Here is a 61,552-nt window from a genome sequence, read left to right as displayed (position 1 = left end):
ATCCATGGCCAAGTTATTTCTCTAAGGGAAAACACTTTAAAGAGGCTGAAACATAAGCAGATACTATTTTCATAAGCCAAAAATGCTCTAATAGCAAGAATTCCATATGGTCCATCCTAATAGTATATCCCAGGTAAACTTTAGCAAAGTTTTATTTATTTATAATGATTATCCCAAACAATGTCTTTTATAAAATGATGCCATGTTTTCTGAAACTATGACTCTTGTGATTTAGTAGCAGACACTGTCATTTTTATAGCATGGCATTCCTCCTAAAAATGCTGGGGAAAAGTGAGGCAATCCTCGGAAGCACCAACACCTGAACCGGCTCCTTCTACAGGGGCTAGGATTAAATTCTCTATCAGGGTCTGCAGCAATTTATGTCAGTACATAGAAAAGGCTAGCTTTCTGAAAGCCTGTACACAGGATAAGTTGATTAATCAATGAAGGACAAGATATGAAGCTGGAAAAAGGAAAGCCATGTAACTAGAAAATATAACCTGGAGAGCAGAATTCTTATAAGAATAAAATCAAAATGTCAAACTGAAAAAGTGCTCACACATAAATAGGAAACAACACTGGAGCAAACATGGAACTTTTGACTTATGTGTGACAAGAGCCCAGCTTCAGAGAGCTCAAAGGAAGGCGGTTTATTTTGATACTGACAAGGACTCTCGTGGCAAGCAAAGGGCTGAACCCTAACAGGCATGGCTTCACTGAAGTCAAAACTATAGGATGGTCTATGTTCATGGTGGCTCTGGGTCCCTCAGCAGAAGGCATCACTGGAATTCCACCATCAGGTTACACTGAGCAGCCCCAGTGGTGAATGCTACTGGAGCAGGAAGCCCTGGTGAGGGAGTGGTTTAACTTTGAAACCATCTGCTCTGTGGGAGAAAGACAGGGCTTTCTACTGCCATAGTTACAGTCTGGAAACACCCTGTCCTACAGGGTCACTGTGATCATAATTGACTTGATGGCAGCAAGCTTGGTTATCTTTTCTGAGTGGTGCCGTGGGATCACCATTGGACTTGTCAGTTCAAGCTCACCGGTCACACTACAGAAGAGGAGGCTTCATTAACACCATAATTTCAAATTTCATCAAGACTCAGTCTTGTAAGCCCTATGGAGGGTCACTACGCGAATCGATTTGATGGCTGTGGGTTTGATATTAGAGTTATATTGCTTTCATGATAAAATGTTCTGTAAAATAGCATGAAATGGTTTCTGCGGGGTTTATTGAAAAGTTTAGCTTTTGCTATACGTCTTGAAATTTCAGGCATGGGCTATAATGTAAATTTTCCTACAGGTTATTTTAAGGAAGAGTTGGAGAACTAGTGGGCCACAGCACACACTGAGAATGCACTGCTGGACATTCACATTTGTACTGGATGATTCTAACCAACCGTGTCTTCCAGCGACAAGGATTGAGGGAACACTTGGGACAAATGACTGGGTCCCCAAGACCCGGCTCAGTGAGGGCTGGTGTAATACCATACCACACATCACCACAAATCCCCTATGACACATTTCGGTCTGTCTGCCTTTGCCGGATATTCCCAACATGCTTTCTTGCAGTTCCGGACCTACTATCCAGTTTCTGGTCTGGAGGGAAATCTCAAAAATATACTGACATAAAACAGCTTTAGTTTTGGTAGGTACTGTCAGTTCTCACAGTGACCCCGGATGACACAGCAGATGTGGCCCACAGGTTGAGAGATTACAATCTTTATGGGAACAGATCACTGGGCCTTTCTCCTGGGGCTGCCAAGTGGCTAGCAGCACCAACCTTTCACTGAGCCCACTGCTTAACCCTTGTTCTACTGGGGCACACCTTATCAAAGATTCCCCATACTCAATGCTGTGCAGGAGTCTGACTCGTAGTGACCCCATATCGAGTTTCTGAGGCTTTGTAAATTGTTACAGAAGCAGTTTCATCCCTCTCCTATAGAACTGGTGGGTTTAAACTGCCAACCTGGTAGTTAGCAAGTTAGCAGCCCAACACTTAACTGACAGTGATTATCCTAACACACCTCCCCACCCTCACCCCCCCCCAGCCCCCGCAAGGAAAAAGTTATCAGGTTAATTCTGTTTCTTAGTGGCCTTATAGGACAGGATAGAACTGCCCATGGGAGATGAAAGCCTAATCTTCCAGTGTTGACAGTGACACAAGGGTTCTGAGTGGTTTATTGTGCCAACCTGGTTGATAAACACATGTGGGATTAATGGAAGGGCGGAGAGATGTAGGTCTCTTGCTTTCTGATGATTGGACCAGGGTGCAGCTGCTTCAGCTGGCAAGGCTGACTTTCTGCAAGGCATCCCTGAGAAGCCACATGGACCTACCTGGAAGCAGCCCTGGGTGCTGGAGCAGCCGTGTGGAGAACCCAGCGCTGAGATGCTTACACACGCACTGAATCGACTTTCCTCCTGCAGTCAGCACCATTGCATCTGTTTTGTGAGATTGAGGACTTTGTAGATCAGTGTTGGACATATGGGCTAATGTTGGATTTATGCGTTTGGACAGCACTGCGTTGGGATTCTGTGGATGTTTTCCTAGTTTACCCAGACTAAGACAGGCTCCTAAAAACCTTCTCAGAATACCTTGCTTAATTCTGCTCATTTTCATTTGATAAAGCAGATCAAAATGGCATTGATTGGCATTCACAAGGAGTTCTGGTAGTGCAGTGGTTAAAGTGCTCAGCAGCTGACAAAAAGGCTGGTGGTTCAAGCCCAACCAGTGCGCACAGGGAAAGGCTGTTGGCAGTCTGCTTTCACAAGGTTATACTCTGGAAACCCTGTGAAGGCAGCTGCACTCTGTCCTATATGGCAGCTTTCAGTTGGAAATCTACTGTCTTTGGCTGCAACATTGGGCTCAAACATATGAATTGTGAGGCTATCTGAATATCAATTATATAGCAGTATATCTGATTAACAACACTGGGCTCAAACGTAAAGAACAATTGTGAGGATGGTGCAGGGCTGGGCAGTGGTTTCATTTTGTTGTACATAAAGTTGCTGTGAGCCAGAACCAACTCGGTGGCACGTAACACACCACAGTTCCGCATTTTAATATTGGGTCATTTTTAGGACTTTCAGTTTTGGCGAACTAGCATTTAAAACAAAACTGGGTATTTGTCAAAATTCTTGAATTATATGAAAGAGCTATAGTTTGCTAAAAATGGAATTAAAAGAAGAAATTTCCCCCCCAAAACTTTTGAAGTCCCTCATACATTCTAGAGGGCAAATTTCTACTTAAACTATATTTTAGTGAACCTGGCTTTAAAAAACAGAAGCTAACTCTTATAAGGAGCTATAAAATTTGTGCTGTTTAGGGCCAATTCTGGGTCTAAATGAGATTACTCTCCAGGTAGATATGGCTCAACTCAACGGAAAAGGAGCAACAGTCCACAGGGCAGCGGAAGCTCCCTCCAACAAGACTAAGGGTTACAAAAGCAGGCCCATACGCCTGGGGGGGAACAGGACCCCTCTGGATGGTAATTTTAGGTGGAGGTCATCTGCCTTGCTGAAAACATGTAATTGCACTGAAATTTATGACCTTCCTTATGCCCTTTGTGAGAGCTGGGTGTCTTGATGGCACTCCCAGACTTCTCCAGCTGCCTATCCTGTCCCACCTCCACCCTTACCTCTCCGTCGAATGCTGTTTTGGTGTCAGCTCCTTAAAGGGTACTTACCCTCCAACCTCCTTCATTGGCTGAGGGTTCATTGCAGGGATCTGAATTCACTGACCTTCCAGCCTGTCACCCAGGGCAAGAAAAAGTCTCACCAGAGAAATATGCCTATAGGACACAGTGGCCTGAACCAGGGATATGGGAGGGGCACCAACATCACAGGCTACACTAGCATTAACTGGGCTTTATGAATGAGCTTATATCGCTCATTAAAAATAACTTTCCTTTTCAAAAACCTCAACTGCTTTTAAGCATAGCTAGCTTAAAAATCTATCAATAAGACATCAAAATGTTTACCAATCATTTTCCTGGCAAATAAACAGTAAAGGAATTTTTTTTTTTAACACTTAATTATAAATCCCTAGTTCTGGTGACACAGTGCATAATGGACTGGGCTGCTGATTCAAGGGTAATCGAAGCCACCAACCACAGGAGGACTTGAGGCTAGCCACTCTGGCAAAGAGCCAGTCTCAGGAACGCACAGGGGAAGTTCTACTCGGTCCTCCAGGGTTGCCATGTTGGAAATGATTTAATGGCAAGAATTTGTTGTGAGGATTCTTAGTACAGTAAATCAAATAATTACTTGAACTACAAAAATGTGTTGAAACCTAATAGGCTTAATGACAAGAATATGTTACACAGGTCTAAATAACTTACTTTCATGCTTCCATTTTCTTATTTAGCTGTAGATTTACTCAACAAATTCTTATTGAACACTCGTTGACAACTATCAGGTATTGTTCTAGGCAGTTTTGATAAAATGGAATCGAGGACTGCCTCAAAAGAAAAGTTGAAAAGAGAAAAAATATTTTAATAAAAAAGAGCCTCTTTTAGCTATTTCAAGAATGAAAATGTTTCTGACTGGGGCTATGAGACATTTGTTTTGTGCACAGTTCTATGCTAAATCTACCTTATAGCAAGGCCCATGAGATAAAAAAAATCCGAGTGTACTCTAAAAGCAGATGTAAGTAACTATATTAAGACCAGAAATAAATGCAAAGTGAATTTAGGAAAATATAATTTAAGGCCCAAGTGCAGTGCATGATTATGCAGATTATGCATATTTATACATTTTATTCTACTAAAGGTGGGGACAGCTTCTAATTTCAGTTCTATTTACTAGGCAATAAGGCACGACAAAAAAATTGATCCAAAACTAAAAAACACCTAATGATATGTAAAAATAAGCGATGTTCTTACAATAAAGAAAAAACTGAAAATTAAAATGTACGACAGTGTTTAAATTATTACCTAACTTGACCAAAGGCACACACAGAACCAGTATATTAAGAGTCCTTAAGAAATGCTTTAACTAAAAATAGTCACCAGCAAAATACAACAAAGGATTATTTAAAAATTAATTTAATGCTTGGCTAAAGCATAATTATATATAATTATCAAACAATAGTCCTTAATTTCCAAAATGTTCCTTTTGAAAATCACAGATCAGAAAGCGTAAACTTTAAAACAAGTTCTCTGAATATTTACAATGTAGTATATAATATAAACATTATAGAAGACCATGGGATACTAAATTGCCTGGGCATAGCTAATTGGCAAGGTGTATTCTTTATTGCATATATATAACTCACATATGTGGGATTTTAAGTATAATGACAGACTACTAAAATTCAAATGCATGTATTTGTAATCTGGCCAAGGAGTAAAATCAAGAATGAGACAGGCCAGTCAGCCCCAAAACATGCAGTTCAGTTGTGAGATTGTTAACTTTTTTTTAATGAAAACTTTTGTGTTCCACCCAAACTATTTTGCATATGTTAAGAGTTCCCATCAACCCCACATTTGACTATAATGCCATTCACCCAATGACTCAGTCTACAACTTATCTCTGCTTTAAGGCAGCACAGCTACCGTGATAGCACTGCTCACCAAAAGGTGAAGAACACCTAGTCACCTGTCAGCCCGTTTGTTGCAATGGGTAATAACTTTCCTATAACAATTTGCTACCAACTAATTTTCTGCTGTCAAAAGGCTTATTTTGTAGAAAAACACCACAAGTTTCCAGTGTGAAAGTAACTCCATGGTGGTATAAATACATATATGCATAATTACACAATTTACACTGCACAAGGTGTTTACAGAGGACAATGAACTGTGAGAGCTAATTTGAATGACTATACAAAGTACTTCTGTAAACAAAGTATGACAGGCAGTAAAAGTCCTAGAAATAATCTGAATTCCTTTCATTCCAAAAAAATTACAGGTAAGGACACAGTATTGAATATAATAATGCTCTTTGTATTAAAACAAGAATCAATATTTTACAGTTTAAGAAACTTTACATATGTACAAAATGTATACATTAGGAATGGTATGCAAGAAAACAGGCTTAGCGCTCGTAGAGATCATCTATTTGCCTTCGATCACAGACTTGAATTCTTTGACATTGTGCTCACTGGCAACAGACATGGCATGGTCTAGAGCTCGAACGCTTGCTAGCAGTTTAATGATCTGTTTTATGTTTTCCCTAAAATAGAAAGAGTTGCATATTATTAATGAACACAACAGGCTTTTTGGGAAAATTTGCCATAACTATATGACTATTTGAGAGATCTGTAACTCCATTATTCAAAACTTATTTTTTGTCTAAAAAAAGAATAAACAAGCTACACAGCATGTAAAAACATATTGAACATAATGAAGCATGGTGAATCAACACAAAAACAGTATGTAAATCTATATTGTGAAATATTTATTTCTGATGACAAATGAAATTTTGTCTTGAAACATGGTGTCGCATGGGTTAACAGTGTTCATGCTGGGTACTCAGGTACTAATCTGCCTGGGGGCGGACCTGCCTGGAGATGGATCTAGGAGCAGTGTCTCAGTTCCTAAGACCATAGGAAAGGTGTATTTTCCAATGGTCGTAGGCGACCCCTGTGAAAGAGTCATTCAACCCAAAAGGGGGCACGACCCACAGGTTGAGAACCACTGTCCTAGAGGGTTGCCAGAACACTTCCTTGCTAAGCCCCACCTTCACAGATTCTGATTCCATACACCTAGAATGGGACTCAAGAATTTACATCGCATGGGTAGGGCTGTAGGGCTGGCCCCACCACGGGAGAGCTACTGGCACTAAACCATGCCGTTGCGGGAAGGCACTGAGGACACACAGCAGAGCAGCGAGGAGCTGACTGATGAAACCCCAGGGGAATACCAAAAATAGACGTGGGAGACAGAGTGTGGAACCCATCAGATTCAACTGGAAAACAGTTGAATAAAGGCCAACAAACAGACCTTGAACTATTTTATAGAACTAAAATCAATGGAAGGAAAGTCGTAGGATGCCTAGTGGGGCTCAATGGAGGGCAATGCAGCAGCGAGGAAGTTCATGATGGTGGGACAAGGCGGAAGTAAAAAGGAAACAGGAAAGAACCAGGAGGCAAAAGACATTTATAGAGGCCTAAATATAGGCATGTACATATGTATGTATATATACATGTATATATACATATAATGAGAGGTGAAAAGAACTATGTACTCTTATCTATATGTTAAGAATTAAGGTTGCAGATGGACTTTGGGCCTCAACTCAAGTACTCCATTAACACAAGAACACTTTGTTGTAACAATCCGGTATTCTGTGATGCTCACCTTCCCAACACAATCGATTGCTGAAGACAAAGTGGGTGCATAAGCAAATGTGAAGAAAGCTGATGGTGCCTGGCTATTATGAGATATAGCACCTGGGGTCTTAAGGGCTTGAAGATAAACAAGAAGCCATCTAGCTGAGAAGCAACAAAGCCCACATGGAAGAAGTACAGCAGCCTGTGTGATCATGAGGTGTCAATGGGATCAGGTATCAGGCATCTAAGACCCAGAATAAAACCATACCCAAGGTATATGGGATGGGTGGGAGGGCATGGAGTGGACACCCAATGCCACTCTATAGACAATTGGACATCCATCCCCTCACAGAAGGGTCACAGGGAAGAGATGAGCCAGTCAGGGTGCAGTGTAGCAACAATGAAACACACAACTTTCCTCTAGTTCTCTAATGCTTCCTTCACCCCACTATCAATTCTACCTTAAAAATCGGATTAGACCAGAGCATGCACACTGCTACAGATAAGAGCCTGTAACACAGGGAATTCAGGATAAATAAACCCCTCAGGGCCAACAAGGAGAGTACAGATACCAGGAGGATGATGGGCGGGTGAGGGAAGAAAGGGACAAATTACGGAAAAGTGGGTGAGGGGCAATGGAGGATGATGTAAGATACGGAAAAAATAATTTAAACTTATCAAGGGTTTGTGAGGGTAGACGGGTGGGGGAAGAAATGGGGAGTGGCTATCAGGGACTCAAGTGGGAAGAAAATGTTTTGAAAAGATGGGGGCATATATGCAAATGTGCTTGACACACTGGAAGAAGGTATGGATTGTGATAAGAGATCAACAATCCCTCAATAAAAGTATTTAAAAAAACCCAAAATTAATAAATATATCTGGAATGCTCAGAAAAAAAAGAATTTACATTTCTAATGAGCCCTGGTGAATTACTTTGCCGATGTTTTTTAGCACAAGTCTATTATGTTGCTCTTATTTTTACTGTGAACATACCATATTTTATAGTCTATTTTGCTTTTAATTTTACTGCAACCATTCCATATTTTCTCTTAAGAGAAAAATGTTGCTTCCAGGGAAAGGGAATCAGGATGAAGATCCAGGGTTTTGTTATACAGATATGACTAATGTTATCAATTGAACAAAAACAGAGTTCTAGAAATAGAAAACTATATAAAATGAAACTTAGAAGGAAATTCCATACGTATACATAAACTGCAACCCCCTAAAAACATGAGTGGTTCATCATGATACAGAAAAACAACATGGAGCATAATTATCCAAACTGGGATATATCTTTTAATCTACTTTGAGTTTAAGAGATGATCTTTTCCAGGATTTGCATATGGACAATGAACCTCCAAAGACCAAGGTTCAAAGGCATCAGCACACAAATAGCTCCAGTTCTTCAAGACAGAAAACAAAGGTTTATCCATTTTTCTGATGGCTTTTCAATCCTAACAAGGAATCTTTCCTTAATACTTTCACAAAAAACTTAAATATATATATATATACATATAGACAACAATGAAGAACTATGTGCATTTGGAAGACTTCCAAATACTAAGTGAACAAGTATTTTAAACTAAAATATCAAAAGTTTTTACTTTATGAAATCAAACAATTAAGAAAAGAAACTCAAGGCCATCTCTCATTAAGTAATTACTACACTTGATTTTAGCCAAAAGGCCGAGAAGCGATTCATTAATTACAAACAATTACCTTGCATTTCTTTTTTCCACATCAGAACACCCAATACTGTTTCTGTAAATCGTGTCTGCTAAGTGCACGAGATAGCGACAAAAATTTTCTAATTGAGAAATAGTTCTTTCCCCTTTTAGATTCATGAACCATTGTTTTGGAAAACAATTGATTACCTGCAACAAAAAATATGAAATAAAGTTAAAATATAAGAAATGAAAGTATATAAAAGCGAGATATTGATCCTAGGTTCCCAAATTTATTAGGTGTACTGTCCCTTTATTAAAAAAAAAAGTAGTCACTTAGAGCCCTGGCAATGAAAACCTTTGTACCACAGTCCACGCACTAGGATAAAGTGTAGGTATCTGTTTTTGAAGCCCCCCCCCGGGAGCATATTTAGCACCCATTCCAGGTCAGTATCACCCACTTTGAGAAACACTGGTTTAGATAATCACTATAATGTACTTAACTAGATTTGGTATTAAGCTAAATGTATTTTCTCTAAATGTAATATAAAGCACTTTTAAAGCTTACTTCCTACATTAACTTCACAGCTATACCTGAATTTTCACTCCAACAGCTACACCTGGTAACGCAAAAAATATATATATAATTTGTCTAATACTAAGTACATTAGGGACTTAAAACTGATCCACAGGCCACGCAGAACAAGTACAAAGTGATGTGGGAACACTTTGTCGCAAAAAGTAAAGTGTTCCCCATAAATGAGGGACAGTCTAAAAAATAATTAGCCTGCCTTCTTTAAAAGTGTCAAGGCTATACGCACAGAAAGTGAACAATTCTTCCAGCGTCACAAAGACTAAAGACCTGACTCTAGCTGCAACGAGTGACCCAGGATTTTCTCCTACCAATGACGACTGCTTGTGAGACAATGAACAAAACTTGACAGCAAAATATCAATGCTGATGGTTATGTTGTAATTATGTTGAAGAATAATCATGTGTGTAGAAAATACACAGAAAAGCATTTGAAGGTGGGTGGGCATCATGCCGGAGACTTAGTCTGACTTGATTGAGGAAGAAAAAATACACCTTTATTTTGTGACTGTTTCAGGAATATGTTTTTAAAAGACCAAACTGTGTAACTCATTTATATAAACTAGAACACAGAAAGTATTAAGCAAGATTATTTCCTAAATGTGGTAAGAAAACGTTCTGTGGCAATATTGAAAACAGCATCAACTCAACAGTAATATAATGATTAACCCCAAATGAAAACTTTTATTAGTCTTATACAAAAATACTGATGTTAAGTCAATAGGTAAACAGAAACATGCACACATGCATTCACTCATACACATGTCATAAAGCTGTTGTCATTCGAAAAAATGCTATGTAGATTAAAAATATCCAAGTGAAACAACAAAATTAAAATATATATATATATCCAAGTAAGTTAACTGATGGTCAATCATATACCAACACCAGTGATCAAGGGGTTTCATAATATTCTCAAAATCCTCTTGTTTTAAAACCAGCAAACACTTAATTCACTTTAGGCTTTAAAAAATGACAATATCTACCACTTAACTCACATTTTGGGCCTTTTTGATGCTGTCATCTCCATATTCTGAATTCTGGAAAGCCATGAGAATATATCTATTTAGTAAACCGTCTATTGATAACTCCTGCAGAGTTTTATTTGAGAAGATGCCGTACCACTGAAGAAAATTCCCTAGTAGCTAGGATGAAAGAAAACAAAATTTGATCAATGTTATGCAGCAAGTCACAATCCAAATCTAAGTACAATTAGTTCACACTTGTTCCCATGAAGGATCACTGAAGATATGGCTGTAAGTGTGGTGAAGACATGGGACGGGGCCTGCCTATCAGAAAGAATAGCACACGAGGTCTTAAAGCCTTGTCTTAAAACAAGCAGCAAGCAAGCAGGCAGGGGTGGGTTGGGCTGGAGGGTGCCTGATACTAAGGACTGAACAGAAAGTAAATGTCTAGAAAATTATGGCAACAAATATACAAATGTGCGTGATACAAATGATGTATGGATTGTTTAAAGTGCTGTAGGAGTTCCCTATAAAATCTTTTAATTAAAACAAACAAGCAGCCATCTAAGTGAGATGTCAGCTAAAGCCACATGGAAGAAGCACACCAGCCGGTGTGATCAAGGATTTTAAGTAATTAAATCCAAATCTGAAAAAGAGAATGGTATCAGAGTTCTAAATTCGGAGCACCTGGTGAGCAGAAGGTTCTGGATGAATGAAAGCCCCACATTCAGTTGGGACACTCTTCACATGGAGTAAGCCTCGAGAATGCCCTGACTATTGACCAGGGATCTGAAAAGCCTTCTATGAGACAGCGTGCAACAGAAAGTAAACTTAGGCAGGTGTCGTTAAAATTTAATTCTTTATCATTTGTCCTCCTATTTGAACCATTCTAAATGTAGTTTAGATTTTATTATTTTCTGTTTTCTTTTGGATTGAGGTTTTTCTGTTTTGTTATGGTTGGGTTTGCTTTTTTGTATCTGTTTTTCTTTGTATAAAATCCAGGGTAGGTAAATCTATAGACAGTAACTGCATTAATATTCTCTTGGGGTTATGGCAGTGGAGAGGTTTGGGGAAAATAGAGAACTAATAAAAATGAGTACAAGAAAGAAGAAAATGTTCTAAAACTAATTTTGGTGATGATCACACAACTCTTTTTAATATGTTTAAGCCACTGAATTGGATGAAATGTGAATTTTTTTTTTAAAAAATCATTTCATTGGGGGCTCATACAACTCTTATTGCTATGTGAATTTCTTATGTCAATAAAACTGTTAAAATCTTTAGAAATATGAGATGGGAGCTTGAGATTAAGAAAAAAGGGCAATCTAACAATTAAATTAGGTGCACAGTGAATTGGGTACACTGTAGAACACTACTCAGAGTTGAACGGGAGTGCTAACACTCAACTTAGGCAGCACATACACTAACAGTGGAATGACAGAGATTCGCATGGCCCCTGCATGACATAGACGGGAGATTGTCTTACCAAAACATTAAGCACCTTTAAAGAGCTCAAGTATTTCCTAGAATGACTAAGTAGCTGAACTTTTTATTTTGATCAATTAAAAAATTTTAAAGCTGGGAGGGGGGAAAAGTGAGCTGATACCAAGGATTTAAGTGGTCAGCAAATGTTTTGAGAACGATGAGGGCAATTAATGTACAAATGTGCTTGACACAATGGATGCATGTATGGATTGTGATAAGAGTTGTATGAGCCCCCAATAAAATGATAAAAATAAATAAATAAAAATTTAAAGCTATGTGTGGCTTTACAGAACAAAGAGAAGTAGAGTATCACAGAGAATAAGGCTGATTTTCAGATAAATGTCCTATTATGCTCAAACTTGGTCTACTTCCAAAAGAAAAGTAATTCTTTTTAGAATAATACTTCATAGCTATCAGTTCAGGCATCTGGACTGAGTCTGTTACATCACCTAGACACAAGTTATTCTTTTGTCTTGTTTTTAAGATCATTTTATTGAGGGCTGTTACAGCTCTTATCATAATCTATATATCAATTTTTATCAAGCTGGCATATTTGTACATATGTTACCATCATCATTTTCTTTATTAAAAAATTATTTTATAAGGGGATCATACAACTCTTATCACAATCCATACATACATCAATTGTGTAGAACACATCTGTACATTCATTGCCCTCATCATTCTGAAAGCATTTGCTCTCCACTTAAGCCCCAGGCATCACGTCCTCATTTTTCCCCTCCCTCTACGCTCCCCCCTCCCTCATGAACCTTTGATAATTTATAAATGATTATTTTGTCATATCTTGCCCTGTACGATGTCTCCCTTCACCGACATTTCTGTTGTCCGTCCCCCAGGGAGGAGGTCACATGTAGATCCTTGTAATGGGTTCTCCCTTTTCAACCCATCCTCCCTCCACCCTCCCAGTATTGCCACTCACACCACTGGTCCTGAAGGGATCATCTGCCCTGGATTCCCTGTGTTTCTGGTTCCTATCTGTACCAGCATACATCCTCTGGTCTAGCCAGACTTGCAAGGTAGAATACCTCAAGTTATTCTTATCAAATGTATACAATGGATGGCATTATCAATTGCCACTCTCATAAATGGCCATACAATTTCTCAACTCAACAAATGTCAACACTATCCAACAAATTACTCATGCCAGAAATCTTGATGCCTCAAGTTCCTCCCTGTACCTTCTCCAATCTGCCCATTTCTTGGTTCTTACCATCACTTCCCTGGCCTATGCTGCTGCCACATCTTTCTGGTTCCTTGGGTTACTTATGCAGTTGTCAGTATAATGCTAGAGTAGTCTTTCAAGCAGGGTTCCTCATGAGAACTATAACCTATACAAAATGATGAGTAACTTCCTAGTCAACTTTCCCAAGGATAGTAGCTACTACACTGTGGGTGTACTTATTACACATAGTGGAGGGCTTAGGGCACTCGGTATTAATTCTCTCACAGAACTTGGCTTAAGAAGAGTTGCTCAAGATTCACACTGGCATGACATGATCCCCATCTCTACTACTTGGCAACTGACTGACCTTAGGCATGCTATTCTGTGTCTCAGTAGAGTTAGGGATGATAGTGTTTACCCCATAAATCTGCTCTAAGGATTCAACAAGATAACCTACATCATAAGTGTTTAGCACAGTGCTTGGTACATGGTGTTGTTAGGCGCTCTTGATATCTCTTATTCCAAGGTCTTTTATGAATCTGTCTCTGTAAATGTACTGCTGCAACCACTGTTAGATGATCTTAAGTAAAATTTTACTTGTGTAGATATCACTGAGATTGTTCTATAGTTGAGCAAAGTTATCCATTTGGTTCACAGTAGATTCAAATACATAGTAACTTTTCAACACTATCTTTACCACTTCAATGCATTAGCAATAGAATGATCTTTTAAGCATGTTAATTTTTTCATGTAATGTTCATATTGAAGAAAGTCTTCTAGACCCCACATATTGGTCAACTGAGTTTTGATACAGGTACAATGGCAATTCAACAGAGAGGATATAAGTTTTTTCAACAAAAGTACTGGAACAAATGAACTTCGATCTATGCCCCACATTCTACATATAAATGAACTAAAAATGTGTCACACATACCCTGCTCGGAGCAGCTAATGCACAGAGAGGACCGTAGGGCCAGCCCCAGCATGAAACAAGACATACCTCACTGACCCACGGCGTTACAAGGGACAGCACTGGAGACACTGTGCGGAAAGCATACCTGGTCTGCCCCGTGCACAGCAGGGGAAACGTGAAGGGAGTGCAACAGGGCAACAAAATAAAAAGTAACCACGTCCCCGAAGAATCCTGACAATAGCCTTCTGACTCGTGGACAGGGCTTGGCACCTCATCAGACTCGACTGGAAAACACTCATAGGGTCAGCAGACAGACCTGGAACTATCTATCGTTTTTCCCTTCTTTCGCCTTATGTCCATATAAGATAGGCAGGATGAACAATCCCAATAAGAAAACAATGGGACTAGCAGTCCAGGGGGTACATAGGAGGGCAGGCCAGAGAAGGGAAGTGGGGAGCCAGTAAATTCAGGGATGAGGGAACAACAAAAGACTTAAAATTATGATGGTGAAGAGGCTTGGTGGGGGTTTGATTAAGTCCAATGTATCCGAGAGGAATTACTGGGAGCCAATGGAAGGTGAGCTACGTGGGACAGGAAAAGGCTGAAATAGAGGAAAGTAATAGGGGGCAAAGCTATTTATAGTGGTACAGATATAAGCATGTATCTATGTAAATATGTTAACTTATAATGAAAGGGAGAGAGGCCAATGTATATATATATATATATATATATATATATATATATATATATATATATATGTTAAGTATTAAAATAAGACTTTGGGCCTCTACTCAAGTTCTCCTTCAAGCAAGAATTCTTAGTTCTAATAACCATGAGGCTCACCTTCCTGACACGATCACTGAAGACTAAATGGGTGCATAAGCAAATGTGGTGAAGAAAGTGATGGTGCCCGGCTATCGAGTGTCTGGGGTCTTAAAGGCTTGAAGTTAAATAAGCAGCATTCTAGCAGGGAAGCAAATAAGCCCACATGGAAGAAGCACACCAGCCTGTGTAATCATGAGCTATCGATCGGAGAAAGTATCAGGTATCAAAAGATCCCAAACACATAATTATATCAATGTGAATGAGAGGCTGGAGTGGAGACCCAAAGTTCATCTGCAGACAATTGGCTCTCCCCAAAGAAAGGTTACAAGAAGGGACAATTCAGCCAGGGTGCAGTATAGCACCAACGAAACACACATTATTCCTCTAGTTCCTGAATGCTTCCTCCCCACCAATTTCCCCCCCTGCTACCATAACCCAGTTCTACCTTACCAATCCGGCTAGACCCAACTATACACATGGGTACTGACAAGAGCTCGACACATAGAATTCAGGACAGATAAAACCCTTAGGAACGGTAGTGAGAGCAGCAGTATCATGGAGATCCCCTTGCAGAGGGGTCTTGGGGAGGAAAGGAGCCAGACAGGAAGTGATGTAGCAAAGATGAAAAATACAACTTTCCTCTAGCTCCTAAATGCTTCCTCCCCCCCCCCCCCACTATCACGATCCGAACTCTACCTTGCAAGTCTGGCTAGACCAGAGGATGTACACTGGTACAGATGGGAACCAGAAACATTGGGAATCCAGGGCAGATGACCCTTCAGGACCAGTGGTGTGAATGGCAATACTGGGAAGGTAGAGGGAGGGTGGGTTGGAAAGGGGGGACTGATTACAAGGATCTACATGTGACTTCCTCCCTGGGGGATGGACAACAGAAAAGTAGGCGAAGGGAGACGTGAGACAGGGCAAGATATGACAAAATAATCATTTATAAATTATCGAGGATTCATGAGGGAGAGGAAAAAATGAGGACGTGATGCCAGGGGCTTAAGTGGAGACCAAATGTTTTGAGAATGATGAGGGCAATGAGTGTACAAATGTGGTTTACACAATTGATGTATGTATGGATTTTGATAAGAGTTATGTGAGCCCCTAATACAACGATTAAAAAAAATTAAACAAAAACAATGGAGCAACTTAACATTTGATTTCATTTTTGAATCATTTTTAATTTGTTCAAGTTTTTAATATTTTCTGCTTTCTTTTCAATAAAGGGTTTTCTCTGTAAAAATTTTTTTGTAAGACCCTCCCCAAGAAAATGATTAATATAAATTAAAATAGTAATAACAATGTGTCACAGACTTAAATGCAGCCTAAAACTATGAACCTTTTTTTTTTAAGATGGAAGGAGAAAAACTGTAGCCTTCTTAGATATCTAGAGCAAAATCCGTAACAGAAAAAAGTGGTACAGTGGACGTAAGAATTAAGAGCCTCAGAAAATTAAAGAGGGTCCAAAGACTGGAAAAGAACTCTGCAGATCATGTATCTGAGAAAGAGCCTGTGTCCTGAATACAGAGGCTCAGTAACAATAAAACAACTCAATCAGAATAAATTTGAATAGACACCCCATCAAAGAACATATAGAGATGGTAAACAAGTACATGAAGATATGTTTTTGAGGGAAAGGAAAATTGAAACCATAAAATGCCTCTCTATAATTAGTGAAATGACTTAAAAACAACCCATATGTCTTACTGGAAAGACTGTGAAATGATGCAAACCACGTTGAAAAAAAGCTTGGACAATGTATTTAGCTAAATGAAAAAAATTCAAAATACACTGAGAAACCTGTTGTGTGAATAGCACTCAAGTCAGAAACAATCTAAATGTCTTAAAAATACAAAACTCTGGTATATCCATACAATAGAATAACACTAAGGAATAAAAGGCTACCTACTTTAAGAAGAAGAAAAAGGCTGCTTATGTCATTTCATTCAGAAGATAATCTTGCCAGGGTAAGACCATAGGGACAAGAAACACATCTAGGTAGCCTTGACTACACAGGCGGATGTAGAATTCTTTGGGGCTAAAGAAAATAATCTATACCTTGACTTGGTACTGAGTCTTAGCTTTATTTGGTCATCAAACGTTACTGAATGAACAGTATAGCTTAAAAAAAAAAAAAAAACTAAACAAAAAAACCCCGGGAAGGAAATAACCCTTTGCAGTTTCCCACAATTTTTAGTTTGTGACTACCGAGGTACTGTAGAACTGGGACTGCTTTACCTCTTCTCTAACTCTAGCCCTGCTGACGCTTCTTTGAGCCCTGTACTATATTACCCTGCTCTCAGGGTCAAGTTTGACTTACTCTCTTGGTCCAATAACTGAAAAATTACTTCTTTAGAATGGAAAGGGATCTTACTCCCAGAGGATTGAAAATTTCACCTTTCATAACTCATCAAACCTGGGATAATTTGGTCAGTATGGGTCAACTGTGCTGAACTGTAGGCTCCACTTCTATTTTTTGAACTGATATATGTGGACAAGTACATTAATGGGGCCTTAGCTACACATTGTGGGTCATTCTCATATCACACTATGAATAACAAGATGCAATTTCTACTATCAAAAACTCAAAAAGGAATAAAAATTTGAAGTAATGTTTTCAAAATGGAGCATTTGCATAGATAATCTAAGCCTATAAAATTACTTAGTACAACCCTTTAAAAATATCACAAATCTGAGAATGATGATGGCAACAAATGTACAAATGTGCTTGACACAATGGATGGATGTATCGATTGTGATGAGTTGTATGAGCCCCCAATAAAATGATTTTAAAAAGAAAAAAAATCACATAGAAAGAAATAAAAATCAAAGTTTTTAAAGTTAACTATAACACATACCTTAACTGAAGACCAAAACTGCCGTTGAAAAAACAAGTAAGGTCCAGAATTTTTATTCTCCAAGACACTGTAAAAAAGAAAAATAACATCATTCCTGTAAGAAACCCTTCCTACAGGCCAGTTCCAATCCCAGCTATGTCAACTTCCTCCCCAGAGGAGTGCACTACGGAGGGCAGCACTGAAGACACAGCCCAGGGAGAGAGCCAGGTCTGCCCAGAGTACACGGGAGTACACGGGAGCAAACTAAACTAAAGAGAGTGGACCACATCCTTGCCTACCAAGCCCCAGGGAAGACATTCCTGCTGGGAGTAGCCAATGCACAGAGAGGACTGTAGTGGCGGCCACGCTATGTTCCCTCGCTGACCCATAGCACTGTGGGGGACAACACTGGAGACACAGTGCAGGTCTGACACCACATCCTACCCCCAACCCCCAAACTGGGACAAAACTTGAAGGAAGTGCAAGGGATCAGCACGGGGAACAAAGCAACAAAGTCCCCGAGGAATCCTCAAAATAGAATTCAGACAGGGGTGAGGGAGTGGGGGTGGGGATCGGGATCATGGCATCTAATCAGACTCAATCAGAAAACATTCATAAGGGCCAGCAGACAGACTTGGAACTATTTATAGGTTTTAAAAAATTGTCTATCTATATAAGATAGGCAGGATAAATAATCCCAAGGATAAAACAGGACCAATGGTTCTAGGGGGACATGGGAGAGCCAACAAACTAATGGACAAGGGAACAAGTGATCTAAAATTGATGGCGAGGAGGGTGTAAAATGCCCAGTGGGGTTTGATCAAGTGCAATGTAGCTGAGAGGAATTACTAAGAGACAAGTGGAGGGTGAGCATGAAAGTGGAACAGGAGGAAAGTAAAAGGAAACAGAGGAAAGAACTAGGAGGCAAAAGACATGTATAGAGGTATAAATATAGGCATGCACATTTGTATTACGGTAATATGTAACAATAGGGATATAGGTCTATGTACATATACTTATATGTTAAGTATTAGGATAGCAGATGCACATTGGGCCTCTCCTCAAGTCCTCCTTTAACACAAGAACACTGTTCTAATAATCTGGCATTCTGTGATGCTCACCTTCCAGACACAATCGCTGAAGACAAAATGGGTACATAAGCAAATGTGGTGAAGAAAGCTGATGATACCCAGCTATTACAAGATATAGTGCATGGAATCTTAAAGGCTTGAAAATAAACAAGTGGCTATCTAACAGGGAAACAACAAAGCCCACGTGGAAGAAGCACACCAATCCATGTGATCATGAGGTACCGATGGGATTCAGTATCAGGCATTGGAAGACTAAAAATAATCATATTGATGTGAATGAGGCGGGTCAAAGTGGAGAGCCAAAGCCCATTTGCAGGCAACTGGACATCCCCTCATAGAAGGGTCACAAGGAAGGGATGAGCCATGCAAGGTGCAGTAGTATATAGCACCGATGAAACACACAACATTTCTCTAGTTCTTGAATGTCATCCTGCCCATTCCTTCCACCCCCCTCCCCGCACCCCTTCACACACACAATCATGACCCCAGTTCTACCTTACAAATCTGGCTAGACCGGAGGACTTCTTGACACACTGAATCCAGGATAGAAAAAGCCCTCAGGTACAGTAATGGGTGGAGCAATTCCATAAGAGTCGAGGAAAGATGGAGGGATAGGGAAACAATCGCAATAATTGACATATAAATCCTGCCCCTCAAGAGGGATGAACAATAAAAACATAGGTGAAGGGAGAGATTGAATTGTATAAAATATAAAAATAAGAATAATTTATAATTTACCAAGAGATCATGAGATTGGGAGGGCGGAGGAGAGGAAAAAGTAGTTGATACCGAGGGCTCAAGTAGAAAGAAAATGTTTTGAAAATGATGATGGCAACATAGGTACAAATGTGCTTGACACACTGATGTTTGGATTGTTAAGAGCTGTAAGAGCTAGTAGATTGATTTTTAAAAACACCACAAAACAAGAAAAATACAGTTCTATACATAGATAAACATAGCAATGAAGTGACATTCAAAGCTTCATATAATTATGCTCTAGAAATTCATAGGTTTAAAAAGGAATGGAAATGTATTTCAACACACTGAGGGAGAAAAAGAATACTTACTTGACGGCATCTTACTAAGTGAACAATCCCCCGCGGTGCTAGGATACTGACCACCCGCTGTGAGTTCAGGTGATAAGCCACCTGTAGTTTTCTAGAACTTAAACAGTCTTCTGTGGAAGGAGAGTATTATGATCTCTCACGGCCATATAAGCTACTTACTTTTTGGGATATAAGGGCATGAATACATCATCATCTAAAGTTCTTCTCATTCTCAACAAAAGTGCCTTTAGGTACACCTAAATAAAAAAAAGTAGGTCACAAATTTTACTAAGAGCTATGATAAAATTTCCCTTGCAAAAGGACCATGCAGAAATCTTTCAACCCCTTAGTCCAGTGGTTCTCAACCTGTAGGTCAAGACCCCTTTGGGGGGGGGGTTGGATGACCCTTTCATAAGGGTCACCTAAGACCATCGGAAAACACCTATTTCTGGTGGTCTTAGTAACCGAGACACAGCGCTCCTCTACCGTCTCCAGGTGGGTCCGCCCACATGTAAGTTCCCGGCGAGAAGACTGTTACCCGTGCTACACTATACTTCAAGACAATTTCATTATTTGTCACTAGAAATAAATATTTCACAATATATTACATAATGTTTTTGTGATGAATCACTCTGCTTTCATTGTGTTCAATTTGTAACAATGAAAATATATCCTGCCTACCAGATATTTACATTACGATTCATCACAGTAGCAAAATTACAGTTATGAAATAACAACGAAAATAATGTTGTGGTTGGGGGTCGCCACCACATGAGGAACTGTATGGAAAGGGTCCCGGCCTGAGGAAGGCAGAGAACCGCTGCCCTAGTCTATTTTGTGAATACTGAAGATCATACACTTAATTTCCTGCTTCTCAAAACAAGACAGTGAACACACCGCAAATAATGACAGTATCCCTTTCAGATCTAAATATTGTTCTGAGTGGCTACTGAGAGGAGCAACCATTTTAAATTTGGAAACTAGTTATATGCATTCTAAATGTTTTAGCATTTTAACCTAGTACTGCATTTTGGTCTCTAAGATATACAGTTTGATTAATTGGGTTGAGTGGGATTGAAGCGAACCCTAACCTTTTGTTCATTTTCAAAAGGAGAAAGAAGGGGTGGGGGAGCGAAAAACGAACTTACCTGTGTATTTTTATTTTCTGCATTGACTACTAAAGAGTATCCATTTACTAATTTCAGCGTTATTCCGACCATCCTTGATGTCTGTGTGGTAGAGAGAGGGTCCCACGTGTTCTCAGCGATCACTATTGAGGAAAGAAGGGTGGATAGGCCAGAGGAAATTTCAGATCGCTCAAACTGGATGCCAAACTGTTCTCACACTAAACATGCCAAACCAATACTGTTCACCCCGCTTTAAAACAGAACAATTTCGGGAACATTTGAACTATTAACTATGGGAATTCTGAGGAGTAGGGCTAAAGAGAAGGGGAAAATCCCTCACTTTTCTGTTACTTTCTGAAGATAAAGAGGCAAAAAAAAAAAAAAAAAAAAGACTTTTGTATCCTAAAAGCGATGTCCTGGCACCCAGATTTCCCATCATTTGGGAAATAACTCAAAGTGAAGTATTTTTAATACTTCAAACAGAATAGCTTGCCAACTAATTCCCAATCTTATGTTGAGAAACTAAGGAAGGCACTGAAATGGTCTCCAGCAAAACGCACACCCCCCCAAAGCAAGCACTTTTGTCCCAGGCACCGTGAGCCTCTCAAGCTCACCAATGCATCAACAATTGCCCTTAAGCTGCAAGCCACTGCAGATTTGCACCCGAACCCCAGGCTGAGAACGCTTATCCACCTCTGGGCCAGGTAGTCAGTCAAGCAATCATTTATAAAACTTTCCATAGGGAAATATACTCTGGATAAAAATGCTCTTAAAAGTAAGAAGCTACGTGTTTCTGGCACTCCATTCAGAACCCAGAAGTTTACCTGTTAGTTTAGGAAGAATCACCTTTTCCACAATGGTAGGCAGTAGTGCAATATCCACATCATCTTTCTCTTGCTCTCGTTCTTCGCAACCATAAAACAGCAAAGATTCAAACCACAACATGCTCTCGAAGTCTTGACATTTTGCCTACAAAATATTAAAAACATTACCAACAGTTGGCTACATCTGCTTTGCCATCAGTCTGTCAGAGTGTGGTGGCTTATGTGTTGCTGGAAGCGATGCCATTGGTACTTCAAATACCAGTGGGGCATTCAAAGTGAACAGGTTTCAGCAGAGCTTCCAGACAAGCGACGGACTACGAAGAGGAAATAGGCTGTTCACTTCGGAGGAATTAGCCACTGAAAGCCTTACAGGTAGCATGGACACATTGTCAGAAACTGAAAACCTCATGGATGGAAACAGAACATTGTTGGAGATAGTACAAGAAGCTGAGCCCCTCCGACTTGAAGGCACTCAGAAAACCTCAGAGGGAGAGCTGCTTCTCAAACTGGAATTCACCATCATGATGTGGGCAGAATAAATCCCGTGCGAGCAAAGCGTTTGGGGCCCTTCATTTGCTGGCAGGTCACAACTCAAAATGAGAAGACATATCTGCAAACATCAACAAATAATAGGATCTTGGAATGTACAAAGTATGAATCTAGGAAAACTAGAAGTTGTCAAATACAAAATGGCTACATGAAGTTTGATATTCTGGGTATTAGTGAGCTGAAATGGTTTGGCAATGGCCACGTTAAATGAGAAAACCATATGGTTTATTCTGGTAGGAATAACAGCTTCAAGAAGGATGGTGGTGCATGCATCATCAAAAAGGACACGTCAAGACCCGGAAGAACAATACTGTCTGGGATAGGATATTAACAGCACACAAGGAATCATACAACTACCATTCAAATTTACACAACAAACAGTCAAGCCAGTAATGAAGAAACTGAAGAATTCTACCAACATCTTCAGTCTGAAATAGATCAAATATGTCATCAAGATGCCTGAGTCAATCTTGGTGATTGGAACGGAACGGCAGAAACAAAGAGGAAGGAACAACAGTTGGTCTTGGCAACAGAGAGAAAATTGGAGACCGCATGATAGAATGCTGCAAGACCAATGGCTTTTATTTAGCAACATTTTCAACAGCACACACCTCGACTGCCCATAGCTCACACAGCAATCAAATGGACTACATCTGTTTGAAGAGTCAACAGAGAAACTCAATACGAGCAGTTAAGACCAAGCCATAGGCTGACTATAGAATAGACCATCGATTGTTCATATGCAAGCTCAAGATGAAGTAAATGAAACTAAGTCCAAGAGAGACAAAATGCAACCTTGAGTAAGTTCAATCTGAAATCTGGGAACATCTCAAGAACAGATCTGATGTACTGCACCCTAGTAACAGAAGAGCTGCTGAGCTGTGGGATGATATTAAGAATATACAAAAGCAAGTCTTGAAGAGGAGGGAGCTATTCAGAAAAGAACTCAGGAACTAGACACAGCAGTGTTTTTGCAGCTTTGCTGTATTCTGAGAGACACGTGTCAGGGGGACGCCAGTCAGGAAAGATCTATGAGCTGAATGGATCCAAACGCTCACTTGTTTCAGCTGTCGCCCAGTGTAAACCTCAGCCCTCTTCTTTGTGGTTTACACATTCAACCAACCAATCGGATTCGTAACCATGACTCTACCATATGCTATGACTTCCAAAATGGAATATTAAACTTAACCACTAGAACACAGATAGGTGGCTTTAATGGACACAATTTTCTTTCCCCACAATTTATGAGACAAGAAGTCTGAATTCAGGGCACCAGTTATAAGGGATGGCTTTCTTTCTTTTTTTAAAAGAAATCATTTTATTGGAAGCTCTTAAAACAATCCATACATCAGTTGTATCAACCACATTTGTTGCCATCATCATTTTTAAAACATTTCCTTTCTAATTAATCCTAAGTGTCAACTCCTTTTTTCTCTCTCTCCTCCACCCTCCCACCCCCGTAACCCCTTGATAATTATTGTTCTCATATCTTATACTGTTTGCTTCACCCACGTTTCTGTTGTCCATCCCCCTGGTTGGGAGCAGGGGAGTGTTAATACATCAATCATTGTGTTTCCCCTTCTTCCCCCCCATCTTCCCCCTACCATCATGGTATCGCTACTCTCATTATTGTTCCTGAGGGGAGTATCTGTCATAGATTCTGTGTGTTGAAAGCTCTTATCTGTACTAGTGTACATGCTCTAGTCTAGTTGGATTTGTAAAGTAGAACTCAGTCTAGCTGGATCATGGTTGCTATAGTTTCTGTCCAATACAATGAAAGAGGGCGTAGGGTGTAAGCATTCAAGAACTAGAGGAATGTTGTGTTTCACTGGTGCTATACTGCGCTCTGACTGGCTCACCCCTTCCTTGTGGCTCTTCTGTGAGGGGATGTCCGACTGTCTACAGATGGGCTTTGCTTATTTAATCTCTTTTATATCTCACAACAGACTACCTGCTCACTGCTACACTACTGCGGTCTCAGGAACTTATCAACGAGAACCCAATCCCAATGGGATTAGAACTAAAGGCAAAAAGGTTAAGTTTGACAGCACATATTTGGGGGAGCACAAAATTCAATCCATGAGAGAGCTCAAAAGAAAAGATGTAAGACTATTGTGAAAGATAATTTGTATTAATGAAAACGATACCAGCTCCCCTGGGATTTTCTTTCTTTATTTTTTTTTTTGCTAAAGCTTACCCTTCTGGCATAAGATACAAAACCTTCCTAACCTTTACATTATACAGCTTTTTGACAGGGAGATAAGTCACCTACCTCAAGTGGAGTCCAGGTGAGCAGCTGCAGTCTTATGAGGGGGTTGAATAACTTCGGCAAACAAAGGCCAATATAAGCATGCTTGTAGGATATGTAGTACTTTGAACGCCACGCTTCAAACTGTGATTTGATACAATCAATCGAATAGAAACTCTCAAGGACATCTTCAAAAATCTTGCTGGACTCTTTTGAAATACGATCTAAAAGAAGCCACCACCACAAAAACAAAACAAAATCCAGTTCAATGTTTTAAGTGTCACCTTTGTGACTCGTGTATCACTCAGGTAAGTTCATTAACAAAGAAATCATTAATGGAAATTTAGAACAAAAGCTAAACAAAGAAAAGTTGAGATTTCAATTTATCTATCACGTAAACAAGAGCCCTGGTGGTGTAGTGGTTATGCGGCTGCGATCTGAAACAAAGGCTGTTCAAGACCACCAGCCGCTCCTCCAGAGAAAGACTGGGCTTCCTACTCCTGTACAGAGTTACTGTCTCAGACACCAACCGGTTGCTATACATGGCAGCACTGACTTGAAGGCAGCAATTCTGGTTTGTTTATCACATAAACGAAAAAATGTAAGCAGTTCTTATTTTCCACAGTTGTAATATGTAAAAATCTGACACCGAGGGGATGCAACAAAGTCCAAATTCCCAGTGCCACAGTATTTTAACTGGGAGTACTTAAAGTGTAGTCTCCACAGCTAGTGTATCAATCCACAAATTACTGCACAAGGAACTGATGGGCATCATGATCAGCGACCAATCACTGACAGCACAGCTTTCAGAATTGGCTGGTGATAGCAATAACTCTCATAGACAAGCACCAGCCACAGTGCTAAGATATGTCCATGAGAGATTACATGGGAACATATTCGCAGTGTCCCAGGTGATTTCAGAAAAGGGATTCTTTTTGATGGGCAGAGTTGTGACTGACAATCATCATCACAGGGTGAAGCTTAATATTACCAACAGGTGAATATATTATCATCTAATACTGTTCATTAAGAATGAGGCATCCTATGTGTACTCTTAGGGGAAAAAAAAGCTTAATGTAAATCTAATCAAGTCCTTACACCTAAATTCTAGTCTACAAGAAATACAGTGAAAGGAAGAGCAAGATAAACAATATTAAGAAATATTTAAACAGATCCAGAATGTAAAATCGAGTGGCTTAGACAGTTCAAAAAGATAATTTTGAACAAACACATAAAAAATATTAAGGCTGTATGTGTGTCTGTGTGTGCATATAGGGTACTTAGAGATAACTATTTATTCTAGATCATAACGCAAAAAAATAAAATTAAAAAACAAAAAATATCAAAACACAGAGCATGAAGCTTATACAGATCCTTGTTTGGAAATAGCAGATAATCAAAAAGTAGCTCCCAAAAACAGTTGCCAAGAAATTTTTTGGTTGCTATCAAGGAAAATGGAATACATAAATATTAAGAAATTATAGATGAATTTTAAAAATAACACAATGCTATTATGGTTAGGTAGATGCTAATAAAATTTTTGTTAAGTGACATGCTATCTGAAATGCTAATTTCAAATGGCTTAGAAACATGTATAGAGAGACAGAGTAAACTTGGGTAAATGTTAAACTGTGTTAAATCTGGGTGACAGGTATATAGGCGATCAACTTGTTTTCTTTCAGAATTTCTTTGCTCAGATTGTTCACTATAAAAAAAGCAGGAGAGAAAAAGGAATTTCTTCAACTAAGTTCCAAATGGCTACAAATAAAATTGTAGCCAGCAGTGACAAAAGAACACTTTCATTTGGGGATGTTTCTGGAAAAGCAGGGCCCTGGTAAACACTGCAGTGCTCACCGTAAGGTCTAAGGTTGAGACCCATCAGCCAGCCACCTGCTCTGCCCAGATTAGTCTTGGAAATACATAGAGAGTCATTGTGAGTTGGAATTGGCACTGGTCGTGGGTCTGAAAATGTCTATCATTAAAAATCCCTGTTGGTTAGTGAAAATATTCACGACTTCCGGATGTGGGGTTTTCAGGGTTCAGCAACAGCCTACTAACCTTTAACTTTCCAGACTGGAGGTACTGCTCTCAGACAGCTCTGAGATCTAGAATGTTTTTGGCCCCCTGAAGGTTCTCATGAGTAGTATCGCTTGTTATGTAAATGCTAAATAAACTCCTTGACAAGGAATTACAACCCTGCTTAAAGACCTCATCATGGCATTCAGTAGTAGAAATGGGTGGGAGGTCATATAACGAAGGAAGAGCTATCTGATTCCAACGTGGAAACCACAGAGATTAAACTCACAACATGGAAAACACCCACTGAAGTAAAATCCAAAGCTTTCCCAAAAAATGTCTGACCCTTTTCCAGGTTGAAGTTGGTAATATCTGTAGATGTTTCTTCATCGTCACTGGAAAGGCCTTCGAGATGATCTGCCATCTTCCCAGTTTGCTCTCGGGCTTGCCTACGCCGAGTCCTAAACGACAAACATCACTTCATAAGCCAGAAAGAAGAGACGTGGTTCTTATTAAAGGGATAATAAATGCCTTTTGAATTACCTCCTCGCTTCCCGTTCTGCAATCCGACGTTTCGCATGTTCTTGATACAGTGCTCGATCACGTCCAAAAGAGTCAAGATTTGGTGCCATCAGAGCTTTATCTGTAAAACATCAATGGTTAAAATTAAAAGCCTCCCTTCAACAAGCTTGAGGAAAGAGTACGCACAGAACAAGCCATTATGATAGACTGCTTGCTAATCTCACAGCAAGTGTGATTTTGCAATAATTGGCAAACCAGGTTCCTGGGGAGGTTTTTGGTTTTGGAAAAATCTTAGTATTACTCTACACTCAATCCTATGAAAAAGTATAGAAAATGAAAGAACGGATATTTTTCTAAGAGTTCTATAACCTTACATAAAAGAAATTGGGCTAACGTAACACTGCTATGGTGTTTATGTGCGTGTTTAAAAGTTACAGAACTAATTTATGTTATTTTGAGGATCAAATAAATTAAGTGTAAATTACCTGTGAAAAAGGGAAAATGCAATTACTTTTTTTATGGAATAATTTAAGCACATGTTGAATGCTATGCCACTTTAGAAACACAGTTGAAAAGGATGAAAACAGTTTTGTTGGTGGTATTATAATACACCTACTTTAATTTTGCTCTGAATGTTGAGAAAATTTTTATGTATTATGCTTTCTAGAACAAGGGCAGAATCAACTTTGTACTGAACGCTTTATCAAAGCAGGACCAACTTACCCTTTATCACACATTACTCTTTCATAGCTGACTCATTTATCTTCTCTATTTTCCATCTCTTTTTCTAACTTGCTGAAGCAATTTTTCTAGCTTTATCTTCTAAATCCAGTGTACAATGGTTAAGTTTTCATTTCTCAGGGATGTTCTTATATTTAAGAGCTAAATACTTTCTCTCATCTTCCTGAGAGTACCCATCCTAACATGTCAGAGCACTCTTCTGCCTTCTACATTTGTTTCCACAGGTCCTTTGGTTTTACCGTGGTGCTGGCTCTCCCAACTAGTGGTGGCTACCTGTCTATCCCGAAGAAGACTGGCTTTTTGTGTAGGAATGGGTTACCAGTCACAGGTATACCCATCAGATCAATGGATGGAGAGCCAACTCTTAGTTGAGGGCCTACAAATGTTAGTATTTTAGGGTCCTGTCTCTGGACCTATTTCCATTTTCAGTTAAGAATTTTAAATCTCTTGCCTACAGTAGGAAGGACGAGAAATATCAGGCTGCTACACCTTCCACATTTCTGAGTCCTAGTGGTACTACGTTACTCCACTAGCGAAAAAAGAGGTGGTCTGCTCTTGTAAAGATTTATAGGTTTGGAATCCCTATACAGGGTAGCTATTAGGCAGAATCAACTTTATGATTATAGTATGGAAAATAGGAAATAGTAATGGGAAAAAAACACTAAAAGGGATTGGAGGGAGAAATGTCACATGTAAGATCAAAGACTTCTATTTAGGTTTGTGTACATTCCCCCTCTTGTTATCAATAATGTGTTACCAATATTAGCAATGGGAAAAATAAAACCAAAAATTAGCTCTCCATCCTAGTGTATGCTAGGCTCTACAATTTACACAAGTAGGCTTTTTTCCCCTTACATTTTTCATTTATTAAAAAATTTTTTTCATTTATATTTCGGTATGAATTTGTAATAGAAGACTATGAGAGTAGAAAAGAAAGCTGCCCCAGGCCTAATACAAGAGTGTGTCTGCCATGCCACAGATGGATTAGCTGAACTCCTCGAGCCGCTTAAGTGACTCTCGCCTCTTTAAAAGGTAGCTTTCATTAGAGAAGCATTTTAAAAATATCATGATATTAAATATGCTATCCTGTTTCTAGTTTTTAGAGAAACTAAGTATTCAATATAGGAGAGAGAGATGACTCAAGTGATAGGCTCTTTACTTCGATAGGAACTACATGCAGAAAGGGTCGACAACTGCGTATTTTAAACAGGTGAGTTTCATGCTATTCTTGGCTTCTTTAAAAAAAGATCATCAAGAAGCGGACTCTGCAGTGTTCCAAGTAATTTTCCTCAAACTGCTGTCAGTTAATATACACATTTCTGGAACAGCATTTTTCAATTTCTCAATTCCTTTCCAGTTCCCGCTTACTTTCAATCTAATTGACATAGATCACTCGACTTCCAGAGTGGACAGCAACAAATCACCCGGAGAGGAGCTGGGGGAAGGTACTGGATAGAACACACAGCTCACAGGCCGTTCCTTTCCTTTGCAGGTGTAATGGTTACCTGTTATCTGTCCCAGTAATCTGGTTCTTTCTGGATCAAATGTGATCTGGGAGCGATGCATTAGTCATGTAGGTGCCCCATTATGCCTTTAATGCAATTTAAGCGTGTATGGCAAAAAACAGAAGGCCAAAGCCAAGTATCTGGCTCGCAGCTGAGTGTGACTCGGCTCTGAGGACCATACTGAAATATTTCATACTCTCCAAAACACAGTTTTGGACACATGAGAATGCATTCTGTGATTTAAAGGCCACCCCATATCAAAAAGCTTTATTTTTGAAAAAGATTAACAGTGGGGCCTTTTGTACATGTATTACCTGAAACAGTTATTTAACATGCAGATTTCTGGACACCAAGGACTTTCTGGGAATAGGATTAGGAAATCTGCATTTTAATAAGTATCACAAGTACTTTGGAAGCACATCTATTTGAGAACTGCTGCTGTAGAATGCACAGATGCCAAAAGAAGTCATGAGGAATCCATGAGAGAGAATTCTTATCAGAGCACAATACGTGTATGACGTGCAATGAAAACAGTCAGGTGTAAAGTGTGTGGCTAAAAATCTCAAGTAGAAAAAATTTTAGATATGATGATGGCAACATATGTATAAATGTGCTTGATACAACCCATGTATGGATTGTTAAAATAGCTGTAAGAGTCCAAGATAAAATGATTTATTAAAATAAAATTAAAAAAGAATCTCTTCTCAGCTACATAATGAAGTTTCTAATTAACTTTGGTTTCCCTTCATGCAGAACTACAATGAAAGAAATATAAATTTATTTTCTAAATTGTCACATTAAAATGTCAAGAATTATAGGCACCAATGGACTTCCTAAAACATCCAGTAAATAGGGCAAACTAGAGAAAGGAGCACTGTAAAACACACACACACACACACACACACACACACACACACACGCCTTAATCTCAAAATCATTCAATGTAATCAACAGCATTCAGATTACAGTTACCAGCAGGAGGAAAATGAAAGAAAATAAATGAAAGAAAAACAGATAGTGGTTTTAAATAAAATACCGATTGTATTCTATTGTCCATAATCTAAAGAATAAAAATAATGCCCAATGAATGAGATATTAGTGCATGTTTTACAGCTCATCGTTCCTAAAACACAATTTGGTCACATGCTGTTGTGATATTTAGATCTACCTGACAAGAGTAAGGAAATGGGTTTCTTAAAAAAAAAAAAAAAAGCTGGTATCTAATTTTCAACTAGGCTGCACTAAGAAAACAAGGTTGTTTAATGAATAATAAAAACCTTCAAGATGGACTGACTTGAATGGCTTGAAAACTCCGAAGATTCATCTTTAATATCATCTTGCCGTCTTTGGACAAGGCGGGAAGCTCGCTGTTTGTACAGCTGATGCATTGCTGACTCAAGTTCATTAATCAGTGGCACCTGTAAAAATACAACACACTCCGTAACACCAAACTCCTCAGTTGCTTCCTTATTTGAGGGGTCCATACTATTTCCGGATTTCTGAAAAAATTCCCTTTCTATGGACAGAATAACCATATATTCCCAAGAGTAGCACCTCATTTTTACAATGTTTCGTCAACACCACACGTCTTCTTTTAATCCATGCATACAGCTACAATAGCCAGTGTCTCGTCAGTGGAGTAAAAATTGTTAGAAAACTTAGCAAACAGAACAAGTATAGAAACGTCCACATTTTTCACTCATTGTAACAATGTTTAATACCCTGAAGCCTTTCAAAGTCCAGTTTCAGCACGATCTGCCTCTCTAGTTTTATAGTTACAAGGAAGTCACTCATTAGCACTGTGCAGGACCCTCGCTCCCAAACCATGGCTCTGAGGGTAGTTAACAATCTACTGATTGCTTAATTCATATTGCCCTGCTTAATTCATACGTACCAAGAAATTTACAACCTAACATTCCCTTGTAATTATACCACACATTTTAGGGATAAACTGAATGATCGATAGGGTTTATCAAATTGCTAGCCATCACTAGCTTAAATGAGCCACATCATAACAAAATAATAAAGTTCTTCATGTGAAATTTAAGCTTAAAAAGCTCAATGAATTTCTAAAAGTTAATATCAATAGCCAAAGCATGTTTTGATTCATACGGAATACAAAAGCAAACCAAAAACAAAGCTTTCTCTTATTAAATATCACATGTAATAACTAAGTGCTATGAAACTTTCACAAAACACTAACAACCACTACACATACCTGAGGAAACCAGAAATTCTAGTTTCCTGATGGTTAGTGCAAATGGAAAACACATTATTTAGAGTTTGGGAACAGTGGCACCAAGTTTATAGCAGCTTCCTGAACAGAACAGACTGTAAATGGAAAATAAAAAAAAAAAGCAGGTGGAATATAAAGATTTTTGTAATACAAGCAGTTTCATACACTTGCATGGTTCCATTGCAAAAATAGTTAATGCTCACAAAGGACAAAATGCAGTTGTTTTGTTCTTTAGTAAGCCACATCATGGGCAACAGTGTCCCCAAATGCACATTACCTCTAACAGCTCCCTAGGAGACCCTAGCAGTAAAACACACTATAACCCAATGTTCTAGCAACCACTGCCATGTTACAGCGATTCCTACATCTTTCTTTGTTTGTCTTTTTAAAGCATGAAGGACTCACGATCAACAGATGCACTTTTGGCCCTAGTGACTATTAACATCCCCTTACTGTGAAACTATCATATGAGATTTAATTACAGAATCTATACGTTAAAATTCGGATAGTGCAATTTTTGTTTAGTTAGTTGGGATGTCTTTAACAAAGCCCAGAGAAAATTAAAGAATGAAAGGCTTAACAACACATTTTCAGCTATCATTTCAATCTTGACAATGTCGACTATTCTCAAAAGCTGGCACCATGACGAGTTTACCTTCTCCAACTAAAAACATTATTCAATTCTTTTCTTTCCAGACCAAATTCAAGGCCAAGAACACAAGGAGGAAAATGATGAGAGAGAAACAAACAATGGAAAGTTAAAATAATCAGCAAAAAAAGTTAAATCCGTAAGTTAAAACCCACTTGCTTTTACAAAAAGTTTTATGGACTTGCCCTAAAATAATGTTTTTGGAGAACCAAATTGAATATTCAAACCCATCTGATTGCTCCTAAATGTTCCCAAGACAATAATTTATGACATTATTAGTATGCCAATACTCTTGAAATGGAATGGTAAGGAAATGAAAGGGAACATAAATCTTTTAAAGAGAGGATATCTAAATCTTTCAATTAAAATCAGAAATCACGTTTCTACGACATGAAGTTTAAGAAGTACTTTGAAACACGTATCTAATGACCATGCAATTGTGATCTGCACAGCCTGACGTAGATGCCTCTAGAGACAGGATAACTAAGGGAAGAACCACCTCCCTTTTACCCCTTTCTGCACGAACTCATTAGTCAAACAAACCTCAAAAAAAAAAAACAAACCAAAAAAGGCCAAAGGTGTAAAGGGGAGAAAGCCCAGAAATGACCAGTGGTTTATAATCCATATTATTTTGTTTTCACTCTATTCCTAATGCTAAGGCTCTAGACTTCTGCTGTATCTAACAACGTGAGAGCTGCACTACTACTCTTGACGAGACAGGCACACAAGGAGCCCTGGTGGTGCTGTGGACAAGCGCTGGGCCGTCCATTAACTGCAACACTGGCAGTTTCGATGCCCGCCAGCCTCTCCTCTGCTCAAAGAGGAGGCTGTCTGCTCCGGCACAGTTACGATGGCAGAAATAAAATGGAGCAGTTCTACTTGTCCTACAAGTGTAGTTAACTGAAATCCATTCAATAGCAGTGAGGCACATATGTACAGATAATTTATCAGATACAAAATAATTAGCAATGCTTTAAAAATTGTAAGCAACTGAAAGCTACAAGAACGATATGCCTTTAGTAGTTCTTCTAATATGTTCCTTAATTCAAGAAGAGTATACTGTCGGGCTGCTAGGAGTTGAGGTAGTTTAGGGTTATTTTTCATACGCTAGCTCAGGGGTCCTCAAACTACAGCCTGCCGAGGACATTTATCCAGCCCGCCGGGTGTTTTTGCCGTTTTGATTTTTACTTCAAAATAAGATATGTGCAATATGCATAGGAATTTGCTCTTTTTAAAAAAAAAAAACAAAAAAACTATACCTCGGCCCTCCAATGGGTCTGAGGGACAGTGAACTAGTCCCTTGTCTAAAATGTTTGAGGACCCCTGCTCTAATGGATCATTACTGTCATTTATTTTTAACTACACGTGTTTGCAGTAAAGAGGCCCTGGTGGCATAATGGATTACTCGTTGGGCTGCTAACCACCAGGTCAGCAGTTTAGAATCACCAGCCACTCCCCTTGGAGAAAGATGAGGCTTCCTACTCCCTTGAAGAGTTAGTCTGAGAAACCTACAGAAGCAGTTAGTTCTACCCTGGCCTATAGGCATCGACTCTTTTGCAGTGAATTTTTTTAGTGTTTGCTGAACTAAGTTCCCATGCAAACAATAAGAATCTTTAGGAAAAAGAATCACTAGGCACCGTCTTCATCTAAGACAACAATCCCATTTCTAGGCACAAGAGGTTAGGAGAGGCAGTCCCACCATATTCAGCTCAACCACCAACACTGACAGTAATCTCTCACATCCAATCTGGTCTCTAGAATTCAACCCCTCCCACCCCATCCCCTGCCCAGGGCACTACAGTCAAGAAGCCTGTACTTCTTCCACATCCTTACTCATCACTCCAAGCCACTGATCTGCCACCAGAGACATCAACGCCCAGACAGTAGCTGCTGCTCTACAAAGCAGGTAAGGACAAGAGCACAGGTACTATAGACAAGGCATGACAGATAAACGCTATCTCAGCCTGGACCTGCCCTCCAGTGACCGCAGCCAATAAACTCATTGCCAGTGTTCCTTAGCCAGCCTGAGAGTTTAGGGCACTGAAGGCACCAACAGGGCCATTAACCATATCACATGCTCACTGTATAGTCGGTGTGTTAATCCATACAGCCAGTGGTAAAGGAAAATGTGCCTCCCAAGCTTTATCACTTTACAGTTTTAGGAACTAGATGTTCCGGGACAATGAATTCGGTTTTTTTTAAAAGATAAAACTAAAAACAAAACAAAAAAAAACCTAAAAATTACATAAATGCTTATAAACCAAAATCATTCGAGAATATGAGGTCATCTGAAAAGAAAAGGGACTTTGTCTGCAGCTAATTAAAAAATATAGACAATGGTAAATAGAATGCCAAAAAAAAGTGTGTAATGGGCTACCATATAAAAAAAAAAAAACCAAACACAGATTTTGAAGAAATGAAAGACTTAGGATAAATTATGTCCAATGAATGGTTTCTGAAATAAATGAAGCACACACTTATTTAGGAGAAAATAATCAGCAGACCAACTCTATCTAAGTTTAAATTAAGAAAAATTTGCAACTTTGCATATATTCAAAATTATTACAGAACCAGTTTAAGTTTAGACTACAACTATTAAAGTTTATAAAAATATATGCAGCTATTTTCTAATCGCTTCGGGCAAAACTCCCCTTATGGGAGGCAAACTGTCCCCAAGTGCTTAGAGGTACTCAGGCCACAATGAAGTGAAGGAAAGGAAGCAGGATTATGCATCCCTTCTAAAGTCGGATGCAGTGGGGATTTTCTGAGAAACACAAAATGTTCTACACGAGGCCATCTAGACCCCCCCCCCAATTTTTGTTTTATTCAAAGAGATTAATATTTTTGCATTCTTACCTTTTCACTGAAACACTCAAGCAAGTCTTGGACATACCCTCGCATTTCTTGCAAAAATTTATACCGTTCACCAATACCCCCAGAAGACCCTTCTAATCTCTCAATGGCCCTGGTAGAGTCCACTCGGCTTTGCAGGTGTTTCTCGTGCTGCTGGCGGTTTGTTTTGTGCAATTCTTTCATGGCATCCAACCTTAGGAACACAAAAGGATAAATATAACACATTTACATCCCAAAGGCTTCGCAGCCAGGACGTTTGCAATACTACAACAATGCAATCCGGCCACTAGTCAAATACCAAAATACTTGCAATGGCATCTTTTCATCTGCACTGCTTTTTTTGTGCAAAAATGGCAGTTTACAGACTTCATAAAAAGTTATCGCACTGGTCTGTCTTTCCCCCCAATATCTTGACTACACTTCAGAGTCCAAGAAGTGTGATCTCGGCACTGTCTTCAACACGGAGCGGCACTTAAAAAAAGTTAACTTTCGCAGCTTCCACAGAAGAAATCCAAGAAGGTAGCAGAACAATATGACGTCATCTTCTTTTTAGCTTTTGAAGAAAGGCCAGCGATTTCTTCTTTGCTGATTCTGCATCTGCTACCCCAGACTCTAAGTTGCCTGAGGGAACAGAAAGCTAGTGGACAGGTCTTTAAAAAGTGGATCTACCCTACCTGTCTTTAAGCTGTTTCTTTACCAAATCAATAGTAACGGGAGTCATCTCATTACTGGGAGTTTTGAAAGGGACTGTATTATCTGTTTTTTGAGTTTTGGCATCCGATGATCCATAAGCCGTGTAACTATAAGGAATGCCATAGGATGAACCATAAGACATGGTCTGGTAAGTGTTCTGGTAGTACATATTCACTTCGGTGGGCTGACTTGCTTGAACCTAGAAAAGAAATGGGATATATTGAAAACTGTTGCAAAAACACTGAAGGCAATAGCATGTTAAACAGAAAAAATACTGAAAATAAAAATTATACCTGTTCTTCAAATACAGGCAGTCCCTAATAAATGTCTGATTTATCCACACCCTACAGTTACAAATAAACCCCATTAAAGTGCTATGAGTTAAAAATCTGAGGCACATACAATGGTTTGTCATATATAGACATCACTTTGTGATATGCCTCATGGCATTATTACTGTATCAGCATGTTAAAAGGTTGTTTTCAGTTAAGCTGGAACAGTTTAATAATATTTTTATGTACAGAAGAGTACACCCTGTTCTATACCAGTGTAATTAAAAACCATAGAAACTTGTAAAAAGTGGTGTTTCCTTGAAAAATTCTGAGCTCTTTGATTTATATATATCACATCAAATGATAGCTTAAACATATTCATATCATGTTCTCTGAAAAGCTCTTTCAGTTTGGGGAACAACAACAAACAGACTGAAGGGGAAATAGTGCGGCGGGGTGGATGGGGTCGGGTGGATGGCGGGGTGGATGGGGTCAGGAAATAGTGCGGCAGGGTGAATAGGGTCAGGTGGATGGGGTCAGTTCTCATACCACAGCCCTGCTATCCTTGGAGAACAAGGAGATGCACTACCAGGATAGAAAAAAAATTTCCTTGGCATTTTTCTGATTAATGCAGTTTTCACTTTTCTTCCCCTTCCTATGTCCTTTGAGAAAATCTATCAAAATTACCCCTATGGAAGCAAAAAAAGAAGCCACCATAACCTTCTAAGCTGACCTCTGCCTGGAATTTAACTGGCCCAGTAGATCCTCCTAGTGGCCAGTAAAATTAAAGACAGACTTTGGAAAAGAACTGGTTCATAAACCCAAGGTTCCTATCATGTATAATTATAAATAACTGCAGAGTTTTAACAACTCAACTAGATGTTGAAATTGAAGATGGCCTACCTCTTGATGGCATCATTGTATTTATAATAATCAAAAATAGATTAAGAGAAGTTTTAGATTTGGAAGGACTATTAAAGATAATCAGAGGCCACAATCTTATTAATATAGAGGATCCATGACTTGCTTGTAATTGTAGGAAAAAGGGGCAAGCAGAGATTACAATCTCAGACTCTACTATTTTTCTTTACTTTTTCCTCAAACTATGTGCAAGCCAAAGGCTGCTTCGAAACACGACTACAAAACAGTTTATATGTATTCGACCGTTGCAATATTTAGGAAGAAATTCTTAATCTATGTCAATGAAGTTTCTGCATTACTGAGAAACCCCTTCCTACAAGATAAAACTGAAAAAAAAAATCTATACTTAAGTAATCAAACTTTAATGTGCATGAGAATCCTCTGGGCCCCATTCCCCAGAGCCTTTGACTCAATAGATCAAAGCTCTCTAAAAAGCTCTCCTGCAATGATGTCTTTGTTGGTTCAGAGACCACACTTTGAGAAAATGACCTTGGGAAATGCAAATTCCTCCCATCATTCTAACTGCTAAAAGCAAATATAATATAGTTGTTCTAAGAGTCCACAAGATACATTGTCTGGTGGGTTTGACCATGCTACCATGAGTGATAAAGAGTCTATGTATCCTGCTTTCACTTTAACAAAAGTTTCTTTGTTCCAGTTCTAGGTCAATACTTACCTGAGGGATACTGATGCCCTTTCTGATCTGCTCCTGTTCCCATCGGCTCAGCTCTTCATCTTGCTCCCCAGTTACTAGAGCATCATCATCACTTCCCTCAATACCTGCAAAATAGCAGCAGCAAATAAAGAATCGCCAATCCCAGGAAAAGGACAGGACGCTAGTCTGTTATTTCACATTAAACAACACCATAGGTATAAACCCAAACTTACGACGGTGTCTTGTCATTCGATACATGTGACTTTGTCTTAAAAATACTATCCCTCTGAAGCTAAAGGCAGTGTAATACAGTAGTTAAAATTTTAAGGAGCTTTCCTAATAAGTATAAACTTTGAACTTGAAGAAGAGGAAGAATAAAACCTAACATTTCCAAGAAGGTGGTAAATAGTATATAGTTAGATATATGTAGAGTACTAGCACAGTGTCAGTCATCCAGAAAGTGCTCAAAAAATATAAGCAGCCACAGTTCTCAAAGAAGTCCACGCAAGAAGAATTCCTCTAACAGGTAAAAAAGTACGCATAGGGGCTTTTTATTTGATTACAGGCAGTCTAATTAGTATTTCAATTTCAGACTTAGGACAAGCCCTCTCGTTGTTAAGTCAGTTCCGACTCATAAGGACACTGTGCAATGGAAAGACACACCGCCCAGTCCTGAGCCATCGACTGCCTGGAGTGCGGGACTTTGAATTAGTTTGGTCACAGCTAATGAATCACAACAGGAACAGACATAAAGTTCTATGCTTGGGAGGATTTATCACAATAGTCACAGCAGGAAAAACTATGGGTGGAAGTCCTGGCCTGGGATTTGAGAGGTTTAGTGGGTCTGATAGCAGCCTGTCTTGAGAGACGGGAGATTTGGCAGGGCTATGGAGACCTATACACATTCAGTTGTGTCATTAACATTAGGCAGATTTGCCCTCACAACGAATGAATGAACTAAGCCCTACACTTAACAATTTCTCTAAATCATTAAAAATACATTGAGGCTTTTCTTGCACCAGAGAAGGGCCAAATAACTATATGCATGTACTCCAACTGACCTACAAATTCGTAAAAAGACAGAAAACGGACAACATAACTCGGGAAGTAGAATGTACAAAGGGTGTTGCGGGAAAGAACGGAGTGATATGGTTCCCCTCTCCCCACCCCATGATCTGTGACACCCCCAGCAACTACCAACCCTCATGAACAGAAATGCAATAGGTAGGTTAGTCTATTAAATTCGGCTACCTATTTCCTCAGCAATTTTTTGTCTTTGGGACTTCTCTTTCACAGAGAAAACTATACGGCGCTTTTCATCATCATCTTCATCATCACTCGCATCGTTTTCATCTTCCCGGACCAGGCGGCCTTTACCAGGTTCATTATCGTGGGGAGTGAAATCTCCCAATTCCCGGGCCATCTGACGTTTTTTCCTTGCAGCATGTATGAAAGCTGCATCTGGAATTTCTCCTGTAAACAAATGATGAAAGTATAAAATATGGTAGCATTAGAGATATGTTTTCTATTTGTTTGAAAATATAAAGGGTACAATAACTTCACCAAGTAGTTGTACTTTACCATGTTAATAAACAAAGAAAAAATTGACATTATGTTCGCTTTTATATACTAAACTAAAAAACAAAAGACCAATCTCTCATAATCTGAAAAAAAATTACCATTAGACTTGCAGTATAAATACTGGTTTTGGCTTTATGTATAAACATATTGACTATAATTCTGTCCCTAACTTCTCAATATATTAAGCCATAAATAAACTATTTTACATGTTGCTAAACATAAACAAAATAACTAAACAATAAAGCATAATGCTATTTAATCAAATGACTTCTGTCCCCTACAATAAAAATCAGCACCGTCATACTTATCTGTTATTGTAACAGCTATGTAATATCCCATCAAGCAAGTATACCTAAATTCCCTAAGTCATTCTATCGATAGACGTTTTCTTCTACACTTTGCCCATTGCAGAAAGTGTTGCAGCAAAAGCATTATGTATTTGACGTTGGAATATATTTCTAAAAAGGAAATTAGTGAGTCAAAGGGCATGAATATTTTGAAGTCTATTAGCAAAGAGGTTTCCTTAAGGATTATGCCAATTATAGTGCCACTCAAGATATACCAGGTGTTTCTACGCCTCATTAAATGGTATCTTAAATTCAAATACATAGATTTAGCAACTGTTCCCTGTAGAAAAGGGAGAAAGGGAGAATGAGCACAAAACAGTTGCTAGTTCTACTTACTAGCAGTTCTGGAAAAAATGTTTACAGAAAAGGGCATTATTAGTCTTGTTTGAAATATAAAAAAAGAAAAAGAGGACCTGATGCAGAGGGCTTAAGTAGAGAGCAAATGCTTTGAGAATGATTAGGGCAAAGAATGTACGGATGTGCTTTATACAATTGATGTGTGTATATGTGTGGATTGTGATAAGAGTTGTATGAGCCCCTAATACAATGTTTTTTTAAAAAAAGAAATATAAAAAAAGTTAGTACCATTTATCCATTTAGTTGAAATTCCACTTTTATTCATAACAAAACTACCTGTCTGTGAGTAAAACTGAGAACACTGGAAAGCTTCTGGTTAGCCCCTTTTGACCCTGGCAAACACCTAGGCTCCCTGCAGGGACAGGGATGGCACATTAAGGAAGCACTGTCCTCCCTCCCTCCCTGACCATCCTAAAGACGGTCTGTCTTTGACAGCCTATTTCCGTTCTGAGGCGTTTTTAAGTTCTGGTACCAACCTGGACGAAGAACATTCAAAGAGGATAAGGCATTTGAAAAAGCTCCACCAGCCTTTGGCTTCTCTTCCTCCTTCTCACTTTCCATATCCATTTCATCTTCACCATGTTCACTAAGAATAACTCCATCTTCCAGATTTGGATCCTTCACGTGGCCTGTTTTGTCCAAAGGCAGTTCATCTACATTTTGGAATAAATTAATTAGAATAAATTCCAAATAAAATCCACAAGGAATCATTGTGTATTTAAGTATGAACCCACTTCACTAAGATTTTAATCACTTCTGGCTATTAAAAACAAAAATGGCTCTCTGGCTTGGGACTAGTTGGCGGCGAGATGGTCAAACGCACCACGAAGGTCGGGATCGTGGGTAAATACGGGACCTGTTATGGTGCCTCCCTCAGGAAAATGGTGAAGAAAATTGAAACTAGCCAACATGCCAAGTACACTTGCTCTTTCTGCAGCAAAACCAAGATGAAGAGACGTGCGGTAGGCCTCTGGCCCTGTGGTTCCTGCATGGAGACAGCAGCTGGTGGGGCCTGGCCCTGCAACACCCCATCTGCTGTCAGAGTAGAGTCCGCCATCAGAAAATGAAGGAACTGAAAGACCAGGAGAAGCTCTGCTGTCCGAAACCTCTCTGGCCTGTCATAAATGGGTTAATTTATATAATTAAAGAAAAGAAAAACACAAAAACAAGATGATGATGTATGAAGATGAAAATAAACTACCTTAATAATAAACATACCACACATACTCGAGTATTAGCAGTTTTTCCAGCACATTTTAATGCAGTTTTTGCGGTAAAATTACCATATATATATACTTGAGCACAAACTGACCCAAATATCAGCCGAGGCACCTAATTTTACCATAAAAATGGCATAAAAATGTGCTGAAAAACGCAGCTTATACTCGAGTATATATGGTAATAGAAGAAAACAATGATAGATTAATTTGAGGCCCTGCTCATTCCCACCTTTAGCAAAAGCCTTATCAAATTAACCACCGCTTCATCTAAACTGCCACAGGCAATTGCACTCTCTTTTGGGCATTATTTCATGTAAATGTCAGTACTTTATCCAAAGCAGCTTTCTGTCAAGAAAGTGTGTTTATAAACCAAATAAATCCCTCAGCAATGGGACTACAGTGGGGCATCATCTCAGCTCATGGCTACTTCTCCCGCATCCCCCAAAGGGCAAGGCGCAGGTGGTCACATTTACACTGCACAGCCCTAGCTGGAAATGCAACAGTGGGCTTCTGACACAAGCAGAGAGCAGCCGAGGCTCTTCCTGGGAGCTATCTAGAATGGGGCAGAGATCAGCCAGCCCAAGTGCCGTAAGAACAGGCACATGGTAACGGGGGCTGTGGAATGAGGAGAGAGCTCTCCCATCCTCCGCCCTGTCTTCCCTGAGGCCTATTTCATGTAGGCTTTCCTGCCAAAGGGTTCTAGGAGGTATCATTGTCTCTTTAGGATCAACTGTTCTTGTTTACGTTACTTATAACTACACAACAGGAGCAGAGACTACACAGTGGTTAAATGCTAAGAAGCAAACAAAGATCGACAATTTAAATCCACCAACTGCTCTATAGGACAAAGGCTTAGCAGCCCACGTCTGTAGATTACAGCTGGGAAAATACTACGGGGTGATTCCACTGTCCCACAGGGTCACTCTGAGTCAGAATAGGCTAAAATCATGGGTTTGGATAACTAATAGTCTTGTAGCACCTTCCCCCTCCTAGTACTATTGTAAGCAAATGCAAGAGCTTCTAACCACGAACATCTTGATGCGCATAATAAGCACAATGAGTATCAGAGTAAAGCAAACTACGCGCTTAGTCTATGGAGGGAATTCCATTCTTGTTTTCCTAGCATGTTCCCCTCTCCAAAACTGTCCCTAAGTTCAACAGTCTTCTCAATCCATTACCTTCTCTCCTAAGTAAAATTTCTAGAGAAAAACTACCATGCCAGAATTTTAGAACATTGAGATTTGAGAGCCAAAGTATAACTTGAGTAAATCACCCCTAAAGTCAAAATCTATCTCAGAAATGGAGTTGACACATTAGTAACTGAAGACCCGACATCAAGAACATCATGTAGGAAGAAAGCACAGGTTAAAAGGCAAAAAAGGAAAAATGGGCCAAAATGAATGTCAGAAGAGACTCACACTTGCTCTTGAATGTAGCATTGCTGAAGCCAAATTGGAGAAATCAAGTAAAAGCACTTTTTACTGAACAGAAGGCTTCAAAAGGTAGCTTGAGAAATGTGCAAAGACCTGGAGTGAGAAGGCAAAAAAGGCAAGGATATGCTCAGCATTTCTCAAGCTGAAAGAACTGAGGAAATCATGCAAGTCTCCAACAGGAGTACTGCAGGAATCTTATGGGCAAAATAATGAACGACACAGGAAGCGCCAAAAGAAGATAGAAGGAAAAAGAGCCACTGTACCACAAACCAATGGTCAGCATTCGGCCATTCGGCGGTGGCGGATGGTGACGAACTGATTGATAGTACTTAGGAAGAAGTCCCAGCTGCACTGAAGGCAACAGCGAAAAGCAAAGTTCCAAGAACTGATGCGACACCCTTGAGAGGAAACTGGCGGCGGAACTCACTTCTCTATGGCAGAGAGCTACCTGGCCACCAACTGAACGGGATGCATACTTACCCAGCCCAAAGAAAGGGGATTCGACGAAATGATGAAATTATTGAATTACAGCATTATAAAGAAAACATTCCACCAACAGCTGCAATTACAGTTGGTTATGGTACATTGACAAGGACTTGCCAAAAATACAAGCCAGATTCAGAGAGAAGAGTATCAGTGTGGCTGTCAGACAGATATTAGCTAATAGCAGAGAAAACCAGAAAATTATTTACCTGCTTCACTGTCAATGCAAATTGCATTTGACTCTGTGAATCATTTACAAACGATGAATAACACTACCAAAGAATGGTAATTCCAGAAGTTTATGGTGCTCATGTGGGTTATGCACCGTGACCAAGGTATATGCTAGAACAGAGCATGCATGGTTCAAAAGCAGGAACGGTGTGCACTCGGGTGCTAGCCTTTCCCCATCTGTATGCTAGGCACATCACTCAAGACGCTGGACTATATGAAGAACGTGGCACCAAGACCAGAAGAAAGAGTATTAACATGCAATATGCAGGTGATTAAAACTCTGCTTGCTGAGCACAGGAGGAATTGAGGGCATTTACTGATCAAGATCAAAGACTACAAGCTTTCAACATGGATTAGAACTCAATGAAGAGAAAACATCAATTCTCACAGCTGGACCAATAGATTCCATCATGATAAGCAGAAAAGATTGACGTTGTCCAAGATTTTATTTTACTTGGCCCACAATCAATACTCATGGAAGCAGCAGTCAGGAAATCAAATGACACGCTGCACTGGACAAATCTGCTAGCTAAGGCTTCGTCAAGGTTCCATAAAGCAAATGTCACCTTGAGGAGCGAGGTGCACCTGATGGGAAAGCCTAAGGACTTTTAACCACCACACACACATGTGAAAGCTGGACAGTGAGTAAGGGAGACTGAAGAATGAATGATCTGAAGGGGCATGGATGTAGTGGACACTCCAAACCAACCCGTGAGACAACTGGGCACAGTCCCTCTCAGAAGGGCCACATGGAAGGGGTGATAAATCCAGGGTGCAGTATAGTATGATGAACCACAGAACTGTCCTTTACTATTATGGTTTTTACTTATTTTACCTCATTAATCATGTTAGATTTGTGTATGTTCATTTATATGTTTAAGACCATTTGGTACATGAAAGCCAAGATAGATAATCCTTCAGAAACAGTTAACAGGGGTGATGGTTCCCTGAGGGGACAGGAAGAGAGGGAGGGAACCAGGGAGCAGACAGCACTGATGACTGCATAACCCAATGGATGGGATGGAACAGCAGAATTGCATGTGAATGGATATACTGGACTGTGCAAGGTATGAGAGAGAAGAAAACTATTAGAGGAAAAATAAATAAATAAGGGTTCCTGAGGGTCGGGTGGGAGAGGGAGAGGATAAAGGGGAGGTGATATCAAAGAGTTCAAGAAGAAAAAAATTGTGGTAAAATTGTATAACACTGCTTGATGGGCTTGAACTCACAATAAAATGATTAATTAAATAAAATGACGCACACATATACAAAAGAATTGATGAATTTGAATTATGTTTGTGAAGAATATTGAATACACATTATGAATTGCCAGAAGAACAAATAAACATGTCTTGGGAGGAATATAGCCAGAATGCGCCTTAGCAATGCGGATGGCTAGATTTCATCTAATCTATTTTGCTCATGTTATCAGGAGACCAGTTCCTAAAGGAGGACACCAGGCTTGGAAGAGAGTAAGAGAAAGAGGAAGGTGCGTAACCAAATGGCCTGACACAGTACCTGAAACAATGGGCTCAAACATGGCAAGGATCGGGAGGATGGTCCCGGAGGAAGCACTGCTCTGTTCTGTTGTGGTTAGATCACGATGAGTTGCCATAAAAAGTGAGAAGTTTTAGGTTATTATTTTACTTTCTAAACCCACCCGTTCCTTGCCACTCTTTCTCTTTAACTAGACTTTTTGGGCTTTAAAATTATAAAATATGCTCTATTAGATATAGATAGAATGAAAAGTTCCCTATTCTGCTATAAACTCATACTAAAGCAATGCCTTTGAATAAACTGGAAATTGAAATGCAAAAGGGCTACTAGATCAGAAATGCTGAGATGATTTCTATAGATTTTAAAAGACTCATTGTTTCATCCAGCCTGTAAGTATTTGAGTGTGCTGGAGACAAGTTGCTGACAGGTGAATTTTTGGTAAGGGGTCAATTGCTATGATCCTTCCAGACATCTCTTCAGAGGGCTATTAGACAGCCTTTTGCCCTAATCTTGTTCACCATCACTTCAGGAATCCAGATCTCATCATTAACTATCTCCTTTACCTTATACCTTGCCTGGCTCACTCTCTCCCCACTGGTTTCTTCTGTCTACAGACACAGGCTTCCACGTGACAAAAAGAATCTCTCTCTCCTTCATCTTCTGGTCCTTCTAGCTACTACCCTGCATTTCTCTTTTTCTCAGCTCACCTTCCCAAAGAAGCAGTGTGGCTCTTAGCAAACCCAATCTAAGTCTACCAATTAAAACTGATGGCTGCAGCCAGAGCTAATCCTTACAGTATCCATGTACAACTTAGCAAGAGGTGCTTCTTTCTCTGAACACTGAAGCCCTGTGGGTACCGAGCATGACTACCAAATCACTCGCTTCTGCCAGATGCCCTCCCTTCTCCAGAGAAAAATCGGCAGCTCTGGCTATAGTCACCCAATCCTCACTTTTCCCAATTTCCTAGTTCTGTTTCACATTACCGACCACCATTTTCTTGAAACTTTTCTTCCTTCTCTGCTGGGCTGATTCTTTTGGTAAATCCTCTTCTCTATGTGGATCTACTACAGGGTACAAGTCTTTGGCTCTTTGTAAATTCTCCCTAATGTGGTTTCCTCATCAACTCCTGATTAAAAACTGTCCATTTTAATTAATACCCCTATTAGCACCCACCTAACTCTCTTTCTGCACTAGTTTTTTGGTTATTTCTCCTCAAATTTGCCTAAGAGTGAATTTGTTCAACGATTTTAGGAATGTTATAAAAAGAAGCTTTCTGTGCCCATTCTTCTCTTGTTGTACAGTTACTACAGCTCTGCGTATTTAAGGAGAACTGGAGGACTGTTGAGAATCAACTGAGAGGACTGTGTGCCACCATCGTTCCAGGGCTAATGACCACCCATAGACAGAGTGCTCACCTGCAGAAGGGAGCTATCTGCGTTCAAAATATGTGGGACTGGAAGGCCTCGTAAACCTCATTCTCGCTTCAATTTCTAAATCCACAAGAGCAAATTCCAACCATGCCAATAGTCCTTTCTCAGTTGTCTGGTACTTGTACTATCTAGTGTTTGTACTATTTTGTGGTACATAGCACTCTAGTGAGCTGGGAAATCGAGGCAGTTTCCCTAAAAATTCTCTTCTTCCAAGCTGCTTTTCCTATTTCTGTATGAATATTCTGTCACTCAAGCACAGAAGCAAAATCTTTTATACACAAGAGCAAAAACATACATCAGGCCTACCAATTCTTCCCTGGAAATGTTTCTCGAAGAATGCTTTCTTTCCGTTTCTTCTCTCACACCAGAGCAAATATTGCTAATACAACTTTCCCACTGAGTCAGGAAAATGCTGGGTCTTGTTTAACTGAGCCCTTTAAAAAACCCCTATGAATGGATCAAAGCTGGCCCTCGAATTTAAACTGCTTTAGGCCTCCAATCTCTCCTCCTCCCAATCCATGCTGCACATTAATGCCAGGTTAAGGTTTCAAAGTGGCATTTATCATGTCACTGTCAGGGCAGGTCAGAGAATACAGAAACTCTAACCCCCCTTACTAGATACTAAACATCCTTCACAATCTGTCATGAACATACCTCTCACACTAAACCTTAATTACATTTTACAAAAATCATCTACTTTGTCTTATATGGTGTACTGCTCTTTTCCCAAAAGGCCTCATTTGTTTTCATCTTTAATATTTTAATATATCTCATTTTGTTCTATTAAATTAATATTCTATGATGCTCACCTTCCTGACACAATTGCTGAAGACAAAGCAAGTGCATAAGCAAATGTGGTGAAGAAAGCAGATGGTGCCTGGCTATCAAAAGATAGAGTGTCTAGGGTCTTAAAAGCTTGAAGGTAAAAAACAGCCATATAGCTAAGAAACGACAAAGCCCACATGGAAGAGGCACACCAGCCTGAGCGATTACGAGGTGTCGAAGGGATCAGGTATCAAAGAACAAAAAATCATATCATTGTGAACAAGGTGGGGAGTGTGGGGTGGAGACCCAAAGTTCATTTGCAGGCCACTGGACATCCTCTTACAGAAGGGTCTCGGGGAGGAGGTGAGCCCGTTAGGATGCGATGTAGCAACGATGACACATACAACTTTCCTCTAGTTCCTAAATGCTTCTTCCCCCAACTATCATGATCCCAATGATACCTTAAAATCTGGCTAGACCAGAGGATGTACACTGGTACAGATGGGAACTGGAAACACAGGGATCCAGGGCAGATGATCCCTTCAGGACCAGTGAGGTAGTGGCAATACCGGGAGGGTGGGTTGGAAAGGGGGAACCAATTAGAAGGATCTACATACAACCTCCTCCCTGGGGGACGGACAACAGAAAAGTGGGTGAACGGACACGTTGGACAGGTCAAGATATGACAAAATAATAATTTATAAATTATCAAGGGTTCATGAGGGAGTGGGGAGCCAGGAGGGAGGGGAAAAAATGAGGAGCTGATGCCAGGGACTTAGGTGGAGAGTAATTATTTTGAGAATGATGAGGGCAATGAATGTACAAATGTGCTCAACACAATTGATGTATGTATGGATTGTGATAAGAGTTGTATAAGCCCCTAATAAAATGATTAAAATATAGATATACATTTTTAATGTATTTCCTCTAATTTTTGCCATTTCAATTATCAGAGATCCAGATTCAAATACTACTAAAAATTGATTGACATATAATTCATATGTCATAAGTTCAAAAGTTTAAACATATACATTTTTTAAAATGTGCAATTACCCCCACTCTATTTTAGAAAGTTTTTTCCTTTCTGTGGTTATTATTAGCTGCCTATGCACCCTGTCTCCCACCTTACTTGTAATAAACACAAGAAACAATTACTCCAGTTATTATCGCTACAGATGTTGCATGTCCTAACATTAAACTTTTGGGCATTCCCAAAAGTTCCCTAGGAATGAAACCAACTAAGAAATTATCACCTCAAAGAGATAAACAACTTTTAAGTTGAAAAGGAAAACTTTCTCTGTAATAGCTATCTGTTTACCAGCCCCCCCCAAAAAAAACCCCAAACTAAACCAAACTCATTGCCACTGAATAGACTCCTACCCTATAAGGCAGATTAGGACTGCCCCTGTGGGTTTCCAAAGACCGCACATCTTTAGGAGAGTCTCATCTTTCTCCCATGGAGCAGGGGGTAGATTCCAACTGCTGACCTTGTAGTCGGCAGCTCAAAAGGCTGGTGTAGGCACACCAACAGAGACATTCCAATGTTTCTGGTACTTACTGTCAGCTGAGGAGTTGATTTCTGTCTTAATTTTGGACTTTTCAAGATCTTCTTTGTATTCTTTCTTAAGTAATTTTACTATCTTTTTGCTGTAACTTGATTTCTTCACTTTGAAAACTTCTTCAGTTTCTTTAAAAAGGAAAATAAATGGCATCTGTAAGCATCCATTTTTCAGAAAATACTTTCCCTTCTAACCTGTACATCCACTAGATAGCCACATGCCATCATTATATAATTGGAAGTCATTTCAAATGTACTCAAGATTGAGGCCAGCTTCATAAATTATACTGAAGTAATGGGGTCTGGAGAATTTAATACAAGGAGTAACATGAAAATTTCTTAAATCATCTCTGTCAAGGGAAAAAAAAGTCATTCAAAATGTTTCCAAAAGAAGCAATCAATCACCAAATCTGAAACACACTATCCAAAACCAAAGCTTACTGGGGGCAAATCACTGAAGTTTGGGTACTATAGCCCGGCCCCCGGCCCCGCCCCCATACCTCTCAAGACGAAACAGGCCAATGGTAAACTGCCTTCCTTACTGGAAGCAAGAAATTATTTTACACCAACATGGTATTTCTAAGTCATGCATTTCTTTAATCGTAACATGGAATTGAGCTACACACACACACACACACACACACACGACTGATCAGGAAGTACAAAGACAAGTGCGTTCAGGATCAGAAATCTGACTCCACTGTGCCTTGAATCGTAATTACAAGGTCTCCCTTCATCAATACTAAAATCAACGCGAGGAAGACTGACCATCTGCTATCCCTCTTACTTTTGCGGGGAAACTAAGGTTCCGCGGTTCCAAGGGACTGGCCCAAGGTCACTCATAACCAGGGCTGCAGGTGCGAGCTACTGTTCCCGGGCCTAATACTCCTGGCTGGTCACGGCGGCCCGCACCGAGCACCCAACAGGCAATGGGCAGAGACGCGCCGAGTCCAGAGAGAGGACAAGAACACCCAGGAATCCCCGGCAGACGAGGGGCAAGGCAGGGGCGCCCGACTTTCCACTGAACCACTCGAAAAACGAACTAGGTTCTGGTGCCTTGGGGGGCAAAATGCCCCTGAGGATGGGGAAGAGTAGGCGGTTTGGTAAGAAGAGGCTGGTGGCAGCGCGGGAACACGTCCCCGGCCCGAGCAGAAGGCCGGAGGCGGGGAAAGGTGCGCTGCCCGCGCGGCGGGACGAGGCTCCGTGCACGCGGCGGGGGTGCCAGCGAACGCGGGTCGTGGGGTACGAGTGCGGGGTCCGGGCCCCTGCAGCCGCGCGCGTCAGCGAGCCGGCGGTTACCTTCCTCCTCATCCTGGAAGCTCAGCAGGCTGGCGCGGGGGACCTCTTTGTTCTCGCGCGGCCTCTTCCGCGGCTTCAGCCCGTTGCCGGGCTCTGCGCTGCCCGGGAAGCCGCCCCCGGCTTCACCCCCGAGGCCCGGGATCAGCACGGAAGCCGGCGGCAGCCCAGGAGCCAGCAACGACTCCCCCGCGGGGGCCCTGTCGCCGGAGCCCGACTCTTCGCCGGTGCCCGGCGGCGGCAGCAGCGGCGGCGGCTCCTGCTCTTCATCGCGCTCCCGCTCCTCCTCCTCGGAGTCGTTCCGCTTGCGCACGTTCACTCGTCGGGCCTTCCGGAACATCCCCGCGGCTCGCACGGCGCCCTCACACTTGCTCCCACACGGCTGCCCCGGCCGCGCCGAGCTCGCGACGGCACGCACCCTCGGTCTCGGAGCCAGCCGGGTGGCTTCCCTCCCTCCGGCGCGCGCCACCTAGCGCGCATGCGCCCGCGCTCCCGCGAGCTCTCCGACGATTGGGGAGGACGGCGCACATCTCGCGAGAACGCTAATCCGGGGCTCTGACCTCTATCGGCCTGGAGGACTGGTTGCATGGAACTCTGGGTGGCCGACGGATCGCCGTTCTGTAGGTCCCCGAGCAGGATCTTAAAGACGAGAGGAAAGAACAGATGGTTCGGCCATCTTCCGTCTGAAGGCCCCGCAGTGCGTCTTCGGGACTCACGCCGTGTGGTCACCTTAGGAACCTCCCGCCAAACCCTCTGGGGGAAAACAACAACGGCAAACAAACCACTGCCTTCAAACCAAATCAACCCTGACCCCTAGCGACCCTGAAGGACAGAGCAGAGCTGCCACCGTGCGGTTCCGGGCTATACATCTCTCTGGGAACTCAGCTTCCTCGCTGTCTCCGAGCCACGGGTTGGTTTGAACTGCTGACCCATCCTAACCCACTACGCCCCCAGGGCTCGGTGACAGCACCCCAGAGGTGCGCACAGAAGAGGCAGGGGGAGAAGCCCAGTTTGGAGAGGGAAAGCGTGACCGACGTGTCGATGGGGACTGTGGAACCGTGGTGGCGTAGTGGGTTACACGTAGGCTGCTAACCACCAGCCGCTCCAAGAAAGATAAGGTTTTCTATTACTGTAAAAATAAAAAAATTGTGAGGATGGCCAGGACCGGGCAGTGTTTCGTGCTGTTGTGCATAGTGTCGCTATGGGTGTGAACCGACCCGATGTCACTTAACAGCACAAAGAACTACAGTCTGGGAAACCCCCCTGAGGCGGTGCTGCAGTGCCCTGGTATAACTGTAATACGGTCTCTGTCGGAGTGCACTGGATGGCAGCGAGTTGGGTTTTTTGAGTCTGCGTGAGCAGTAAGAAGCCCTTGTGGCACTGTCGGGGAAGCTCTGGCCACTTCAAAGTTGATCCCAACCCTTATGCAGTGGTTCTCAACCTTCCTAGTGCCTCGACCCTTTCAGACAGTTCCTCATGTTGTGGGGACCCCCTAACCATAACATTATTTTCATTGCAACTTCACAACTGTAACTTGCTACTGTTATGAATCATAATGTAAGTATCTGACACGCAGGATGTATTTTCATTGTTACATATTGAGCATAATGAAAGCATAGTGATTCATCACAAAAACAATATGTAACCATAATTCATGAAATGTCGTTTTACCTCCAATACTGCTGCTTTCAACATATCAGCTGCTTTCTACACATGTGTGACCAGTCCACATAAGTACATTATGGTTCCAACCCCGTCTCGTACACCTGTATTGGTACAGGGTGTATGTGATGGAGTCGGTGCGATGATGTCATCACCCAGGATACTCCTGTGTGGGCGTTTCTACATGTGGGCAGACCCTCCTGGAGACAGATAGAGTAGTGGTGTCTCAGTTCCATAGGATATATGTGTATTCCGATGGTCTTAGGTGACCTTGTGCAAGGGCCGTTGACCCCCTCAATGGGGTCGCGACCCACAGGTTGAAAACTGCTGCCTTAAGTGTCTTGGAAACTTTCAGGCAGTTCTATTCTGTCCTATAGGGTCACTATGCTGACTTAGTTGAATTTATGAGTCAAAATCAACTGGATGGCATTGGGAGTGAGCAATAACCCTGTATTTCAGCAGCAAAGCACTTTGACAGTTACTGAATTTCACTTGTGATACATGTTACCTCGTGTGATTTTTTTTCAGCAGTTCAAACCCACCAATTGCTCTGGAGGAGAAAGATGAGGTTGTCTGCCCCCATAAAGATTGATAGCATTCACAACCCTGTGTGTTGGAATCCACTAGATGGTTGGTGGATCTGGTTTTCCTCCATTAGAACGGGAAGCAAAACCTTTCACTGTTTCCGAAAGACTGTCATGTTTGCTGTGACGAACGGTGCTCTGAATCAAACTTCAAATCATCGTTTCAGAAACAAACACTAGGAACAGACAGATTTCAAACTGTCACAGGGACACGGTGTGAACGGGGAAGCTTGTGAACAGAATAGCTGCTTCGGAGGTTGCACTCGCCGCCCTCCTCGTGGTCTCACACACTTGCAGCCTTTTCCTTGGCATGTACGCATAGGACATTTTTAAGTTTCAAGTTTTTAAATGTACAAAAGGGAATCTATGGAAAAAGTTTTCCCTTCTCTACAAGCCTTCTAAATTCACTTCCTGAAGTCAGCCGGCTGTTTTTGTTTGTTTGTTTGTTATTTCAGAGAGATCCTATGGACATAAGAGCAAATAGCTGGCTTTTTATACTTTCATGAATTCCCTTTTTATGGAGATGGGGTTTGAACTGCAATTGTAGCATCAGTCTATCTGCCTGCACATATTGGCTCAATCATTTTTATCCAAACACATCATTCTCTACTGTTGGACTATACCGTGATTTATTTAACTGTTGTTAGGTGCTAGCTGAGTCAATTTTAACCTTATTTTACAACAGAATGAAACATTGACCAGATCTGTTTGAGCTCATTATTGCAGCCACTGTGTCACTTCATCTCATTAAAGGTCTTCATCTTTAAAAAACAAACAAACAAAACCATTTATTGTGAACTAAGTGAAGGTTTACAGACAGATCATAAGTTTTACATTTAATGATTCTTACACATTCTGCTTCGCCTCATTCATTGCAACCCCCTCAATGTTAACATCACCCAATGCCTCTCCTTCCTCTAATCTAACCCTTCTGAACTGTGTCCTTGCATAAAAGCTGCCTCCTAGGTCCCAAATGGTCAATTGCTCTCAGGGGGCATACCTAGTAGACCTTATATTGTTTGGCTGAAAGTTGAGCCACAAGGGATGAGAGAAGTTTCAGATCCAAAAGGTGACTGTGGACCACTGTCTTGAAAGTTCCACCAGCCCCTATCCAACAAGCAAGTTGGTTTCTTTCATTGATTTTTAAATTTTGTTTCCCACTTTTCTCTTATTCTTTCCAGGGCCATTTAATGTGACTGGCCACCATTTAGTTCTTCTGGTCTCAGGACTGTGAGGACAGATGTTCATGTGGCCCATTAGTCCATTGAAACAATTGACTCCACGTGTTTTCAAATGTTATCACTCTTTTTTCTTCTGGACAGGGTGAAGTCTTTTTTGTTTATTCTGTACCAGGATGTTCTTCTCTAGGGACTGGTCCCTCCGAATAGCAAGCCTGAGGTACGTGCAATGAAGTCTTGGCATTCTCACTTCTGAGGACTGTTCTGACTGTACTTATACAAAGACAGATGTGTTCATTCGTCTGGCACTTGGTGGGGTATATCCATCCCATCTTCGTCCCTGTTACCATAATTCAAAAGTCTCCAATTTTCAGCAGTCTTTCATACTCATTGTCCAGCCTTTGCGGGCAGGTGAGGCTATTGAAAATGCCTACCTCAGTCTTGAAAGTGACATCTTTGTTCTGTGACACTCGAAAGACACCTTTTGCAGATAGACTTGACCAGGGAAGTATCTGGTTCCATTTCTTGACTGCTGCTTCCACTTCAATCTTCTCTCCATTGATTATGATGTTAAGGAGCCTTGGTGGCACTGTGATTAAGTGTTGAGCTGCTAGCTGTAAGGTCAGCAGTGTGAAACCACCAACCGCTCCTTTGGAGAGAGGTGGGACTTTCTACTCCTGTACAGAGTTACAGGCTCGCAAACCCACATAAGTGGTTCTACCCTGTCCTGTAGTGTTGCTATGAGTCAGCACTGACTTGATGGCACTGAGTTTGGCTTGTTCGGGCCCGGTAGTATAATGTTGTCTATTGGTCCCATGGTGAGGATCTGGGTTTCCTTTACATTGAATTACGAAGGATCCATAGTGACAGCTGCCATCTTTGAGCTTCATCAGTAATGGTTCAAGTCCTCTTCACTTTCGACATGTCACAGTTGTCAATGAGTCCTCCCCCAATGATGATGCCGCATTCTTCGTCATATTGTCCAGCTTCTTGATTGTTTGCTCAGCATACCAGCTGTTTAGCTAGTCCCATAAAAATGAACATCTAAGTTTGTTGTTTTGCTGTAATAATTAGTGTTACAATGAAACATCGGAAAGTTTGCCACATCTTTAGGATGAACTAACATTGGGATTGGTCCAAAGGTATGCATTTGTAGTTTTGCTGGTACTAAATTCTTCTTTAGAAAAATTGTATCACATAGTAATCTTACCAGCAAAGTATGGGAGTGCCTATTTGCCATCACAATCCCATTAAAATTTCAGTGAGATTTACCTTCCAAGTTGAGGCGAAAGAACCTGGTCCCCCCCAGGAACATCTGCTTTTTGTCTCTGACTTTATTTTATGGGGTCTGGGATTTGCTCAGCCAGGACCCCATTTTGGAAACTGCAAAGTTAATCAGGACTCAGAGCATCCCGCGTATCATTTTCCCGCAGTCACGAGGAAAAGGTCATAGCTGCCTGCTATTACTCACATTACTCTCACTTCTTACATTCTGACTATTCAGCATTCCTTCCTATTCCGATTATGACAGGGTTGCACTGTGAAATCGAACTCCCGTTTCTACCACAGACACCTACAATTGTGCCTGGTCAGCTTCCAGACACATGAGCTCACAGACATATTTGCAGTAAAACGACAAGGTAGAAATAGCAAAGATAAGGTCAGGAAACAGATTATGTTAATTGGACTTAAAACTTAAAAAACAAAAACAAAACTCTCCCAGCGGTAAAGAATGGTGACTGGATGTGGGAAAAGGCTAGTAAAGAAATGTTTGCTCTTTTCGAGAACCAGAATATCAAGATAAATAGATTTGAAACATTGCCAGTCTAACCGCTCTGCGAAAGGCAGATTCAACGTTTAAACACTGTCTTGTTGCTTCAAGTCATGGTTCCTCTACCAAAGTGCTTGGCCTTCTGAAAAGTAAATCTCCGAAATGGAATAACTGTTTGAATTTCCTGTCAGTACATGATCAGAAAACGATCATTTGATCAAGGACTTCTGTGTTTTGAGTATTAAAGCTATCATTGAACATAGTATGCCATTATCAGCTTATATTGGAATAGGGCTAATATTTTGGGAAGACAGCTATTTTGTGTGCAAAACCTCAATCATTACCTTTTGTTTTTTTAATCAATAAGTCCAGTTCTTTCTAAAAGGTCATCTTTTCAAGCAATAATTCAGATAAAAATACCACCAAATTATGATTTTACATGGATTAATCGAGCCATAAAATCAGCCAAAATGGGCATGTCAGTTTTGCTTGCTGACGGTGTAGAAAAATTGTTATGACCTGGTACTCTTTAATACTAACCTTCCTAAGATGATCACTGAAGACAAAGCAGATGCTTAAGCAAATGTGGTGAAGAAAGTGGATGGTGCCCGGCTATCAAAAGATATAGGGTCTTGGGTCTTAAACTCTTGAAATTAAACAAACATCCATCTAGCAGGGAAGCAACAAAGCCCACATGGAAGAAACACACCAGCCTGTGTGATCATGAGGTGTCCACGAGATCAGGTAGCAGGTATCAAAAGATCCGAAACAAACAATTTTATCATTGTGAATGAGAGGGGTCATTCACAAAGCCCATTTATAGACAATTGAACAATCCCCCACAGAAGGGTTACAAGGAAGGGACAATTCAACCAGGGTGCATAATAGCACCAACAAAATACACATCATTGCTCTAGTTCCTGAATGCTTCCTCCTACCCCACTACCATGACCCAGTTCTACCTTATAAATCTGGCTAGTACACACATTGGTACAGATAACAGCTCTCAACACATGGAATTCAGGACAGAAAAAACCCTCAGGACAGTAGTGGGAGTATCGATATCATGAGGGTAGGAGGATGGGGTGGGGGGAGGGGGACAGAGGAGGAATCCATCATAAGGTTGGATAGATAGCACCCCCCCACCCAGGGGGACAAATAACAGAAATGTGACGGGAGACAACACAGACAGTGTAAGACACGGAATAACAACAATAATATAGAATTGATCAAGGATTCATGGGGGGGGGGGGCAGGAGGAGGGTGGGGACAAAAGAGAAGCTGATACCAAGGGCTCAAATAGAAAATGTTTTGGAAATGTTAATGGCAACATATGTACATGTGTACTTAATACAATTGAATGATGGATTGTCATAAGATTTGTAGACAACTCCCATAAAATTATTTTAAAAATAAATAAAAAGTAAAGAAAAAAATTGTTATGAAAGATCTACGAAGAAGTGGACAGTTTTTCTGAGAGCTGCTAAGGGAGCAGAGGAAAGGCAGTTTGTCTACATCAAGTACCTGGATTTCCTTTTTCTTGCATGTCTTTTATTCTTTTTAAAAAATCATTTTTATTGGGGGCTCGTACAACTCTTATCACAATCCATACATGCATGCAATGTGAGTCAAGCGCATTTGTACAAAAAAGCTCCTCCTTTTTCCCCTCTCTCCCTTCTTCCCCCTCCCTCATGAACCCTTGATAATTTATAAATTATTATTATTTTGTCATATCTTACACTGTCCGACGTCTCTCTTCACCCACTTTTCTGTTGTCCGTCCCCAGGGAGGAAGTTATATGTAGATTCTTGTAATCAGTTCTCCCTTTCTACCCCACCTTCCCTCCACCCTCCCGGTATTGCCACTCTCAGCACTGGTCCTGAAGGGATCATCTGTTCTGGATTCCTTGTGTTTCCAGTTCCTATCTGTACCAGTGTACATCCTCTGATCTAGCCGGATTTATAAGGTAGAATTGGTATCATGATAGTGGGGGTCGTTGCAAGCATTTAAGAAGTAGAGGAATGTTGTATGTTTCATCATTGACACACTGGACCCTGACTGGCTTGTCTCCTCCCTGAGACCCTTCTGTAAGAGGATGTCCAGTTGCCTACAGATGAGCTTTGGATCCCCAATCTTCACTCCCCCTGATTCACAATGATATGATTTTGTGTTCTTTGATGCCTAATACTTGATATCTCCGGCACCTCGTGATCACACAGGCTGGTGTGCTTCTTCCCTGTGGGCTTTGTTGCTTCTGAGCTAGGTGGCCTTTGTTTACCTTCAAGCCTTTAAGACCCCAGATGCTATATCTTTCAAAAGCTGGGCACCATCAGTTTTCTTCATCACATTTGCTTATGCACACATTTGTCTTCAGTGATTGTGTCGGGAAGGTGAGCATCACAGAGGTCTTTTATTCTAATATTATGCCATCCTTTCTCTTTTGATATGAAGATGCTAAAATCTGTCTTAATGGTGATAGTATGTATATAGTAGTATGTTTGTTATAATAACTTTATTTTGCAAGCTTAAAATTAGTGAGAATATTAGTCCTCTCAAAATCTTTAATTGTACTTAAAAATCTTTATTTGGCAGGTAAAATCTATTAGTGTAGGAGTCCCTTGTTTTTAGGAGACATTGAGTGGGCTCCGTCTCATGCGACCCTGCAGGCAATGAAATCGTGGTAGGTCCTGTGCCACCATCACAAGTGATTTGATGTTGGAGCCTTTGCCGCAGCCACTGTGTCAGTCCTTCTAGCCACGGGTCTTCCTCTTTTCACTGCCCTTTTCCTGGGCCTACTCTCCCCTGATGATAAGTCCAAAGTACGTGAGGTGAAGTCTTACCACCCTTACTTCCATGGGACATTCTGGCTGTATGTCTCCAGAGACAAATTCTCTGGCACTCCATGGTGTATATTCACTATTCTTCCTCAACACCACAATTCAAATGCATCGGTTCTTCTGTGATCTTCTTTATTCATTATCCAGTTTTTGCCTGCACATGAGCCACTTGAAAACACCATGGCCTGGATCAGGCACATCTTAGTCCTCAAAATGACATCTTTGCTCTTTCATGTTTTAAAGAGATCTCGTGCAGCAGATTTGTCCAATGTAATATATCATTGGATTTCTCGATGACGGCTCTGGTGATCATTAATTGTGGATACTGACATCTTTGATCGTTTCTCCATTTATGGGGATTTTGTCTGTTGGTCTGATCGAGAGGGTTTTGTTTTCTTTACATTGGGTTGTAATTCATGAAGAAGGCTGCAGTCTTTATTTTCCATCATCACCAGCTGCCTCGAGTCCTCGTGGCCTTCAGCAAGCAAGGTTATGTCATTTGTGTACTGAACTTTCCTTCAGTCTTGATACACAGTTCTTCATTTAGTCCAGGTTTTTTGCTCAGCATTTGATTTTTAAAATGAAAAATTCTAAAACTATAGCTCTGAATATCTTAATAATTCTGGTCTGGAAAAAAGCTGAAGATATTACCTAATTAGACTCTTTAGAGCCTGATTTGCTGACAACAGTTCAGAATTAACTAAAATGCAATGTAAATGCCAGGAGGGGAGCAATGTTTATGTTTGCTCATAAGTCAGCTAGGTGCTGACTTCACAGTAAGCACCTAGGTACTGGCCCACAATAAGCAATCAAGAGTTACTATCTGGTATTGACCGTGTCTTTACTGTTTTTAGAGATAAGCATTTTAACTTATACAGCTATAGAAGGCTCCTGGGTAGTACAATCATTTGCAATTGGCTGCTAACCAAAAGTATGGTCACTTGAACCCACCTAGCAGCTTCGCACACGGCTCGTGTAAAGATTACAGCGGTCAAGTCATTGAGCTCAGTAAGCTCTGGGCTTGCCTTGAGTTGGAGTCAAAGCAATGTCATTTTTGGTAGGATGTTATAAATTAGCCCTTTCTCTGACTTTCATTCTTTATTCTTGCAACATAATCTCAAATAATGTACAGGCTGAGGTAGGTTAGTTCTGAAAGCAATACTAGACGCCTGTCATGTGTCCCCTCTAGGTTGGAGGGCTGCCTCCGCTAGGATGAAGGGTTCCTGCAACCCAAGGCCGCAAGCCTGGGGATGTTGTCCTGACTCCATGAAGGCTGGACACATGATCCAAAGCAGGTCAATCCGTTTTAACTAAGACTTTTGTTCTGACTCCCACAGTCCACAGAACAGGAAAGGCTGAGTGCTTTGGGGTAGGAGGCTGCCTTTGAAGTAGGGTGTCTCTGGACACGTACTTCTGGAAGCTGGGTTTGCTGACGCCTGGAGTTGAAGCTGGGTGCCTTTAAATTAAAGCTTACTGTAGTGGGCTGTCCGGACACTTAATTTAGGGCACTGGGTGAGCTGACCCAAGGAGCTGGAGCCGAGTGCTTTTAGATTGTCAGAGGAAACCAGCCTCAAATAACCAAGGGGTTCGTAGGCACAACTGTACGGTTATAATATATAAAGATCATAGTAAAGCCATAGAGAATAGGAGAGAAAATAAAATTAAAGAGTCGGGCACATGTTATGGTAGCACGCTCACCTCAGCCCCTCTGGGTGGGCCACGTGGAGGTGGGAGAATAGAGAACAGGAGAGCCTTTACTGTCTCGATATATTTATAGGTAGCCATAGACATGCATATTCAGTAGTTACATACGTCACAAGGTGGGTGGTAACCACAATAAAGTCCCTGAGCTCACAGGTGAGCAAACCTAATACCTGCACTGGGGGAAGGCATGAGGGGGGATGGATGCTGTGGTGGGAAGAGGTATTCAAAGAACTTCAGGGAGATATAATCAGCCATGTGCTCACTTTAAGGTAGCATAGCTGTTAGGAAGAATCTGTGGGAGTGATATTTAAAGCAGGATAATGTACTTGGACTTTATCTCTAACTTACCAAAGTCATGTCTTTCCTACCGTGGAATATTAGCTTTTTACGGTAAGCTTTTATAAGTTAGGGAATATCATCCTGGTCATATTTCCCTCAGTGTTTGTTTGCCACACTAGGTTGAGGCTTATTCCAGACAGGCATGCCCTTTGGACATGTCATAGCAGCCCTAAATGAACTTTATCTCCTGTTCTGACTGAGCAACTATGTCCTGGGCGTTTCTTACCTCAATTGTAATGTGCTAACTTCCCTAATAAACCCTGTAATCATGAGCATTGTCTGTGAGTTCTGTGTGGCCATTTCAGTGAATGACAGTGCCTAGCTGAAAAGCAGAGAGTGTTGGGCGAGTCCGACAAAATTCTCAGTCAAAACAGATTGACCTCCTTTGGATCATGTGTCCATCCTTCACCTAATCAAGACAACAACACCAGGCTTGCAACCCTTGGGTGCCGCTACCATCTTCCTACTAGAGGCAGTTCTCCTAGAGGGGATACATTCTCTGCTTTGAGCAAGATCCATCTGCCATCAGCAATGATATCCCTTGTTCCACATTCTCTTCTGAATCTGGCTGGCCTGGAGTTCTAGCAGTCCCTTGTCAATGTACTGCTGCAACCGTTGTTGGATGATCTTAAGCAAAATTTTACGTGCAAGCAATATCATTAAATGATAACCTTATTTGGTTTGAACATTCTGTAGAGTCACCTTTCTTTGGAATGGACACAAATATGGATCTCTTCCAGTCAGATAGCCAAGTAGATGTCTTCCAAATTTCCTGGCCTAGACAAGTGAGTGCTTCGCTTCAGCTTGCTGACATATATCAAGGGATATTCCATTAAGTTCTGGAACCATTGGTTCTTACTCATGTGTCACCTGCTGACTTGGTGGACTGTCGACTCGTTCTTTTTGTTACAGTGACTCCGTGTATTCTTTCCATCTTCTCTTGATGCTTCATCATCAATATTTTGCTTACAGAATCTTTCAAGATTGCAACTTGAGGTTTGAATTTTTTCTTGTGTTCATTCATTCTATTTTAGATATGCTAAGCATGTCCTTCCCTTTTGTTTTTCTAATTCTAGGTCCATGAACATTTCATTATAACATTTGGCTTTGTCTTCTCAAGCTACCCTTTGAAATTTTCTGGGTTTTTTTCCAAAACAGTTTTTTTTTTGTCCCGACTGCCCAAAACAGTTTTATGGGCACTTCATCTACAAATAATAAAATTCAATAGTTCAATCATATCAATCAGTTATACAATCATCACCACAATGAATTTTAGAATGTTTTCTTCTTCCTTGCATTCCTTGTTATTCATGTAATTATTTTTTTCAATTGTGGCAAAAATATACAAAACAAAACATTCTCCCACTCAACAACTGCTACATGTATAATTCAGTGCCATTGATTACATTCTTTGTGTTGCACCACCATTATTGTTATCCCTCTCCAAATTGTTCCACCACTATTAACATAAACTTAGTTCCCCGAAAGCAAAGACTCTTTCTTCTTCACCCACGGTAACCATAAGTCAAGTTTGGTTTTTGCTTTCTTTTTCAGTAGTTTTCCTGATATAATATTCACATTTCATACAC

The 61,552-nt window shown here is 40.6% G+C and overlaps 1 protein-coding gene across 1 annotated transcript; it reads right to left on the bottom strand.

The window, feature by feature from the left end:
- Window positions 1–5,032: 5,032 nt before the first annotated feature.
- PAXBP1 (PAX3 and PAX7 binding protein 1) lies at window positions 5,033–50,357 on the bottom strand. The gene is made up of 18 exons (XM_075542363.1): window positions 49,892–50,357; window positions 48,593–48,721; window positions 40,452–40,628; window positions 38,942–39,163; window positions 37,712–37,815; window positions 35,824–36,041; window positions 35,153–35,342; window positions 30,706–30,829; window positions 27,187–27,286; window positions 26,989–27,104; window positions 24,652–24,851; window positions 21,831–21,975; window positions 21,028–21,149; window positions 20,060–20,136; window positions 17,764–17,830; window positions 10,527–10,673; window positions 8,993–9,147; window positions 5,033–6,174 (listed from the first exon to the last, which is right to left on the bottom strand). The coding sequence occupies exons 1-18, from the start codon at window positions 50,226–50,228 to the stop codon at window positions 6,057–6,059; spliced, it is 2,748 nt and encodes a 915-aa protein (XP_075398478.1). The 5' UTR covers window positions 50,229–50,357; the 3' UTR covers window positions 5,033–6,056.
- Window positions 50,358–61,552: the final 11,195 nt, after the last annotated feature.

This window comes from Tenrec ecaudatus, chromosome 2 (assembly GCF_050624435.1).
Source record: "Tenrec ecaudatus isolate mTenEca1 chromosome 2, mTenEca1.hap1, whole genome shotgun sequence".
NCBI classification, from domain to species: Eukaryota; Metazoa; Chordata; class Mammalia; order Afrosoricida; family Tenrecidae; genus Tenrec; species Tenrec ecaudatus.
Note: the sequence above shows the minus strand (reverse complement) of the source record. Positions and strands in the feature narration are given on the sequence as shown.

What these genes read in the sequence shown, in the direction of transcription:
- PAXBP1 (XM_075542363.1), bottom strand. Translation starts at nt 50,228, where the DNA reads ATGTTCCGGAAGGCCCGACGAGTGAACGTGCGCAAGCGGAACGACTCC. An exon ending in AATCAACTCCTCAGCTGACA is followed by an intron (nt 40,629 to 48,592) that starts GTAAGTACCAGA and finishes TCCAAAATGTAG; the next exon opens with ATGAACTGCCTTTGGACAAA. An exon ending in GCAGAACGGGAAGCGAGGAG is followed by an intron (nt 27,105 to 27,186) that starts GTAATTCAAAAG and finishes TTTGTCGTTTAG; the next exon opens with GACTCGGCGTAGGCAAGCCC.